The 71,207-nt window shown below is 38.9% G+C and overlaps 4 protein-coding genes across 12 annotated transcripts in view; all 4 read left to right on the forward strand.

Moving 5' to 3' along the window:
• Positions 1-13,487: 13,487 nt before the first annotated feature.
• On the forward strand, positions 13,488-18,201 carry LOC136233388 (WAT1-related protein At4g19185). 2 transcript variants are annotated; one of them, XM_066023027.1, is made up of 8 exons: positions 13,488-14,019; positions 14,224-14,286; positions 14,995-15,111; positions 15,249-15,531; positions 15,881-16,036; positions 17,076-17,227; positions 17,384-17,544; positions 17,851-18,201. In XM_066023027.1, the coding sequence occupies exons 1-8, from the start codon at positions 13,793-13,795 to the stop codon at positions 17,856-17,858; spliced, it is 1,167 nt and encodes a 388-aa protein (XP_065879099.1). In that variant the 5' UTR covers positions 13,488-13,792; the 3' UTR covers positions 17,859-18,201. The 2 variants fall into 2 exon arrangements, with proteins under 2 accessions (XP_065879099.1, XP_065879098.1); XM_066023026.1 differs by lacking the exon at positions 17,851-18,201 and having other exon boundaries at positions 17,384-17,741.
• Positions 18,202-19,363: 1,162 nt separating this feature from the next.
• LOC136231898 (pentatricopeptide repeat-containing protein At3g61360) lies at positions 19,364-22,841 on the forward strand. Of its 2 annotated transcripts, XR_010690171.1 has the most exons (3): positions 19,364-19,516; positions 19,656-21,347; positions 22,151-22,841. XR_010690171.1 is itself a non-coding variant. In XM_066020907.1 (1 exon), the coding sequence occupies exon 1, from the start codon at positions 19,714-19,716 to the stop codon at positions 21,226-21,228; it is 1,515 nt and encodes a 504-aa protein (XP_065876979.1). In that variant the 5' UTR covers positions 19,365-19,713; the 3' UTR covers positions 21,229-21,324. The 2 variants fall into 2 exon arrangements, 1 of the variants encoding a protein (XP_065876979.1); XM_066020907.1 differs by lacking the exon at positions 22,151-22,841 and having other exon boundaries at positions 19,365-21,324.
• A 1,771-nt stretch (positions 22,842-24,612) lies between these two features.
• Positions 24,613-38,240, forward strand: LOC136231899 (F-box protein SKIP31). 7 transcript variants are annotated; one of them, XR_010690173.1, is made up of 12 exons: positions 24,613-24,842; positions 24,940-25,164; positions 25,252-25,325; positions 25,474-25,552; positions 25,722-25,832; positions 28,357-28,531; positions 28,625-28,743; positions 28,827-28,881; positions 28,972-29,076; positions 36,891-37,131; positions 37,224-37,299; positions 37,772-37,910. XR_010690173.1 is itself a non-coding variant. In XM_066020908.1 (10 exons), exons 1-10 carry the CDS (start codon positions 24,765-24,767, stop codon positions 38,061-38,063), a joined length of 1,269 nt encoding a protein of 422 aa, XP_065876980.1. In that variant the 5' UTR covers positions 24,613-24,764; the 3' UTR covers positions 38,064-38,240. The 7 variants fall into 7 exon arrangements, 5 of the variants coding, with proteins under 5 accessions (XP_065876980.1, XP_065876982.1, XP_065876983.1 ...); XR_010690172.1 differs by having other exon boundaries at positions 28,972-29,032; XM_066020908.1 differs by lacking the exons at positions 36,891-37,131; positions 37,224-37,299 and having other exon boundaries at positions 28,972-29,032; positions 37,772-38,240.
• Positions 38,241-64,438: 26,198 nt separating this feature from the next.
• Positions 64,439-71,207, forward strand: part of LOC136232348 (AP-4 complex subunit epsilon) — a 12,329-nt gene continuing 5,560 nt past the window's right edge. Inside the window, exons 1-6 of the mRNA XM_066021448.1 lie at positions 64,439-65,221; positions 67,040-67,225; positions 68,049-68,264; positions 68,375-68,485; positions 70,463-70,660; positions 70,752-70,883. Coding sequence (XP_065877520.1) covers positions 64,619-65,221; positions 67,040-67,225; positions 68,049-68,264; positions 68,375-68,485; positions 70,463-70,660; positions 70,752-70,883 — 1,446 coding nt within the window. The 5' untranslated portion in view covers positions 64,439-64,618. The remainder of the gene's footprint in view (positions 65,222-67,039; positions 67,226-68,048; positions 68,265-68,374; positions 68,486-70,462; positions 70,661-70,751; positions 70,884-71,207) is intronic.

Genomic DNA, 71,207 nt, shown 5'->3' on the forward strand with positions numbered 1-71,207 from the left:
CATGGAGCAAAACCGAACTCTTCTATTTTTGGATTCTTCTCTAGAGGCTCAATTTCAACTGATTCCTCAATTAATATTGAAACTTTTGGTTTCTCATAATTAGGGATCAGTTCTTCATTGTTAATGGAAAAAGATATTACCTTATCAACCTGACCTACCAAATTGGGTTCTTTAATTGATTCGTCCGCGGTTGAATCAACTAGGATCCCTTTTTGTATGCATAAATTTTTAATTGAGGCATACAAATCGTCAGTTTGATCTTCGTGAGTAGATAGAAAGTTAAGCAAATGCGTAATAGACTCCTTATTGCCATTGTTTCTAGCCATTTTCTCAAAAAAGAAGAATCATTAGAAATAAGAATAAAAATTAAAAACAAATATTCACAAAAAGAAAAGTATAAAGGATTATATATAAACAAGTATAAACGATTGTAAACAAAGGATAATAACAAGGAATGCCTAAACTAACAAATCGACCTTTGGTTCGATATTGCAGAAGAAATAAATCCCCAGCAACGGCGCCAAAAACTTGATGCGCCCTCACCTAAGTTAGAGATGAGAACTCACTAAGGGATAAGTGTACCCCGTCGTTATCAAGTAATAAATTTCTGGTTAAGTCCAGGTTATCGTCCACAGGATTTATTTCTGCAAGTATCGAGCTATCGGTTTCAGGTGTTATCTAGGCTTATGGGGTTTTGAGTTTGTTTTGCTAAGTTAATCTACTCCTAGGTTGAATTATACTAGTCCTAACTAAGTTATCTGATTCTAACTAAGTTATTCTATGCCTAATTAAGTTACTCTACCCCTAATTAAGTTAAACTACTCCTAATTGATCTTTCACTAATGCAATTATCTGAAGGAACATGGTATGAACGATAATAATGAAGATAGATTATTAGGTCTATTGAATAAAAACCTAATCTGAGTCACTTGTATTCAAGGCGATTAACCCTACTTACCCTCCTGAAGTTCCTAGCGCGTGATTCCCTAAGGCCGAAACTAGGTCTAAGGCTCAGTAAATTGGCGCTTAATCAACTAAGAGGTCGTCAATCTCCTAGGCTCTGACTAGGTCAGATTCAGCTCGCAATATGTGCCTACTAGATTTTGGGGATTTTGAATGAGTTAAACCAATTGAATAAAGTGTAAGACAGAGATTAAACAAATAATCATAGAACAAAACAAGAGCTAAATTATTATTAAAGGCGCAGATAATTGTCACAAGATACAATAAGTCAAGTTCGGCAACTGTATCAAAGAGTACAAACAAGGAAAGATAAAAGGAGATACAAAAATCCCTTTCAGGGAACCTATTTACTCTGCAGCCGGTGACTTAATCTTAAGGACGGACCTTGATAATTCCTCGAGAAAAAGCTTTGAAGGAGCTTCAATGGAAGTCGAAGAAGATGGAGGAGATGGAGAGGAATTACAAGGGGAAAGCTAAGATAATTTACAAAATTGAAAGATATCTAATTTACATTGGAAAAACTCTATTTATAGGCGTGGCTCGGCCCTCTTTTTGACCTATTTTCGTGTCCTTATTGGTGTAGGAAGTCGTGGGGTCCATCGTGGCTTCGTGGGGGCGGAATTGGTCTTTTTGACCAATTCCCGCAGGTCTGCTCGCCGAGCAGGGCGAGCTACTCGGCGAGCAGGGCTACTCGCGACGAGCAGCGCCCTGCTCGGCGAGCAGGCCTCTGGCGGCCTGCTCGGCGAGCAGGCACAGTGCCTGGGCGGTGCCTGGGCAGTGCCTGGGCGGTGCCTGGGCTGCTCGTCGAGCAACGCCCGGGCTGCGCGCCGATGCTCTATTCGCCGAGCGACTGCCGGGGGTCCCCAAGACTCGATTTTTGCCTGAAATTGATCATGTTTTAACCTGCACATGCACATAAACTCCAAACAACATTAGTCCAAGGGCTAAATTGACCCGCCAATCGCTTATTTGAGCAAACGCTTCGCTTGGTGCGACTTTTGACGGATCAATTAGCTTCAAAAGATAACGGAATTATAATATGCATGCCATTTTGGCCGTATTTGCCTAAATTGATCATAAAACGAGCCTAAACAACGAAAAGTAAATAAAACGTTTCCAATTTCTAACTAACTCACACAAAAGCATTTAAATGCGAGAATTGCTCGCTTATTAACTAAATAACGCTAAAACCCGTCCTAAATCCGTACCCAAAGATAGGGGTTTTTGACCCCTATCACGGATGGAGCTGGTGTAGGCGTTGTGATCAAGGGTCCCCAATACATAAAATTACGGTACGCAGCAAAATTAAATTTCCATGCAACTAATAATGCTGCTGAATATGAAGCTCTGATATTGGGATTACGCCTACTCAAAGAAATCACTCCTGAGCTGATTGTGATCTATAGTGATTCCAAGCTAATGGTCAACCAAGTAATCAAGAATTACGAGGTGAAAGACGAGGTTCTGGCCAAATTGGTAGCAGAAGTCAAAAAATTGCTGGATCACCTTGAGACTAAGGAAACTAAATGGGAACTGATTCACGTACCAAGGGAGTCCAACACAGAGGCGGATCATTTGGCCAAAATGGCCTCTTGTGAGGAGAACTGGACAGATCCGGATTGTCCCTTCGAAGTTAAAATAGCTCCAGCCTTCGCCTTAGAGGAAGTATCCCTACTCACAACGGTAGAAGATGATTGGAGATCGGTCATCCGCCAATATCTGCTAAATGGAACCTTACCTGAGGACAAAGAAGAGGCACGGTGGATAGTTAGGAGAGCGGCTTATTTCTCCATGATCAATGACGGCCTTTACAGAAAATCCTTTAGCCATCCCTGGTTGAAGTGCATTCTGCCGGAAGAGGGACAACAAATCCTCAAAGAGCTACATGAGGGATCATGTGGGGCTCATGAAGCATCCGCCGCCATCTTGAAAAAATCCAGGTTAGCAGGTTTCTACTGGCCCACGGCAGAATTGGATGCCCAAAAATTGGTAGAATCTTGTCACAGTTGCCAGATTCATGCGAATGAATCACATACTGCCAAACATATCCAGAGGCCCATCATAGAAGGACGGCCATTCGCCCTCTGGGGAATAGACATTGTTGGCCCATTTCCTCCGACTCGCCGATAGAGGAGGTACGTGGTAGTGGCAGTGGACCATTTCACCAAGTGGGTAGAAGCCGAAGCTGTTTCCTCCATCACGGCAGAACGAATGGTGGAATTCGTCAAAGACAACATCGTGGGAAGATACGGTGTTCCACATACCATCATCACCGATAATGGAACACAGTTCAACTGTGGCGAATTCAAAGCTTTCTGTGAAGGGTTGGGCATCCTGAACAGATTTGCCTCTGTTTATTATCCCCAGTCCAATGGGATGACTGAAGTTACAAATCAGATGATCGTAAAGGGGATAAAGAAGAGATTAGGAGAGCATGATAAGAAGTGGGCGGACCAGCTGACAAGCGTTCTATGGGCTTATCGCACCACCCCAAGGACGGCCACAGGGGAAACACCATTCGCCCTTTCTCATGGTGTCGAAGCCGTGATCCCAATCGAAATACAGGTCCCCAGTGATAGAGTGGCCTTTTATTGTGAAGAGGACAACGGTAAACGGCTAAGGGAGCATCTAGATCAGATAGAAGATCGCAGGGACCAATCCTATGTGCGCATGGCGGCATATAAACAGCGGATCGCAGCTTACCATGATAAAAACGCCAAGCTTGTGGATCTAAATGTGGGTGATCTTGTGCTCCGAAAGGCTGACAAAGTCCAGTCTCGAGAAGGTAAGGGCAAGTTAGGGCTCAATTGGACGGGTCCATATCAGATAGTGGACAAGATTGGATTCGCCACATTTAAAATCCAAGACATGGAGGGCAACACACTGCCACGCACATGGAACCTCCAAAATCTCCGCAAATATTTTGTCAGAAAATGAAGTGTACACACGGTCTTGAGTACTCTTTTTCCTTTAATAAGCTTTTTCCCATGTGGTTTTTCTTATTAAAGGTTTTAACGAGGCTCACCTATAAGACCTACTTGCTGTAATAAAGTATTTCTCCCATTAATAAACATCATTTGTTCTATTATCTATGTTCTTTTTAAAAGTTTATTGTAGAAATATCAATATTCCAGTCTTAAAAAGAAGGGGGGCATCCAACGCTCTCCACATTTACAACGTATCGCTATCTCATAGCTACTTTCTTTTCGCTTTAAAGACATAAGAGAATCAATCTTATGGGCGGATCCGTCTCTAAGCGAATCCCGATCTCCAATAGAGTTAAAACGATCCTTGGACGCAAGGTCTTTACACTCTTTTATCCTTCCCAGAGAAGGATTCACAAGTCCTACGGGCGGATCACTTCACCTTAAAGATAGGTAGCAAATTGATCCCCTGCGCAGCTTTACTTCCTCTAGAAGGAATAGAACAGCTTCTAACCTTCGCAAAGGTTCATACAATGGAGTATGGCTGGCCACCTACTCCAACACAAATCCTAGATGACTATATATTTCCTTACGCAAACGTAAAGGTAAAATAACATAGCTTCCATGAAGGATTAAAACAAATTGTACTTAAAGGCGTTTTTACAATGTCATAAATAAAAACAAACTAAGTAACAATGGGAGCATCCTCCTTTGCGCTTTCCTTGCTCACGGCGCTTGCTTGGGGATCTTCCTTCTCCACATCCACGGATACGCCAGCCGGAGATACCTCCTTATCCACAGAGGATGTGGGACCAAGGGGAAGAGTCTGGTCAAGAATCGGTCCTTCATCCGCCTTAGGGGGCACCTCCTCAAGCTCATCTAACGTGACAGTAGTGGACGGCTTGGTTTTTTCCATGGGCCCCTTCATCCATCTCCGAACATAATCACGGAGATACTCCTTAGCATCGGACATTTTGTTGAATTTCGCCACATCCTCTGGTTCGGGGACGGCGAATTGCGGATCTGTGAAATTAGTCTCAGGATGCGCCAGTGAGAAGTACGTCATGAGCATTTCGCCGTAATAAAAGGCTTGCTCGCCCGCCATATATTCAGCTTCTCCAAGGGCGTCCTCGTGGTTTTTGGCATCAGACACGATCTTTGCCTTTAGCCCCTCAATTTCTGCATCCCTAAGAACCAAGGCGGCGGTGGCAGAAGTAAGGTTTGCATTAGCGGAAGCAAGGTTTGCATTAACGGAAGCGATATTCGCATTGGCTTCCGCTACCTCTTTCTCTAACTTCTCGATGGTTGCCTTATCCGCCACATTTTGAAGGAGCTCTGTTTCCATGGTACGTATGCGAGTATACAACTGTCAAAAACAAACAATTCAATCAAAAGGCAAAAAGGAGCGAAGGACCACTATTTTCTGCAAAACGAAATCCTTGCTAAAGGAACTCACCATGAGAAGCTCCGTTTTCCCCTTTTGCGCATGAATAGAGCCAGGAATCTGGTTCTGGTTCCTCTGCACTTCGCCCACCTGACCCAAGGCCTCATCCAAATCGTTTAGGATGGATTCATTCTCGAAAGATCCTTGGGCTCCAAATTTGGCGGACCAGTATCCACCAATATCGGGCTTCGCCGTCTACACAAACATTCAAGGGTCAGAACTCAAGCCCAAAACTTGATGAACAAATAAAAATAAACGGTAACCTACCTGTGCAATCTCCCCAGCAGGCCTGGCGGGCCTCATGGCATCCGCCATAAGCTTAAGGCCTCCAGTGGTGGTACTCTTCCTCCTCTTCAGTGGCGGCTCAACCACTGTTTCTGCAGGACGTTTTCCAGTATCCGTTTGAGGATTCGCCACTTGATCTTTCTTGCGTGCTTCAGCCTCCAAAAACTTCCTACGCTTCTCTGCAAGAGCGTGATTGGCCTTAGATAAACCCCTGCCAAAGAAAACATTAAAGTAATCAAAGTTCATAAAGAAATGAAAGGTACCTTGGTCAAATTGCGTAATCTTTGAGTAAATGAATTGATCCCCTTCCCGGCGAATCAATGGAATATCACTCATCATGAAAGCTAAGGCATCTGCATATGTCCATGCATCCGCCTTGATCTGCTTCATGAGCTCCGCCACCTTCTCATCACTATCCGTTAAAATTCGCATATCGCCCGCCATATGTAGCGGCCTGGGATTCCAAAACGAAGGAAAACCCAGTGGTTCACCATCTTTTATCTTCACGTAGAAGAATCTCTCATCCCAGCAATGGACATTGGACATTTTGTCACTAAAGGGCGAATATACTCCAAATTTGGCGAACGTGAGATAGGATTCGGACTTTCGTTTTGATGGTTTGTGAAAAGCTCTAAAGATACGACCCGTATATACCACTCCTAAATTTGAGGCGAGGTAGCAGTCTAAAGCGATATCCAACCAGCAGTTGGGATGTAGCTGGCTGACCGTGATGTCAAAGTAGGAGAGGATGTCCGCCATCATCTTCGGAAGAGGAAGTCGGAACCCTCTCTCCACGTGATTGCAGTATACTGTAAGGAAACCGCTAGGCGGACAGGAAGGACGTTGATGAGATACGGCAAGCTGAGTCTCATAGTTCTTGATCCAGGGAAAGCGATTCGCCAGATCAACTAGATCCGCGGCGCTCATACGAGACGGAGTAGACTCCACTCGGGGATTCTTTTTCCTAGGAGGAATTGAAGAAGAGGCCATTGTCCCTGGAAACCACCTAGATGCACCGGCCGGAGCGGCGCCATAGACAGAAGTAAAAAGAATCGGGTTCCTAGTGGAACGAGTTTGATAGTGATTACGCGCCGAGTCATTAAACCCAGCTAAATCAGAGTTAATCGTGCCCTCGAAAGAAGAAGAGTTCTCCGATGACGAAGTGGTCCAACTAAAATCGACTTCTATTTCGGGAGAAGGGGTTGAATTAAAAAGTTCTGAAGTTGATCTAGAAGATGAAGACGAACTTCTAAACATCCAGAGAAAAGTTAAGCAAAAGAAAATGAACTTACATGAGAAATCGGAAGCTTGGTGCGAAACTCTGAAAAATTCTCGGAAAAAGCTTCGAGCAATAGAGAAAAAACGAAGAAGTGAAGAAGAAAGGGAAAGCGAAAGAGGAAGAAGAAAGTTTTCTCCTTCCTGGGACAGTGTGTCCACTACACGTGTCATTCATCCATTGGCATTGAACAGTGTGCTCATTAATGCAGGTGTTTATGACGGCGCGCGGAAGCTCAAAAGCCCTAAAGGACTTTAAGGGCATTTTGGGGGGGCTTCTGATAACATCGAGATATTAACCCGAGGACTAAAAGGGATATTCACCTCAAGAACGCCACGTAGTGATCCCCAAAGGGGAGCTGGCAGGCGGATCTCCACGGATCTGCTCTGAGAGATCCATTGACGGACCTATGAGGCGAATCTCTTCATTCACCTGATTCGCCACTATAACGGCTGGCCGCCGACTCGGCCATAAAGATCATTAATGAGTTATCAATTAGCTAACTGCCAGGTTAAAGATAACTCGTAACCGCCATTAATGGAGCATTAATGGAGACTTTCTAGTTACCTGAAGGTTATGACTTCACAGCTATATATAGCCTGATTCCCTAGGCTATCAAGGTACACATTCTCACAACCTTTGTCAATTCAGTTTGTTTCCTTGATTCATCTTACTGACTTTGGCATCGGAGCTTCCCCCCGTCGAACCCAACGATGCCCCCACAGGGACGGAAGTTGATCAGAATTTCTCTACTTGTTATCAAGGTTGAGTGTTTTGTCTGGTATTCCTCTGACCAACTCTCTAGGGAAGTATCTGGGTATTCCCCTCCATAGTGATAGAGTTTCGAAAGCTTCTTTTAAGGATATTTTGGATAAAACCAATAAGAAGTGTGCCATTTGGAAAGCGAAAACTCTCTCTCTCTTGCGGGCCGCCTTACCTTGGTTCAGTCGGTCAATTGTGCAACTCCTAATCATATTATGCAGGCTTGTCATCTTCCTGAGCCTGTCCTCAAACATCTTGATAAAATTAATCGTCGGTTCCTGTGGGGGGAAGCTGAAGAGGGGAGGAAGATTCATCTTGTGCCTTGGAATGAGGTTTGTCAACCTAAGGAGATGGGAGGTTTGGGCATTAGAAAAGCCAGAGATAATAATAAAGTTTTATTAATGAAACTTCTGTGGCGTATGTGGCAACTTCCTTCTGCTCTTTGGGTTCAATTATTATGCGGTAAATATAGAAAGGATAAGATTTTTGGGGGCCCAAAGGATAGAGTGGTTAATTGTTCCTTTCTTTGGAAAGGCCTTAGTGCTGTTTTTGCTGAATTTTGCTCAGGGATTGGGTGGAATGTGGGTAATGGTAAATCTATTAACTTCTGGAAGGATGCTTGGATTGGTAGAAAACATTTATTAGAGGTTTGTGAGTCTTTACCGCCTATTGAGATTCAGAACTGGAGGATTGCAGATGTGGGGGACTCTAAGGGGGAGTGGATTTGGTCTAAGTTTGATTCTTACCTCGGTCTGGATTCGCTCCTGAGAATTAGAGGAGTTCAGATTAGTAGCAAGGAGGAAGACATGGATAGTTACTGTTGGTCCTTAACAAACAACGGAGCTTTTTCTTGTAAATCGGCTTTTCAGGCTTTCTTTCAGGAGTTGGATTCTTCTCACCCTGAGGTGTGGAAGACGATTTGGGCCTTAAAAGTGCCTTACCGTATTAGAAGCTTCCTGTGGCTAGGGGTGAAAAATAGATTGCTTACTAATTCTGATAGGAAAAGGAGGCATTTGGTGGAGTCGGGAGCTTGTGGCAGATGCAGAGGTCATGAAGAAACCTTGTGCCATGCCCTTAGAGATTGTGCGATAAGTAAAGAGGTTTGGAGAAAAATTCTCCCTATAAAGGTGTTGTCTACTTTTTTATCCCACTCTGAGCAGGATTGGTTTGTGGATGGGATCTGTTGTAGCCTGAACTAAATAATAAATTTGTATAAATGTTGAACTTCTGAAGGAAGGCGGTCCTTCCAATCAATGATGACGGTCGATGTTCCTTGAGGATCGAACCTCCTGGATGAAGGTTGAAGGTCTTTGGATGAAGATTGAACGTCCCTGGATGAAGGTTGAACGTCTCTAGATGAAGGTTGAACGTCCCTGGACGAAGGTTGAACGTCTCTAGATGAAGGTTGATCTTCCTTGAGGATTAACCTGTTACAATGTGGGAAGCAGTTTCCCACAAACGCTCCGATGCTTAAGTCAGATACCGTAAAATATAATATTCTTTTCTCTCTCCAAAAGCCAACCCTTTCCTCTTCAGCTTTAAACCTATTTATAGGAATAAGGGAGGAAGTTACCTGTGAGTTATCGATAAAAGATCGTGTTGAACGTGGGTGTAATTATCTAAGACGATAATGGAGTACGTGGGTAGAGGTTATATCAATTGCTCCCCACTGTTATTTTCGAATTATTTTCCAAAATAAGAGTGAGAAAAATAAATATCCTTAACCGATCGATAAATGATTTAAAAAATGGCAGCACGAATGTTCCTGTTAGGATTATCAATTTTGTACGAGAAGAGAAAACAGAATTAGAAACAGGAATGAAGAAGAATCGGGTTCTCTCCCGATGAGATAGAAAAAATCGGTTTTCTCTCCCGTTATATATTGCATTTTTACGGGATACAACTTGGCTTGATTATCCTGACAAGGATAACCTTAATAGTTTCTATCTTCACTAAAGATGGGTTCAGAACCCTACCTCGTGAGATAAATTAGAATTGTAACGAACATCAGAATCCTCTCCGTCTGGGATTATACAAGATAATCTAGAATATTAGTAGGAAATAAAATCTCTTTCTGTTTTAGATTAGGATAAATAATAATTATAATAATAAATATAAGAATCCTATTCTGTTTAGGATTAGGATAAACAATAATAATAATAAATATAAGAATCTTATTCCTTTTAGGATTCCATAAGATATCCTCAGTATTTAACGATGTTAGCATAGGATTTCTTTTTTACCTCAAGTGCACCGATTTTCTCTCATCTGTGCTTAGTCTTGGATTTCTTTGGCTTCGGGAAAAACTCCATTTTCAGGCTAGCTTCTCGCTTGATTCCGAAGTTTTATATCTGTGGAATGCAAAAAATTATATTATATCGGTTAAAGGAATAGGAGAAAAACGTTCGATCAATCTGTAACTTAGATAATTGACGGTGTGTTTTTTCCATTTTCGCGATGAGACTCCGTTTTTGCGATTTTTCTATTTTGAATAAGTCTGAACCTATAAGGTTTTTTCGACTTTTGTTTTTTCAAACAGTCGAATCCACAAACGATTTTTGGGATCGAACAGCCTCGAATCCCTGACGTTTTGCGCTTCTGAATAAAATCGGACTTATACGTTTAAAAAATGACTCTCTACGCTTTCGAATGAAAAAACGAGCCTCTACCGTTTTTTCGTTTGAATTAAAACACGATCCTCAACCGCTTTTTTGTTTCAATTAAAAATGATCCTCAACCGCTTTTTCGTAAAAAACAATCCTCAACCGCTTTTTTATTTCAATTAAAAACGATCCTCATCCGTTTTTTCGTAAAAAACGATCCTCAACCGCTTTTTCGTTTCAATTAAAAAACAATCCTAAACCGCTTTTTTGTTTGGATTAAAAACGATCCTCAATCGCTTTTTCGTTTCAATTAAAAATGATCCTCAACCGCTTTTTCGTTTCAATTAAAAACGACCCTCAACCGCTTTTTCGTAAAAAACGATCATCAACCGCTTTTTCGTTTCAATTAAAAAACGATCCTAAACCACTTTTTCGTTTCGATTAAAAATGATCCTCAACCGTTTTTTCGTTTCAATTAAAAACGATCCTCAACCGCTTTTTCGTTTCAATTAAAAACGATCCTCAACCGCTTTTTCGCCAAAAACAGAGCTCGAACCCCAAACATTTTTTCGTTTTGAAAAAAACGATCCTCAACGCTTTTGAACGAAACTCGAGCCTCTACCGTTTTTTGTTTTGAATAAAAATGATCCTCAACGCTTTTGAACGAAACTCGAGCCTCTACCGTTTTTTCGTTTTGAATAAAAACGATCCTCAACGCTTTCTGTGATTTCGAACGAAACTCGAACATCTAACGTTTTTTCATTTCTAATTGCTTTTAAGCTTTTTCTTCTGCAGCTGGCTTACTTTGTCTGAAGATATTCATCATGGTTCGTACTAAGCAAACATCAAGACATATATTCGAAGCATTGGGGCCACATTCCTTGGATGTATTAGCCTTGTGTGTTCCTACTTGTCTATCACAAGATGATGTTTTTACTTTCAAGACAACGTTCTCGTTTCCGTATGATTGGGAGGTCCGCCTCCCTTCAGATTCGAAGACTTCTTTTGCCTTTGTGCCTTCAGAATCGTTTGCCATTCATGAGGTCTTGTTGGAAATGGGAGTTCATTTTCCTTTACCTTCTTTCTTCATGGAATTTTTGAAGAGCAACAAATTGTCTCCGTCTCAGCTTCATCCTCAAGGATGGAGATTGCTTATGGCGTTTTACGCGCTTTGTAACGAAAAAGGAGTAGTTCCAGCCGTCAACCTTTTTCATCTTTTCTAACTTCTTAGATCTCTCAAGGATAAATCCGGGCGATTTTCTCTTCAGAGGACCGATATGTGTGAGGAGGGATTATTCATCGATGATCTTCTTCCCATCGAGAAGTATGAAGATAGATGGATTGTCGTTTTTCCTCCTGCAAGGACATGGAACATTCCTCTTCCATGGAGCTGCTGTTGGATTAGGCGAGGCGTCTCACGTCCATCGCATTCCAAACTTTTAGATAGATATTCATCCGAGATTCTTATTCTTCAGTATGCGAAAAATCCTCTTAGTCACTTTTTAAAAGCTTTCCGTCGTGTCACGATTGGTTGGGAGATTACTCCATCCTTGACATATGCGAAAGAAGGAAAGAGTTTTTGCTCTTCATCGGAAAGAACAACTACGACCCCTGGCCTTACATACATGACATCCGCATATGATTTCGTCGATAGCCCATCCTTGGTTGAGCAACAATTTAATGTTCCTTTAACGTCTGAATTGTCGAAAGATTCTCCATAGTTCATACCTGAGCCTGGTGAATGACTTAAACAGGTTATGACTTCAACGCTTTTTTGATGATTTCTGCTTTTTTTTTTCTTTTTTCAAATGGTTCGAACTTCACCGTTTTTACGATTTTCATCTTAATCGTTTTTTGAGCTTTTTCTTCTACAGTTAGCTTGTTTCGTCTGAGGTAAATTCCTCTCTGAGGTAAATTCCTCATTGAGGTAGATTCCTCTCTGATGCAGATTCCTTTTTTGCAAGAAGCTCAATGTAAAAGGTGCTTTTGATTTGATTTTGATCCTGAACCCTTCCGGATTCAATCATTCCTGCTCCTAATCACTTGAAATTCAATCAGATTCAATCAGAATTGAATGTAGATTCCTCTTTGATGTAGATTCCTCTTTGAGGTAGATTCCTCTTTAAGGTAAAATCTTTTTTGAGGTAGATTTCTCTTTGATGTAAATTCCTCTTTGAGGTAGATTCCTCTTTTGCAGGGAGCTCAGCATAAAAAATGCTTTTGATTTGATTTTGAACCTGAGCTCTTCTGGATTCCATCATTCCTGCTCCCCAACCACTTGAAATTCAATCTGAATTGAATGTGGTTTTGATGAACTTTATTGAAATTGCTTTAATAGAAATAACTGCGTGCACTTTGGTGAAAACATTTAGCTTTTTTTACACCAGGCGTCTTAACAGCCTTGATCCGCGTGCATCCATGGTCTGTTACACCCATATGTCTTAGCGGTTTTGATAGAGACAACTGCAGACACAATGGGAATCGTTTGGCTGATTTGAATCATGGTGTGCTCTTATTTGTGGTGGTTTGCCATTAGATTTGGAAATGGAGAATTGAGGAGATCTTTGGAGGAGAAGCGGTTGTTTTGCCTAATGTTTTTTATTTCTTTTCTAAAAAGATTTGTACCTTGGTTGATAGCTTTGTTGAGGATCATTTGGCTATGGCTATTCAAAGGAAAGAGGTCCATCTCTTAGGCTGGTGTAGGCCTAATGAAGGTGTGGTAAAGCTTAACACGGATGGCTCTTGTCTAAAGGACGGGAGAATTGCCGCGGGAGGGGTTATGAGAGATGGAAGTGGTGGTTGGGTTTCTGGTTTCTCTCAGAACTTGGGTATGGGTTCGTCTTTTTCTGCAGAGCTTTGAGGGATTTTTTCTGGTCTTAGGCTAGCTAAAAATCTGGGGGTGAAGAAGCTTCTGGTGGAATCTGATAACCTTGAGGCGGTCAAGATGATCTCGGACAATAATGCTATTTGCTTAAATAGCCTTAATTTAATCAGAGGTATTAGAAGGATTTCCTCTTCCTTTGATTGTCTTAGCTTCGGCCATATCTATAGAGAGCAAAATCGGGTTGCGGATCGTCTCGCTGTTGAATGTCATTCAAGGATGTTGGGCCTGTCAACATTTTCTTCTCCTTCCATGTTCATTTCATCAATGATGTTGGATGATTTAGTGGGTTAGGCGGCTTTGTTTTGTTTTTTCTTTCCTCTCCTACCCAAAAAAAAATTATATACCATTAACTTCTCACAAGGCACAACCATATCCCATAAGGAAATAAAGATCAATAGACAGCCTCAAAAAAGTTGTTTCCTTGTAAATTAAGGTTTACCCATTTAGACTCAAACCAAGAAATCAATTTAAATATTGTCAATTTTCATTTGAATTTGACGTAATCCCATCACCAACTGATCGATTTACCTTCGATTTGATACTCTATCGTTTTCGCATTCGTCAAATATTGTTTCTTTCCTGTCCAATAATTGGTCAAGAAGAGGTCGTCGAGGGGAGGAAAAAGAGAGAGAGAGAGAGAGAGAGAAAAGGATGGCAGTGTCAGCGCCGGCCGCCGTTGGAGGCGGAGGAGGAGGAGGTCATGAACGAGATGTATGGAGAGCTCATGTGTCTATGGCAATGGTTCAGCTATTCAATGGCGGATATCACGTTATTACCAAAGTCGCTCTTAATGTTGGAGTCAATCAGCTTGTTTTCTGTGTTTATCGTGATTTGCTTGCCCTCTCCATTCTTGCTCCTACAGCTTATATTCGTGAGAAGTAATTCAATTTTTCCCCTCTTCTTTTCAAATTTTCCCTTTTTTTCAAAATCCCCCTTTTCTGGGATTGTTTCTTTGTTGTCATGTGTGAAAAGTCAACCAACATTTTCAATTGCTTATGATGGTTGCTTTTGGCCATTGATTCATATTTGATTTGACTGAATAATGCTTAATTTTAAAGATAATTTGTTAATTCTATCTGCAGAAGGATTAGACAACCAATGAACAGACGCCTGCTATTGTCATTTTTCTTCCTTGGGTTAACAGGGTATGTTTTTCTAAATTTACTAAATCCATTTTTATTGATGCAATACAATCCCTATTGAAAATGAGGACTGTAAATGTAATGGAGTGGGTGACGTCGGGTTAGAACGACTGAGCAAGGAGCCGTGCTAAGGTACTGTGGTGAGCCAGTAATGAACTGAATCCCACATGTGGATGTGGAGAGGGAATGACTGTGCTTTATTAGTGTATCTTGTGTTTCTAATGCATGTAGATGCGTGTTTTAAAGCGGTGAGTTACAATAAGTTGGATTTGGGCCAAATTTATAGTAAATATACTTGATATAGCATCCTAGCAATCAAGATTCAAACCTTTTGCTTTTGTTGTAAGTACTACATCCATTTTTATTGATGCAATGCTATTGAAAATGAGGACTGTAAATATAATGACAAAGTCTGGAGTGGGTGGCATCGGGTTAGAACGCCTGTTGCCTGTCACAGAGTGGCTCTAAGAGACGTTAAGGCAGTAATGAACTGAATTCCACATCGGGATGTGGAGAGGGAGTGTCTGTTTTATTAGTGTAATGTGCTTCTAATTTATGTAGATGCGTTTTAAGGTCGTTAGGTCTAATAAGTTGGATTTGGGCCAAAGCCGACAATATCTGCATGCTATTGGACCATACTGTTACAGTAAATATTCATGATATAGCATCATAGAAATCAAGGTTCAAACCTTTGCTTTTGTTGTTTGATAGGATATTTGGCAACCAACTACTATTTCTTATCGGGCTTAGCTACACAAATCCAACTTATGCTGCTGCAATACAGCCCTCAATACCAGTCTTTACATTCCTCTTGGCAGTGATAATGGGGTAAGTTCAATTCAACAGGTTTTCGGTTTTCATCCTTTTAGTCTTTGCCTGTGTCCACTGTTTATGAATCTTTTTACATGATTTATTGTTTCCTGAAACATCCTTCTTCAGTTTCCTTTAAAAACGTATTCTTGCAGTGCAGAAAGAGTGAATATACTTAAAACTGAAGGTCAAGCGAAGATCATAGGCACCCTTGTGTGTGTTTTTGGTGCCATATGGATGGTCTTGTTCCGCGGTCCAGCTGTCATTGGATTCAGCGAAGAAGACTTTACAGGAAATGAAATAAGTGCAAAGGGTCAACCGGAGCCTGTTGGATGGTTTTTGTCTAGCTTTCTAAACATAGGATTGGAAAGTTGGCACCTCGGAGTTTTATGCTTATTAGGGAATTGTATATGCATGGCTACTTTTCTTGTTATTCAGGTAAAGTCTTGCGTAATTATGGCGTCCCACAGAATTTTGAAACGAGAGTTAAACTGAAATTTTCATTTCCTAAATTTGGGTCTCTGCCTGCCAGTGTGTGTGTGTATATATAAAATCTTATCGTTCATGTTTCGGACACCTTTTGAACATAATTCTTTATGCAGTTTCGCCTTTTGGAAGAAAAACCCGTGTTTATGTGTGTATTCCTTTGATATATTCTTAAGGCCTAAAGGTGTTTTGTTGATTTATCATGCTCAAATTTCTTCTTGCAAAAGCATTATATTATATTATATTTTTTAGTTTTTCTGTTAGTTTTAGGGAATTAATTTGTGATTTGGACAACTTGCAGGCTCCGCTTCTAAAAAAATATCCCGCGAACCTTTCAGTCACTGCATATTCATATGCTTTTGGGGCTCTATTGATGGTTTTGACAGCATTCTTTGGTACCAGTGGATCAACAGAATGGAATCTGACACAATCAGAGCTTTGGGCAGTCATTTATGCCGTAAGTTTCTCGATTAATAGTATATTTACCTTAAATTTCACGTGTCAGCAACTTATTTTCTTCGAGTTGGATCCTTGTGTTCTGAAAAAGGAACTAGTTTTAATCTGCACAAAGTTCTTGACTATATCAACAAATGCCTTATCCGTGACTAAACTAATCTTGAACTGATAAGCAAAACAAAAATCCACTCGCAACTGCACAGCTAAGAGAGAAAATTAAAATTTTAACAGTCTATCAATTTTTCCTCGATTTGCAGTATTAGCAATTCGAAGTTGAACCTTTTACTTTTCTAGTCTGTTGATATTGTGAACGGCGTGTTTATATGCTGTCGACTCAGAATAAAGTGGATGCTGCTGATATTCTCCTTGGGGCGCTCCAAACTTATTTTCTCCTACGCTCAAAGGGGCAGAAGAATACACCCCAGAGCCTGGGCAAATAGGAGCCTTACCTTAGCGAAAAAGCATATATTCTTAGGATGTGATTCACCTAGATAGGTCAGCAAGGTAGAAATAGCCATGTGTCTCGGGGGCTTCCGATGGAGCGGCCGGAGCTTCAGAAATAGGGGCAACATCACTCGGAGGCACGACTGGCTCGGTTCCTGGACCCAATTTACTTGTTAGAGTCAGGCTAAAGCTAGCACTTAAGACAGCGAGAGTGGAACTGCTTGACGTTGCATATTCGAACTCATTAAAGCCCGATTCGCATCATTATGCTTGACCATTCTCAGTTCCGGGCCATCTGCCCCATTTCTTATTCATTCAGGGTGCTCGGCCGGTGCTCCTTTTGAAGCATTATGGCATACTTAATATGAAGATATAACTATATCTACACGTCTTAATTATAACCTGCTGCTTCAGTTCTTTTTGGAGAAAATTTGGGGATGAGCACATTTATTGTTGCTTTAGAACATTTTCCAGCATTCTGATGTATATGCAACTATATATAATTGAAGGCCTCGGAATTTCCCCTTTCATCATATTGATTAGATTTACAAGTAAATGTTCAAGTTCTATTTAACCGACACACGTATTCTTCTCAGGGAATTGTTGCTTCTGCCATTAATTATGGACTGCTGACATGGTCCAATAAGATCATGGGACCTGCTTTGGTTGCACTTTACAATCCACTTCAACCTGCAGCTGCTGCCTTACTGTCGAGACTTTTCCTCGGTAGCCCGATTTACTTGGGAAGGTTGTATTCTAATCACTTCAAAATTTTGCTCATATATGCATTCCCATCTGTATTGTCTCGTATGCGCAGTCTTGTTATGAAAAACGTGAATTTGATTGATTTGGTGGATATCTCTGTAGCTCGTGCTGATTTAGTGATTTCGACTTTGTTTTACAGCATCTTAGGAGGATGTCTAATCATTGCTGGTCTTTATTTGGTAACCTGGGCATCATATAGAGAAAGACAGGCAATATCTGGGATTATGCCATACATGGCTGTCCGAAACTCCGAATCGCTCAATCATAAAGATGCAGCAGCAGCAGCAGCAGCTAACAAGGGTGCGTACCAGAGAGGACCCGCATACTCAGGGTCCTCTTCCTCCTCTTTGTTACAAAAACCCATAGATTAAGCAGGCCAAGAGGGAACTGTTGTGTGTAAAGTTCCATTTTTTATTCTCTTATAGAAAACTACTTAATGTATGAAATCACATCATTAAGAAATCAAATTGGGGCATAATTTTGAGCCCTTTTTGTTCTATTGTTATTTTCCTTTTGAAGTTGTTTAGTCCAAGAAGCAAAGATGAAATGAAAAAAGTGAAAGTAGGAAGTCAATTTTTATGGTTGTGTATATCCTTTGTTGTGCAGTTATGTAGATGGGAGTTCGGTTTCCTCAGCCGCGTTATTCTATGAATCCGGCAACCTATGCACACGGGTAAACCGAGAGAAATCTGTGAAACAGGGCAGGTAGGAAGAGAAAGAGGAAAATGGTGCAAGTTTTATAGCAGGAGAGTAAAGAAGAAAAATGAACGGATGTTGCTAACTCCTATTTAAACACAACTGAACTCATGCTAAGACTTTCGGAACTAAAATTTCAAATCTTTTTTCCCAATTGTATCATCTGTGATTCTGCTGTTTTTGCACGCCAAGTAGTTACTGATCATTGTATTATGGACAACATGAAAAGAAATTATTTATGTACTTTTTGTTTTTTTGCTAGATTATACTTTTTACTGATAAATTTATTAAGGCTTGACCTGTTTGGTTTATATGTTAGTGTTCTTGATTGTTGGTAGATGTTAATTGCCCCTCTCTAATCGAGACTGATTCGAGCTCTGGCCGAATCGAGTTTTGTAGACAAAAATAAATAAATAAAATACATCCCATAAGAGCACCTATAGTGGGTGTTACAAGGTTGTTGCTTGAAACATCCAACCACTAGAGGTGTTATTAGATTTTTTTAAGTTACCAATTTAGGTAACAAAGAACTAATTAATGATGTGGGTCATATTGTCATTTTTTATTATTTAATTATACTAACTCAATGATGTGATTTATTATTTTTATTTGTTTATTCTTCTTATCTCTATTAACACAATTTTTTTAAAAATAATATAATATAAAATGGATCCAACAACTATTAAAGTAAGGATTATAGTGAGTTGTTTTTTTGGATGTTCTCAATGCATAAGTGTCACTTCTAGTGTGTTATCACCAGTATTGTTGTTCTAACATAGTCTACATGAATAGTAGCTGTTATTGGTGGTGAATAGTAGTGTTACTAGACTCGATGACACACTAAAGAGAACTTGGAGAGGGAAAAGGAGATTAGATATTAGAATTTGTTTTTGAACTTGGCATAAATACCTATTTAATCTATGTGATATCCAAAATTTTATCCTGTTATCATTTGGCAACATTTATCCTTGTGGTATCTCATATGTGTTATTTAATCTATTTTGAATAAATTTTTTTCGATTTGTTAATTCATCTTACATGATACAATCAGGGTTTTCTTATACAAAATGTATCAAATATTATCTATAAGAATAATTCACAAATCAAATGTTACCAAATAATACTACAAAGTGACAAATGACAAAATTCTAGATACCACATGAGCCAAATATAACTTTTATCCTTTCAATTTTTAATTTTTAATTTTCGGACTAGCGAAAGCCTGCGCATACTCATTAATTTTTTATTTAATTAACAATTGATCTTTCTAAGTAACATTTTAAACAATTTTCTCTTTTTGGTTTTTGATAAAAACATTATTTAAGTTAAATTAAAATGAGCTTATTATGATAAATGCTCCAAAAAAAATAATAATTCAAGTCTGCCCCTTGGTTCCTTTGTTTCCTCAGCTCTGACCAAGAAAACGACGTCATTTGATTAGAAACCCTAATGCCTTTCTTTTCGACCTCTTTCTCTCTGACTCTTTCCCTCTGTATTCACCACATTTTGCATCTTCCTCAACCGAAGGTAAACTTTAGACGAGATTCCGGTGGCAATTTCAGTCGCGGCCGACAAGGTATAAACTCAGCTTGCTTCACCTGCTTCGCTCCTCAGATGCTTTCAATTCTCATTTGTTGTCACTTAACTAGCGTTGATACAGTATAGAATTTCTGGAAATAGTTGTTAATTAACTTGAATTGTTTTGGTTCATCAAGCATCCATAGTGTGGCCATACAGTGGAAAACACCTGATATCCAGGGGAAAGAAAGGATAATGCTTTCTTTGTCAACACTTAGCAGATGCAGTAAACTTTTTCAAATCCCTTACAAGATTATCCCTCCCTTTTTTCTTGTTGCTTGCCAATCATCTAGCCTATCTGAAGTTGACACGATTACCAAAATCATCAATGATAATCCTTTTCCTGACAAGCCACTGCACCTTTCTCTCTTGAAACATCTCAAACCAGAAGCCCTTTCAATTGACTTTGTGGATAATGTTCTTGGTCGTCTCTTTGCTGCTCACTCCAATGGCCTTAAAGCCTTGGAGTTCTTCAGATTTTGCCTTAATCATTTCCATTTTATCCCGAGTTCATTTTCCTTTGAAATGACTGTCCACATACTTACCAGGATGCGTTATTTCGAGAAAGCTTGGGAATTCATGGAGGAAATTGGAAAAACACACCCTGCCTTACTTACTCTTAAGTCTATGAGTATCATGCTATCCAAAATTGCCAAGTTTCAATCTTATGAAGATACTCTAGAAGCGTTTGAGAGAATGGAAAAGAAGGTTTTTGTTGGGAAAACATTTGGTACTGATGAATTCAATGTACTCCTCCAAGCATTTTCTAGTCAAAGGGAGGTGAAAGAGGCTCGATCTGTGTTTCAAAAGATGCATGATCGGTTTAATCCCAATACCAAGACCATGAATATCTTGCTCTCAGGATTTAAGAAGTCAAGGGATGTTACAGCAATGGAACTGTTCTACCATGAGACTGTTCGAAGAGGCTTTAAGCCGAATGCTTCAACATATAATATGCGGATTGATGCTTATTGTAAGAGGGGTCATTTTGGTGATGCATTGAGGATTTTTGAAGAAATGGAACGGGCTAATTGTGAACCATCATTGGAAACAATTACTACTTTAGTTCATGGAGCTGGGCTTGTTCGGAATGCACTTAAGGCCAGAGAGTTATTTGATGAAATTTTCAAGAGAAATTTTCTTCCTGATGCTGGTGTTTATAATGCTTTGATTAGCTCATATATTAAATGCAGAGAAATCAAGTCTGCAATGAGTTTGATGGATGAGATGGAAGAGAAACATATTGTGCATGACAATGTGACATATCATACAATTTTCTTTGGATTAATGAGGCAAAAAGACATTGAAGGTGTTTGTGATCTCTATCAGAGGATGGTCAGCAAAAAATTTGTTCCAAAAACAAGAACTGTGGTTATGCTGATGAAATTCTTCTGTGTGAATAATAAGGTTGATCTAGGTTTGAGATTTTGGTATTACTTGTTAGAGAGAGGATATTGTCCTCATGGCCATGCTTTGGATCTGTTAGTAACAGGATTGTGCTCCCGTAAGCGGGTGGAAGAAGCATTTGAGTGCTCAAAGCAATTTTTAGAGAGAGGCATGCATATGAGCGAACCAGTATATCGAATGCTAGAGAGGTATCTACTGCAATCCGATAGCTCAGATAAGTTGAGGGAACTCAATCAAATGATAGAGAAATTACATACTGTTTTGCCTCCGTCGAAAGGGCACGCTTCTGGTCATCCTTCCTGATTAGTCATGAGCAGTGTCTGAATACTGTTATTGAGAAATCATAGCGCAGTGGAATGAACTTCGGATGATCCCAAGGTGTGAGAAGCTATTGTTCTGAAGATGTCATGGCTTGCGCTAAGGTCTGTATTTGTTCTTTTCTATGTTCGATGTTTTGGTCAGTGTCAGATACTAATATGGAGTGTACCTTTAACTATCAGCTTGAGCTTTTAGCTAAAACGGTTCCATGACATGGTATCAGAGCCCGTTTGACCAAGTGGTATAGGGTTCGATTCCTGGCAGCCCATTTGTTGAGTTAATTGCAGGACATGGTAATTTGGGCCTGGCTTGTGCACGCTTCAAGCCCAGTGGGCATTCGCGTGTGGGGGTGTTTCGGATACTAATATGGGTGGACCTTTAACTATCAGCTTGAGCTTTTAGCTAAAACGGTTCCATGACAGTCAGATTGCTTTTTCTTTCAGCAATCTTTAAATATAAAATTGTACATTTCAGTTACTTTTTCTATATATGACATTTGACAAAGACTTCTATACGATTTTTTTTCCGAACAAACTGATAGTTTCATTAGTTAGGTTAGTTATGATTAAACGGGTTGATTGTGGATTAAAAATCTAAGAATTCAGTTTTAGTTATGTTAGCTTTACTGTGGGACTTAATTGAGAGAATCCACATTAGACTTTAAGTGAAGCTCTTAGAAGGAACTAGATTATTGTTATGCTTAATTTTCTAAACTGCGGGAACAGAGTTTTCGGTTTTCTTGTCATGTTGAGTTATTTTGTCATTACATCAACTGCTTAATCTAATCCGCGACGAGGTTCTATCTGTTTGTTATACCTGCGCCTAGATTTGAGGAAAAAGCTATTATTATCTGTGCCATTTTTCTCCGCCATGGTCTCTAACACAAATGGATCATCATGTCTTGCAGATAATCCATATGGCATTGCAAATATTGGCTTGGAGTTGGAAAGTAAACGGAGTTCGTGTTCGTTGGCTGGCACAGGAAAGCAAGGTTTGTTTGTTCCTTTGGCAAGAATGCTGAACTCTCTGATATCTAATTTAGTGAGGACATAAAACTTAAGTTGTTCCTCAGTTTCTTGATAGATAAAGTCAACATAACATGGATTAAGGAATTGGAAATCATAAATATATATAAGCTGAGAAAATATGTTCAGAATGTTCGTTTGATTAAGAATAATTATATTAATGGCCTGGAGAAGTGCTGGGGAAAGGAAGGTTTAAGTTCTTCTATGTTGTTGCATGTGAATGAGACTGGTGATTCTTGAGAAACTTGTTCTACTTGTGACATTATATCAGATGAGTACTCCATTTGAGAAGCAATATATTGGAGAAGACAAGTGGAGCATTTAAGTGCGTTAGGTGATTGCGTTAGGTGATAAACGTTGAGATTGAAATTGTTACGTTTTATACCTGGAGTCGAAATTAGCTCTTCCCCGGGGAAACCTTGAAGCTATTTTGATACCTTAATACTGTGTGAGCTACTGTGGATGTCTGGATGATATACCATTTTATTTGGAGGATTTGTTGTATAATGACTACTTTATATAAAAAAAACTTTATGACCAAATATGAATTATTAATTATGGGAATTACATTTATAATGATAAAAAATTCTTGAAACAAATTTCCTATTTGATCATGAACCTGTCGTTTATTTAACCTAGTGCTGGCCCAATGAACCATCGGACAATGTTAGTTCGAATGCATTAAATGTAGACATGTTCATTGTTCTGTTGACCCTTTCAATCCGTCCAAGTCCACCCTTCACGGGTTGGGCTTGGACAATTGCAGTTCCAATCAGTCTGTGCAATGGTTCGGCAATCCACCTTGTTTCATGGGGGGACTACTTGATAAGGAATATGGACCAAACCTATCAAGCCTAACACACAAGGTAAACCAGCACCGCATCACACCTATATAACCTCAGCCACCAAAACCCAAAAGAGGTCTGCTCACATTCTAACTCTTGAATATCTTTACTTCTCTCTCATTATTCGATTACCTTTGAACTTATTTGATTGTCGGAGTGTTTTCAAAGACCGCTCCCCGCACAGAGACGAAACACACCCCGCAAGCACCGGCTTCCAATCCACATCCTCATTACCGTGTATACTTACAAGAAAAAAGCCTAAAAGATAACAAAAGTAGTTAACCAGGCGTGAAGAAAAGACAATTGTAACAATGAATGTCCTTTTAGTAGTTACAATGTTTTTAAGTATCATTAAGGTAAGTTAATTTAGTAAGATTAATTATTCAAATAGTGAATTGATTCATGAATTAATTGAAAAAAAAAACATTCTAACAATGTGACAAATAAAATTAATTATTCAAATATTGAATTGATTCAGTAAGATCTCAAATTCGAATGTTAGTGTATGAATAAAACTTTAATTGAAAGAGAATTTATCTAAATAGTATTTGACGAGCTTCGAACCGAGAAATCAGATAAATTATAAAAAAAATTAAATATAAATTAGTTTAAAATAACTGTATAATGTATATGGAATACTATGTATAATGCGCAACAAGGTTTAATGAAATTGTAAAATTTATCTAATTATTTATTATTTTCTAAAAATGGTAACAAAATTTATAGAATGCTAAAATTTAAGGACTAAATATATAATTACCCCAATTGAATTGGTGGTCGAAAGTTTCCTTTTTTGGGGGTTAAATGCACAATTGGTCATCAAATTTGGTTGTCTTAAAATGATCATTCAATTTCAATTTATCTCAATAAAATCATACAATTTTGAGTTTTGTCTCAATTAGGTCACTCTCATGATTTCAGTGATTCAAAAGCATCGTCAGACGACGTAGGTGACATGTCAACATGAGTCAACTCAGATCTCTAATAGAAACTACATATGATATCTATGTGTCTGTTATTTTTATAAAAAAAACTAAATTTTGTTTTTTTTCATAAAAATAACCGACATATGATGGCCATGTGGTGCATACGTGGATATCATGTGTCGTTTCGGTCAGAAATTTGAGTTAACTCATAAAAATAACCGACATGTGATAACCATGTGGCGCATACATGGATATCATGTGTCGTTTCGGTCAGAAATTTGAGTTGACTTATGCAGACGTGTCCTGTATGTTATCACTCTGATGCTTTTTAATCACTGGAATCGTTAAAGTGACCTAATTGAAACAAAACTCAAAGTTGAATGATTTTATTGATACAAATTGAAGTTACCATTTTGAGACAACAATGTAAGTTTATGGCGAATGGACCCTTTATAGACCGTTTATTTTTATTTTATTTTTGTTCTTTTTGTGTTGTCGCGTAGGCATGCAACCAGATATTTTGTTTTAGCGGGTGAAGAATCGGGCTAACCCATCTAACTTATCAATCCGACCCGGAAAATTTTATCTTCCTGTATTCCTTCTTTCTTTACACGATCCACCCAAACAACCTCTGTAATCACGGCTGCCGGCGGTGACAGCCGTAGGAGTCTGATCTTCATGTTTATGTAATTTAGACATAGAACAGGAATTGCGAGATCTGAGGCATGACTCTCTCGGACGACGAAGACGAGAATTTGGTTCACTTCCTCGAATCGGAGTGCCTTGTTGAAGTCTCCGATCAGGTTTGTTTCCGAAACTTTAGTGATTTTTTTTTTATTCTGGTTGTTATTAGTGTGAGTTAAGGATTGGCTTTATTGATTATTTGATCGGTTGCTTCAGGAAGCGGCGGAAGAGGAGGATGAAGAGGAGGAGGATGAGAGGAGACCGAAAAGAATTTGTTTAAATGAACGCGATAAGTCTAAGGATAGGAGGAAAGGGAAAGAGAAAGTGGAGGAGAAAGAGAAAGAGAGGTATAGCAAGAAGCCAAGGAGTATAGAGAGTGGCATCTTTACCAAAATTCCCCCTGAACTATTTCCTCACATTCTGAAATTCCTTTCTTCTGAGGTGAATTGTTGTTGTTGTTGTTTTCTTTTGCTAATAATTTGTTCTCTTTATATCAACAATTTGATTGTTTTATTGAAATAATTGCAGGATCTCATGGCATGTTCTCTGGTGTGTAAATATCTTAGTTATGCAGCATCTGATGAGTCCTTATGGCGACGCTTGTTAGTATCTTTACTTTATCCAACTATATATATCACATTCTGTTCTGTTCCATTCAAAGTTATGCGGAAATATAATGTTTGTTGTCGAAATTTTAAATTAGGCAATCCTTTCATGCATCCAACATCTTCACATTGCAATTTTTTGCAGGTATTGTATGAGATGGGGTCTACTGCCCCCTTCTTCTAAAAGGTTATGTGATTGTGCTTGGAAGAAGCTTTATATTCAGGTGATTTAGTGATTTCCCATTCCTAGGGAGTTTTAGTATTATTGTTGTTATTGTTTTGTTTCCTCTCTACCAAATGATTGTATGCTTCCTGAATTGTAGAATGCAACAGGAAAAAAACTATTACAAATGTTAGCAATAATCTTGAAGTTCTAGCTTATTTGATTTGCAGCGTGATGAAGAGGACATGGTTAAGCTTGTTAGGAACTGTCCAGCTGAATTTAAAGAGTACTATATTCAAATGAATGCTTCAAAGAGAAGTCAAGCTCCACTTCCTTCACAGGTAATGAAGGCGGTTGTAGCTTTTTAAATTGTTCTTAATGATTGTTTTGAACTATTTTGTAGTGTAAACACTGAATACCTATCTTATAGGAAATTTTATATACATGCTACTGCAACTGATAGTAAAGTGTGAAGTTTCTGCTCATGATGATGCAGAGATTTGTTGTCGTCTTGTTGAGAGGGTTGCATGTTGTAGAGCTTGTTGTTCACCTTGAGGTTGTCAGATTCGCTTCTTTTAGATGTACTTTTATAACAAAACTATTTGGCTCTTTCGTGGGAAATTGCGGGCGTGCTAGAGAATTATAGTATTCTCGAACTATGGAATGAAATTGAGTGCGCTTTCTAACTTCTAATTATCAAACGATTGAATGGAATAAAGAGACCGTAAAATTCCTAAAAGATTCGATTATCAAAATGATACTGACCTTACAGAAAATGATGAAAGAACAAATAAAATAAAAATGTATTGGGAAATGAATGAAATTGAACTTGAAATCTGAAAATTGAAACTAAGGGAATGACGGAGAAATCTAAAGATCCTGAAGTCTAAGCATAATTTGCTAGAGTTTTTGCTTGGGTCTGTTGAGTTGTTCAGTTGGTGAGTTGGGTAGTTGTCATCGTGATTTCTTCCTTTTATAGACGTTGGAGGTAACTTCCTGCTTCTTTCCACTAAGTCACGTTCTCCACCATATTGAGTAACCTCCACTTTGACTTCCACGATGGATTGATATGTACACTTTCTGATAAAGAACACGTTAAAATATTAACTGGCTCTTTGGTTCCTCTAAGTTTATTTTAAGTCCCCCTGATGTCCACTCTAGGAAGTTGGTTTCCCCTCAGGTATACTATGGTTTCCCCTAAGGTGAACTATAGTTTCCCCCAAGGTACACTATGGTTTCCCACGAGGTACACTATGATTTCCCCTAAGGTACACCATGGTTTCCCCTAAGGTACACTACATAGGAAGTTGGTTTCCCCTGAGGTACACTGTATAGGAAGTTGGTACACTATTTTAGATGTTTCCCCTGAGGAAAACTGAACGATGTACTAGGAAAATATGAAAAGTTTCTCGAAATGAAAAGTTTCCTAAACAGGCCTTTTAAGAAAAAGTTTCCTAAAATGTTCTTTTAAGAAAAAGTTTCCTAAAAAGAAAAGTTTATCCCATGAAAAGAGTAAACCAGGGTATGCAATAAAAAAAACTTTATTTTTGGTGCAAACAAAAACCAAGAAGTTGTTAACATGCTCGTCCAAATGTAATAATGTGCATTTAGGATTCTAAGCCTGTGAGGTCTACCACGACTTATTATAGATCTTGTGAATGCTTGGTGTGGGCAATGGCATTTCTCTTTGTTTGTACCCTCCATGTTTATAGTTGGATACATGGATAGTGTGCAAGGTGTTTGTGATTGCTTGATGGATTTTTAGTAATAGGTTATTCGTTTTCTTCTTTTTTAATGAATTTTCTGCTGAAAAGTAGAAATCCTGAGCATAACCAAGGTCAATGTCATTCACATAGTTATGTGCTTATAATTATACATACTTAAAAGCTATGTTGCCCGGACACGGACACGGATACGGTATCCGACACGGACACGGATACGGGAAACGTCATTTCTATAAAACACAGGACACGGATACGTGGGGGACACGTGTAAATATTAAAAATATATTTATATATATGATTTTTTGTAATATAACTAAATAATTAGGAGCCCTATTTATATAGATGGATGGAGAAGTTTGAGAGTTTTTGTATTAATTAGGAGTTTCTTTTGGCATTAATTCCCCCTGTCCTTTGGAGTTTCTGGCTCTCCAAATCTATCAACTATAACGACGATCGATGAAGTTGAACGGCTGTAATTTGAATTTGAAGAATCGCAGGTTTTAATTTGACATTTGAAGAAGTGCAGGTTTTTTTTTCCTGGGACACGCGTATCCTTCACTGATACGCGTGTCCAACTTTCCGATATTACGGACACGGCCCCGACACCGTGTCCCTGGCGTTTCCGGCCGTGTCCGTATCGGATACGTATCCGACACGGGATACGCTGGGTCTATGGCGTGTCCGTGCATCAGAGCTTAAAAGTGTACTTTTGTTGGGATGCTGTTTCCTTTTAGATATCGGTTGGTCTCTTTTTAATTTTTATGTGAACTGGAAAATTTTATTGAAGGATTTCTTTTAGAATTTCATATATGGTCATTGTCTTAGCTTAAAATGATACAAGACCCTCACTTGTAATTTTTAGATACACAGAAAACTTTATATGAAGTTTTTGTGGCAAGATTTTGCTTTACCTTATTGTTGCAGCTCAATCAAAATATTATGACCCTGTGAGATGAACATTAAACGTTAGTTTTTATCTGGATTATAGGTTGAGGATTACATTGGGTCTCTTATCAAGGGTTTAGATTTTATATCATTACTGCTGAAGTATAGGAATGCATTTTATACTTGTACATTTGAAATCAACTTAAGGCATTTGACTGAATGCATTTTTCCGTATGTATCTTTTTATTTTGTTTAGGTGAAAGATGATCAGATACTTCTTGACAAGACAGTTTCTGATCAAGTGTCTATTTGGAAAAGTAGCAGAGGCCTAACCGATAAGGTGTTCGCTGATCATACTTGTTCTGGAGAAACATGTTCTTACCACCAAATAGGAGATGTTTTTGTTTGTGAGAAGACAGGAAATGTTCATGGTAGAGTTTCTTATGCTTATATGTACATTGTGCAATCATTCTTTGTTTCGAGTTGCTGGTACATAATGTATGATCTTTGTTTCCTTTTTCCAGTGTGTGGTGATACATGCAGAGAAGTCATAATAAGCCCTTTAAATGAACTTTTGGTCTGTACGATTTCTGGGCTGTGTTTCGACCGATTGCTGTCACCATGCGAAATGGAACTAGATCCGGTTAGTTAAGCTTTATTCCATGACCTTAGTTAATTTTTTCAATCATATAAGACAAGAATACATTAATATTCCTCTTATGACAGATTGAACGTGCAGTAGCAGACGAAGCAGAGCCATTCATGGGTTCCGGTCGTTTTGGTAAATGAATATACTTTCTGCATAAAAAAATTTCATAACTTCTTAAGGTTTCTGTATTCTGATAGACGCTTTGGTTTTTGTTTACGGCAGCACGAGCTTATTTGTTGGGATATAATTGTGATGATGAGAATGAACTTGAAGCTGCTTTGAGGTTCTGCTGATCCCTTTCTTGGTTTGCATAAGATGAATTAATAGGTATGAGATGTCGGGTTAAATGCACTTTTGTTCATTGAACTTTTATGGTTGTCTCAAAATGGTCACTCAAGTTCAATTTGTCTCAATAAAATCACCAAACTTTGAATTTTGTTAAGTCACTCAGACGACTTCAAGAGCAAAAAGACAAAAAAAATATGATGTGGTTTCCACGTCAGCACTAGTCAACTTTCACCGCTAAACGAAATGACATGTAGCTTCCATCTAGCTACTTGAAACAAAATGTGACTACCACCTAGATGACACGTGTCATTTTGGTCATCTAGGTGGCAGCCACATGTCAGCTAGGTTGCATCTATGTGTTGTTTCGGTCATCAGTAAAAGTTGACTATTGTTGATGTGGCAACTATGTCACTTTTCCGGTTTCTTTTTGCTCTTGAAATCACGGAAGTGGCTTAATTGAGACAAAATTCATAGTTGAATGATTTTATTGAGACTGAATTGAGTGACAATTTTGTGACAAATTTTCATACATTTAACCCATGAGATGTCCAATATTTGCTATACTTGCTCAATTTCATAATTTTATTGTCTGTTGTATAAACTGATTCTTAGGCTTAGTTTATAATGTGATGCAATTGAATCCTGTATTAGTGTGTTGTTATAATTATTAAATATATGTAATAACTATTGGTGCCTTCTATGCTTACTTTGTTTTTGACAAAGTAAGTTTTACTTTGTTTTTTCTACCATTAGATGAGCTTACTTTGTCAAAGTTCATCACCATCCAATGGTGGAAAAAACAAAGTAAGACTTACTTTGTTAAAAACAAAGTAAGCATAGCCTAACCCAATAACTATTATATAGGATCTTATGTTAACTTTAAGTCAAAATAACCAAATATATTAATCATTACCATGTTTTTTTTTTTTCTGTTTTTAGAATCAAAGAAATTGAGTTTTGTGAAAGAGACTTTTCACCTACAAAGTGTAGATATCAATTAGTTAAGTCACAGTTTATTGGTGAGATATATTATGTTTTTTAAGGGATGCTGAGATATAGCTTATTTTTGTTGAAAGGTGAGATATATGTTATTTGCAGGGATGCGCACAGTTTGGTCCAGTTTGGGATTTAAGCATCTCTAGGATTGGATTGAACTTAAGGAATTCCTAAAAATGAATCTTCCTGATTGGATTGAAAATTTCGGTCCGGTCCAATCTAGTACAGTTATTTGACGAGTCAAATAAATATCTATATTTTTACCAAAAGTAAATTAAAAACATAATTTACAAGATAATAAATATATAACTTTTTAATCAAAATAAATAATGTGTTTACAATACTAAATATTAATTTTAACCTAAATAAAATAATTGGTGAACTAAATTGCTAAAAAACAAAATCAGTTGATTTGGGTTTTAAAACCATTTGCTTCCTTCAAATGTTGTTTTACATTAAAAAGAATCCAACAATTCAATTGAAATGTACTACAACATTTGGATCTGAACTAATTTCTACAAAATCAAGTAATAATCATTTAGTTAACATGTTATAAAACAAATTCATATTCATAAATATTCAAACGAGATAACAAATATAGAATATTTTCTAAGTAAATATTATTATCTTTGATGACTTTGAGATCTTCAAGTTCTTCATTCTTGAAAGTTTGAGTTGAAATTCTCAACCGGTCGTGATAACAAATTAACACTGCAGTTGTAGTGGGAGTTAAAGAATTTCTAAATTGATCGAAAGTTTTACCGCTTGTGCTAAACGTAGATTTTGAAACCACAATTGAACATTTGTAACTTTGGATAAAGCATGGTACCTTCCAGCATTAATCTTCAACCACAGTAGAAGATCAAAATTTAGAAGATCAAAATTAATAACATATTTCTCTGGTAACATATTCACATATCTTTCCTAAGTTTAACACATTATTTTTATCAACATTTAAAAAATAATCGTACATCTCATCACGCACTTCATTAGATCTAGAAGATTGTATTCCAAGTTTTACATTTTCTTTTATATTTATCCAATAAGGCAATAATAATTTTTGTTACTTGTGCCACCAATTTATTAGCATCATTCTCACTATAAAACTGAGTGTTTTTAACCATCAAATATCTCACTTTATATCTTAGGTTTAAAACCACGGCTACAAAAAGCATCGGATTCATTGTGTCAATAGAGCCTCAATATTTATCAAAATTTGTTCTCATGTATTTCAAAGAAGGATTTCTATTGTTTTGACATAGTGTAATATCATTGAGAATTTTCATCACCTTAGAAAAATAAAAGCTAGAGGTCGAGTAAAGATGAACTAGATAATTGACAAGTTATGTCATAAAACCTTTTTAAAAATCTACAAAGATTCTTAATATTCAATCAATCACTCTCAACAAGAATATTATTCACAAATTCCTCTGCATATTTCTTATGAAGGTTTTCTAACTTGTCAAATGCTTTTTTATATCTTAATGCAACATCCAACATCAAATATGTGTTATTCCACATAGTGGGACAATCTAAACATAATGCTCTTGTATACTTAATACTTGATAACACACAACAACGTTTAACCAAAGCGAGTCTTTGTGGGCTGTTTCAGATATATTTAACTACAACTTTAATTCTTTTGATTGATCCATCACATACCATCTTTGACAATTATGTTAAGAATGTGAGCGCAACACCTCATATGAAAAGAAACTTCATCCAACACAAATGTATTTTTTCATTAACTTTTTCTTCAATTGTTCAACAACAACATCATTAGCTGAAGCATTGTCAACAATTATGCACATGACCTTAGCCAACCCTCACTCTTCCATGCAAGAACTAATAGCATTAGTAAGATGAACTCCTTTATGACTTTCTGCAACATAGAATTAAATCAAGTTCGGTCCAACCCAATCCAATTCGATTATCGATCCAATTCTAGATAATTAAATTTCTGTGTTGTAGAAAGTCATAAAAGAGTTCATTTTGCTAATATTATTAGTTCTTATATGGACGAGTGAGGTTGGCTAGGGTCATGTGCATAGCTATTGACAATGCTTCAGCTATTGATGTTGTTGTTAAACAATTGAAGAAAAAGTTAATGAAAAAAATGCACTTGTGTTGGATGAAATTTCTTTTCATATGAGGTAATGCTCTCACATTCTTAACCTAATTGTCAAAGATGGTAGTTGATGGATCAATCAAAAGAATTAGAGTTGTAGTTAAATATATTCGAAACAGCCCAAGACTCGCTTTATGTAAATGTTGTTGTGTGTCATCAAGCATTAAATATACAAAAGCATTATATTTAGATTGCCCCACTAGGTGGAATAGCACCCGTTGGATGTTGCATTAGGATATCAAAAAGAATTTGACAAGTTAGAAGACCTTTATAAGAAATATACAAAGGAATTTGTGAATGATATTCTTGTTGAGAGTGATTGGTTGAACATTAAGAATCTTTGGAGGTTTTATGACATAACTTGTAAATTATCTGGTTCATCTTACTCGACCTCTAGCCTTTATTTTCCCGAGGTGATGAAAATTCTTAAGGATATTACACTATGTCCAAACAGTAGAAATCATCTTTGAAATACATGGGGACTCAAATGAGAGCAAATTTTGATAAATATTGGGGCTCTATTGACATAATGAATGTGGTGGTTTTAGACTCATGGTACAAGAGAGGATATTTAATGGCTAAATACATTGAGTTTTATAATGAGAATGATGCTAATGAGTTGGTGGCACAATTGATAAAAATTATTATTGCCTTGTTGGATGAATATAAAGTGAAAAATGTAGAAGAACATGTAAAACTTGCAGCACAATCTTCTAGATTTGATGAAGTGGATGATGAGATTGATGATTATTTTGTAAATATTGATAAAGATAATGTGTTAACCGAGGGACATTGGGAAAGATATGTGAATGAGTTACCAGAGAAATATATTGTAGATTTTGATCTTCTAGTGTGGTGGAAGGTTAATGTTGTAAGGTATCAGTAGTGCTCATCTGGACCCTGAATGATCAAATGAATTTGGTCACTCACCGTTAGATCTATGCTTATTAGAATCATGTGGTGCAGATTCAAACCATCCTAAGGCTTAGATTTAACAAGCATGGATCCAACGGTAAATGACCAAATTTATTTGGTCATTCAGGGTCCAAGTGAGCACTACTGTGTAAGGTACCTTGCTTTATCCAAAGTTGTAAAAAATGTTTTTGCAATTCAATGTTCAATTGTGGCTTCAGAATCTACATTTAGCACAAGTGATAGAACTATGGATCAATTTAGGAGTTCTTTAACTCCTGCTACAGCTGCATTGTTGATTTGTTATCAAGATCGGTTGAGAACTTCAACTCAAGCTTTCAAGTATGAAGAAGATCTTGAACCTATTGAAGATGATAATATTTACTTAGAAAATATTCCATATTTGTTATCTTATTTGAATATTTATGAATTTGTTTTATAACATGTTAACTAAATGAATTTGGAGGAGCTTCTTTGGTTTCAAAAATCTAGGAAAGCCTAGATCAGAGATGGGGATCGAAATACCAGGTATTTTCATCTCTCTACCATCATTAGAAGGCAGAGGAATATGATTGATGCTATTAAGAACTCTAATGGTGATTGGGTTTATGAGGACGAAGATATTCGGAGTTTGGCCCTGGATTTCTATAAGGACCTTTTTAAAGAGGAACCTGTTCATCTGGAGAAGGCTCATTCTGTTGCTACTTTTCCCATGGTTGGAGAGGATAGTAGTCTGGAAGCCTTCCACCCTATTTCCCTGAAGGAAATTGACCAAGCCATTTTTAGTATTGGGGCTGCTAAAGCTCCTAGGATTGATGGTCTGCCTGCTGGTTTTTACCATAAGCACCGGGAGGTTGTGAAGGAAGGTATTTATAACTTCATCAAATGTGTTTTTAATGGTTCTCAGGATATCGGGCTGGTAAACAGAACCCTTCTGGTTCTGATTCCTAAAATTGAGAAGCCTTCTTCTTTCTTGCATATGAGGCCTATCAGTCTTTGTAATGTTCTCTATAAGACTATTACAAAGATTGTGGCAAATAGAATCTGTTGCATTCTTCCTGAGATCATTTGTCAGAAGCAGGGAAGTTTTGTGCCTGGTAGACAAATGATGGATAATGTGGTGATTGCCCAAGAGATGGTCCACACTATGAAGATCAAGAAGGGAAAGAAAGGTATTGTGGCTCTTAAGTTGGATCTGGAAAAAGCTTATGATCGCATCAACTGGAGTTTTCTGATGGAGAGTCTGGAGAGAGCTAGGATCCCGGACAGTTGGAGAAGGTTAATAAAGGTTTGTATCTCTTCTCCTGTTTTTCAAGTGTTGATTAATGGGGATATGTTGGAGGAATTCTCTCCGGGCCGGGGTATCCGTCAAGGAGACCCAATGAGCCATTTCTTATTTGTTATTGCAATGGAAAGGTTGTCTCACCTGATCCAAGATGCTGTTGATAATGGGAAATTCCACCCGGTGGCTATCAATAAGTTCTGTCCTCAGGTTACTCACTTGTTCTTTGTGGATGATGTTCTGATCTTTATGGAAGGTAATGAGGAGCAGTTAAGTATTATTATGGATATTCTTGATTGTTTCTGTTCGGCCTCTGGTCAGAAGCTTAATGTCCAAAAGTCCAGAATGATGTGCTCTAAGAATATGAACCAGAGACTCTGTAAAAGGATGAGTGATCTGTCGGGAATTCCTCTGACTTGCTCTCTCGGGAAGTATCTGGGTATCCCCCTCCATAGTGAGAGAGTTTCTAAAGTGTCTTTTAAAGATACTTTGGATAAAGCTAATATGAAGTGTGCCACGTGGAAAGCTAAGACTCTCTCTCTCGCTGGCCGTCTTACGTTAATTCAATCTGTCAATTGTGCGACTCCCAATCACATTATGCAAGCTTGTCATCTTCCTGAACCTGTGCTTAAGGATCTTGATAAAATTAATCGTAGGTTCCTGTGGGGTGAAGTTGAGGAGGGGAGGAAGATCCACCTTGTTCCTTGGAATGAGGTTTGTCAACCTAAAGATATGGGAGGTCTGGACATTAGGAAAGCCAAAGATAGTAATAAAGTCTTATTAATAAAACTCCTGTGGCGAATGTGGCAGCTTCCTTCAGCTCTGTGGGTTCAACTTTTATGCGGTAAATATCAGAAGGATAAGGTGTTTGGGGCCCCTAAGGATAGAGTGGTTAATTGTTCCTTTCTTTGGAAAGGCATTAGTGCGGTTTTTGCTGAATTTTGCTCAGGGATTGGGTGGAATTTGGGTAATGGTAGGTCCATCAGCTTCTAGAAGGATATTTGGATAGGTAAGAAGCCTTTATTGGAGGTTTGTACTTCTTTGCCTCCGTTGGACATTCAGAACTGGAGGATTGCAGATATGGTGGATTCTGAGGGTGAGTGGATTTGGGAAAAATTTGATTCCTATCTCAGTCTGGAATTGCTCCTTACAATTAGAGGTGTTCAGATTAGTAGTCAAATTGAAGACAAGGATAGTTACTATTGGTCTTTGACAAACAACGGGGCCTATTCTTATAAATCTGCTTTTCAGGCGTTCTATCAGGAGTTGGATACCTCATCCCCCAGGGGTGTGGAAGACGATTTGGGCCTTAAAAGTGTCGTACCGTATTAGAAGTTTCCTGTGGCTTGGGGCTAGGAATAGGTTGCTCACTAATTCGGATAGAAAAAGGAGGCATCTGGTGGAGTCTGGAGCCTGTGGCAGATGCAGAGGGTATGAAGAGACTTTGTGCCATGCTCTCAGGGATTGTGAGAAAAGTAAAGAGGTTTGGAGGAGAATTCTCCCTAGGGATGTGCTCTCTTCCTTTTTAGCCCACTCAGAAAATGATTGGTTTGTAGATGGGATTAAAGGGATTCTTCTGCCTGATCTGAATCAGGGTGTTCTTTTATTTATGGTGGTTTGCCATCAGATTTGGAGATGGAGGAATGAGGAGATTTTTGGAGGAGGAGTGGTTTCTCAGCCAAATGTCTTAGACTTCTTTTCCAAAAAGATTAGTACCTTGGTTGAGAGCTTTGTTGAAGATCCCTTGGCTAGGGCTGCTCAGAGGAAGGAGGTTCATCTTTTAGGGTGGTGTAGGCCGAGTGAAGGTGTGGTTAAGCTCAACACTGATGGTTCTTGTCTAAGAGACGGGAGAATTGCCGCAGGAGGGGTTCTTAGAGATGATGGTGGCAGGTGGGTTTCTGGCTTCTCTCAGAATTTGGGTATTGGTTCGTCCTTTTCTGCAGAGCTTTGGGGGATTTTCTCTGGCCTGAAGTTAGCTAAGAATCTGGGGTGAAGAAGCTTCTTGTTGAGTCAGATAACCTAGAAGCGGTTAAAATGATTTCTGAGGGCAATGCTATTTGCCTAAATAGCCTTAACATAATTAAAGGCATTAAAAGGATTGGCTCCTCCTTTGATTCTATTAGCTTTGCTCATATTTATAGGGAGCAAAATCGCGTAGCGGACTGTCTTGCGATGGAAGGGCATTCTAGAATGTTGGGTCTATCTACATTTTCTTCTCCTCCGGTCTTCATCTCTTCTATGATCTTGGAGGATGTGGTGGGGGTCAGTTTTCCTAGGCTGATCCCGGGTTGAGCGGTTTTTTGTTTGTTTGTTTTTCTTTTCCTATCCTACCAAAAAAAAACCTAAATGATTATTGTTTGATTTTGTAGAAATTAGTTCAGATTCTGAAGTTGCAACATCTCTTGTATTCATATTTCAATTGGATTGTTGAGTTATTTTTAATGTAAAGCAACATTTGAAGAAAGCAAATGGTTTTAAAACTCAAGTCAACTCATTTTGTTCTTTAGCAATTTGGTCACCAATTACTTTATTTAGGTTGAAATTAATGATAAGGAAGATCGAGGCCCAATCAAGATAGCTTACACGGAAGATCGATACCGAATCAAGATCCTCACATACAATGGTTCAGCACTCCACCCTGTTTCATGGGGGACTACTTGATAAGGAATATGGGCCAAACCCGTCATGCCCAACACACAAAGTGAACCAACACCGGACCAAAGGCCACTCTCACACATCACACCTATATAACCTCAGCCACCAACACCCCAAGCAGGTCTGCTCACACTCTCTAACTCTTGAATATCTTTACTTCTCTCTCGTTATTCGATTACCATAGAACTGACTTGATCGTCGGAGTGTTCCCAGGGACCGCTCCCCGCATAGAGACGAAACATACCTCGCGAGCATCGGTCGCCGGTCCACATCTCTATTATTTGTTGCGGTGAGACATCTCCATTATTTAATATTTGGTATTGTAAACACATTTTATTATTTTTGATTAAGACTTTATATATTTATTATCATGTAAGTAATATTTTTAATTTATTTTTGGTAAAAGTATATGTATTTATTTGACTCGTTAAATAACTATACTGGATTGGACCGAAATCGAATCCCTGAATCTCTGAATTGGATTAGACTGAAATTTTCAATCCAATCATGGAAATTCATTTTTAGCAGTCCTCGAAGTTCAATCCAATCCTGGAGATTCTTGAATCCCCGAACAGAACCAAACTGTGTCCATCCCTAGTTATTTGGGTCCAGTTTGATTTTTGAACACCCCTAATGAGAAGCTTGATAGGGCTTTTTTTTCTTTCTTTCTTTTGGTTGAACATGTTCCACCATTTTTCTATGTGTAATTTGGTTTCAAACTATTATGATTGCTCGTCTTGCTTTCTCTCTCTTGTGAATAGGCTAATGGTCAAGAAAGCTATAATGTTTTGGTTTGAGATGTTCTATCTTAAGGAGGATGGGTTCGATGTTATGGTTCGTAGTGGTTGGGCTGGTGGTCGAAAATTATCCGCCATAGCTAAGCTGGCAGCATCAACTTCCTCTATGGAGCAATGGGGAGCGAATTGTAAACTAAATTTTACTCATTGTATTACTACTTGTAAGAAGGTTGTTAACTCGGCTTCGGGGCTGTACTGGTGCTATTTGTATTGCTCGTCTTTTCAAAGTCTAATGTATTTTAGACCGGTTACTTGAGTTGGAAGAAACATACTAGAGACAATGGGCCAAGGTGTATTGGCTGAACTAGTTTCTTCCATGCTTGTATGAAATCTCGAAAGAAAAGCAACACTATTGCTCGGCTGAAGGATAACTTGGGTAATGTACTAAAAGATAACCATGATAATGATAACCATGATAATCATTATATTGTCACTTTTTTATGCTTCCCATATTTTATCTTATGATTTTGTCAATGTTCGAAATAGTTATATCTATGATGACATGAATAATATGCTTATTGCTCCTTTATCGTATGATGAATTCAAAGTGTTTGTGTTTCACATGCACCCTAAAAAATCTTCCCATCCTTATGGTCTTAATTTGGGGTTCTTCCAACATTTTTAGGATTCCATTAGTTCGAAACATTTTTACTACTTATAACGGTTGTTTATCTAGGAATAAGTTACATGCTAATAACAATGATACCATTATAGTTCTTATTCTAAAAGTTGATAACCGTGATAACATGAAGGATCTTCGTCCAATTTCTCTTTGCAATGTCCTTTATAAGTTTATTGTGGAAGTATTGGATATCGATTGAAATGTGTTACTCTTGAGATTATTTTTTATAGTCAGTCACCTTTTGTTCCGGGTCGCACCATCAACAAAGTTTATGACAGAGTTAATTGGGGCTTCCTAAAGGCCGTTTTTCAGCATATGGGTTTCCATGATCACTAGATTAGCTAGATGATGCTTTGTGTTACCTCTATATCTTACTCGATTTCTGTTAATGGGAATCTTGTTGATCCTATTAATCTTGGTTGTGGCTTGAGACATGGAGATGCACTTTCCCCTTATCTATTTATTCTCTGTGCTGAAGTTTTGTCAAATCTTATTCATTTAGCCGAGGTTGCAGGACAACCTCATGGTTGTAAAATCTTGAGCGATGCCCCTAGTATCTCCCATTTCTATGTGTTGGTGATAGCTTCATCCTCTTCATATAAATAAATGGCTAAGAGAAATGTAATCCTAAATACTATTGCTGAGTAGGAGACTGCTACTTGTCAAGCTATTAATTTAAACAAATCAAGTGTTTTTTTCAGTGCAACAATTTATGCAGCAGGTCAGACGTAAATTTATGGTCTTTTAAGGGTTCATTCACTATTGAATACTAGACGATATTTAGATCATCCTTCTTTTATTGGGAGTTCTAAACTTCTAGAAAGAACTGTTGAAACACCTTTCCACATGATTTTGATTTGACAAAATTATTTAAGTAAAATTAAATATATTCTAAACACACTAAGTTTAAATGCTTTGATTTATTACACTAATGTGTTTGTTCAATGTTGAGTTAAATTGTTTATAAGACATAAAGACTAAAAGGCTTAAAGCCCAATACGGAAGTCAAAGCCCAAGTCAAATAGATCAAGACAACTCGGCCTGCGTATGCAAAACGCAGCTCAGTGGAAGAAGGATCGAGAAGACCTTCGTTGAACAACTTCGGAACGAAGCTGCTGAGTTGTATCGACAAAGAGTACAAGACAGCAGCTGAGCAAGAACAACTTCCAGACAAAGTATTTCTACTTTGGGTAAAGTTCAGAAGACACAGAAAGCTGTCTAGTTGACCTTACCATAAATGGAGAGACATTCTGCCGGACTGACTAAAAGCTGCTCAGTACTGACCGAAGACAGAAGATACTTGAATCTGATTGACCGAGAGCACTGAGCAGGACTGAGTGACAACGACAGGAAGCCGTTTCCCTCCAACAGTTATTTCGAAATTCGAAATGACTGATGTCTCAGACGTCTCTATAAATAGGGCCTTTCAGTGCTTCATTCAACACAGAACTTCATCAAGCCATTACGCTGACCAAAATTCTACTCAAAGTTCTGTGAGAAAAAGCAAAGCAAATACTTACACCAAATTCTATATCTTTCGTGTAAAAGTCTAGAGTGATTATTCAATCATCTAAGGTGTCTTAGCAATTGTTGTTTAGGACAAATCTTTATCATTTCTAGAGATTACAAAGGAGAGGCTGAGTACTCAGTTATAGTACTCAGCGAGAGATTAGGAGTGAGTAGAGGTATAGAGGAAGGTACTCTTGTTATACTCAGCTTCTAAGTTGTAAAAGGTTTGATGCTCTACTGTTAAAGAGCTCAGTAGAGAATTCGAAAGCTCGGAACGTGTTCCGGGGACAGGACGTAGGCTTAGAGGCCGAACCTGGATAAATTTGCTGAGTAACATCTTTCTAACCTTAAACTCCTTAATATATATATTGCTTGCTTAAACAAAACTGACCAAGTAAAGAGGTCACGCTGAGTTGTATACATTGAGTATCTGAGTTCAGGAATAGACTCAAGTGCTATCTCCTGACTCAAAGAAAGAAGCTGACTTAGTCACCAGTTGACTAAGCTAGTGTCTTAATTTACTCAGCGCGCTGTGTAATCCTTTTTCAAAGAAAAAGAAGTCAGCCTTAACGTACTAAAATTTTAAATAGTTCCTATCCCCCCCCCCTTTGGAACTAACTTGTTACGTTATAAGGGACCAACAAGTGGTATCAGAGCTTAAAAGCTCACTGTGAAAGGTTTAACTACCTTGAGCTGATCCCCACTATGGCTGAAAACAACACTCGGTTTCTCCTAGGAAACTAGACAACTCAGATCTTACCTGAGGGGTTGTCCATTACTCGGCCTCCCCTATTCTTCGGGTCTAACTACACCTTCTGGAAGAATAGGATGAAAAACTTTATTCAGGCAACAAATATGAGTGCATGGCTTTCAATAGTCCAAGGCCCATTTGTTCCTATTGAAGTTGTGGCTGGCCAAACAGTTGTCAAAGCTGAGGCCAAATGGACAGAGGATGATCTCAAGAAGCTACAAAATCACGCTTCGGCTATAAATATGCTTCACTATGCGCTTGATGCTACAGAATATAACAAGATATCAGGTTGTGAGTCAACGCAAGAGATCTGGAAGAAGCTGGAGGTCACCTACGAAGGAACCAACAAGGTGAAGGAGTCTAAGGTGAACCAGTAGATGAGACTATACGAGCTGTTCGAAATGAACGATGATGAAGGAATCTCTGACATGAATGCAAGGTTTACAAACATCATCAACGAGCTCAAGAGACTTGGGAAGATCTTCACTGAGGAAGAACAAGTCAAGAAGATTCTTAGGAGTCTTCCTAAAAACTGGCAAGCAAAGAAGACCGCTGTTGAGGAAGCTCAAGACTTAACCACCTATAAGTATGATGAACTCATCGGCTCACTGCTGACCCATGAGATCTCGATGAAGAATTTCAAGGTGAAGGAAAAGTCTGAAGACAAGAAGCAAAAGTCTCTTGTCATGAAAGCTGACTCTACTGATGGAAGCTCAACAGACGATGAAGAGATGGCTATGTTTACCAAAAAGATGAAAAGGCTGTTCAAAAAGAATGATAGATATTCTAAGAAGCCTTATAAAAAGTTTGATAAGTACAAAGCTGACTCCAGCGACAGCAAGTACAAGAAGGACAGCTCAAAGCCCATTACTTGCTTTGAATGTCATCAAACTGGCCATATCAAGTCAAGCTGCCCCTCGCTGAGGAAAGAAAGAAAGAACGGCAAGAAGGCAATGGTGGCAACCTAGAGTGATAGTGATGATTCATCATCATCTGAAGCTGATGCCACTGAGTCAGCGAAGATTTGTTTCATGGCTGACGAACTTGCTGAGCCATGTGCTTCTGAGCATGCTGACCCCTCCATTGCATCTGATGATGAGAAACAGTCAACTGAGGTAATATCACTACCCTTGCTCAGAAATGAAATGGTAAATGCCCTGAGTGATCTTTACACACTTGTCAAAAAGTGTAATAAAAAGGTTAGAGCACTCAGCAGGCGATGTGACGAGGTTGAGGAGGTCAAACTGAGTGACCTTCGATATCTTCTTCAGGACAACTCAGATTTGCATAGTAACATTGGAATTATGCAAAAGTTTGTCTCTGAGGTCCAATCAGATTCTAAGAAACTGAGAAAGGACGTCACATCCATTCAGAACCAACTAAAGGTTCCAAACAAAAGAAATATTCCTCTGAATGCTCAGTACCGAAGTACTGGTCAGCAGAGATGGAATCCTCAACGGAATGTCCAGTGTGACTTTTATGGGAAGAAATGACACACCACAAAGGTGTGCTGGCATGCTCAGCACTGGGGTGCTAACCAGTCAATGAGAAATCCTAAACGGAAGGTCAGCTGTGACTTCTGTGGAAAGAATGGCCATAATGTCCAAGTATGCCGCCATAAAATAAAATATGATGCTTTACCTGTTGAACCTAACAAGCAAGGACCCAAAAAGAATTGGGTACCTAAAAGTAACTAGTTACATTGCAGGTAAGCCTGAGATGTGCTGAGAAGTCAAAGATGTGGTATATTGACAGCGCATGCTCAAGGCATGTGACTGGTGATGAAACTCAGTTCATCACATTCGAGCGTAAACGAGGAGGAAGCGTAAGTTTTGGAGACAACAAAAAGGGTAAGATAGTAGGGTCAGGAACCATTGGAGGTAATCCTACTATTGAGTCAGTCTCCCTAGTCAGCGGACTCAAATATAACTTACTCAGCGTAGCTCAGCTATGTGACAATGGGAGAAAAGTTATATTTGATGACACTGGATGTAAAATATTCGAGGGTAAAACTAATGAGTTAATTTTAACTGCCCCTCGCATTGATAATGTCTTCATGCTGAACTTAGAGAAAAAGTTTTCAAAAACTGTATGCTTAGTTTCAAATGAAGAAAATTCCTGGCTATGGCACAGGAGACTTGGTCATGTAAGCATGGACCTCCTGGCCAAATTAGCAAGAAAGTAATTGGTTGATGGACTGCCAGAACTTAAATTTGAAAAAGATCAACTATGCCACGCTTACCAAGCTGGAAAACAAACCAAACAATCTTTTCATAGTAAAAATATTGTCTCAACTAAGCGTCCGTTAGAGTTACTACACTTGGATCTCTTCGGTCCAGTCCAGCCGCTGAGTCTGGGTGGAAGAAGATTTTCCTTGGTCATTGTAGATGACTTTTCTCGGTACACTTAGATCATCTTGCTGAGTAGCAAGGATGAGACCTTTGAGACATTTTCAAATTTGGTTAGAAAACTTGAAAATGATAAAGACCTAAAATTGGCTCACATCCGAAGTGATAATGGTGGAGAATTCAAAAACCAACAGTTTGTTGAATTCTGTGAAGCCAGCGGCATTGACCATAATTTTTCTGCTCCTAGGACGCCTCAACAAAATGGGGTTGTTGAAAGGAAAAACAGAACCTTGGTTGAAATAGCCAGGACAATGCTGAGTGAGCATAGGCTTCCAACGTACTTTTGGGGAGAAGCTGTTAACACAGCGTGCTATATTCTTAATAGGGCTCTTGTTAGACCTATACTAAAGAAAACCCGCTACGAACTTTGGAAAGGACGAAAGCCCAACATTGGATACTTTCGAGCCTTTGGCTGTAAATGTTTTATTTTAAACACCAATGATAGCTTAGCTAAGTTTGACTCAAAAGCTGATGAGGCTATCTTTTTAGGCTACTCAACAAACAACAAAGCATACAGAGTTTTCAATAAACGAACTCAAGTCTTAGAAGAGTCAGTACATGTTGAGTTCGATGAAACTAACCCTGCAGGAAGATATCTGCCGCTGACCGAGGATGATCCACACTCAGTACCCGCTGATCAAGATACAGCCGCTGAGTCATTCCCTCAAGGGCTGGCCAAAGGTAAAAGTGAACCTCAAATTGTTTTCACTGACCAGTCTACACCTGCAGAGATTGTTGAAACATAGACAGCACAAGACATCAATCTACCAAAGGAGATAAGGATACCAAGAGGACACTTAGAGAGTGCTATTCTTGATGCCGCTGAGAATACCCTGATGACAAGAAACCAACTCAGGAGATACCTCAGCAACGTAGCCTTCGTCTCAGTTCAGGAACCAAAGAACTTCGCTGATGCTAAGGAAGATGAATTTTGGATGAGCGTAATGCAAGAGGAACTTGACCAATTCAGAAGAAACGATGTATGGGAGTTAGTGCCACATCCAAGGAGTCAGAAGACCATTGGAACAAGATGGGTCTTCCGCAACAAGCTGGATGAGCAAGGAAATGTAGTCAGGAACAAAGCAAGGCTTCTAGCTCAGGGCTACAGTCAGCAAGAAGGTATTGACTACGGTGAGACCTTTGCCCCAGTGGCAAGGCTAGAGGCTATTAGAATTTTATGCGCTTATGTAAGTTATATGAACTTTAAACTGTTTCAAATGGATGTTAAGAGTGCATTCCTTAATGGAGTTATAAACGAGGAAGTTTATGTTAATCAACCTCCAGGGTTTGAGGATCCTAAATTCCCAAACCACGTTTATAAACTCAAAAAGGCTCTGTACGGCCTCAAGCAAGCACCACGTGCTTGGTATGAGAGGCTGACCAGTTTCCTGCTGACTAGAAACTATGTCAGAGGCAAAGCTGATACAACCTTATTCATTAAGAGAAAGGGTAAAGATACCCTGCTGGCTCAAATATATGTTGATGATATCATTTTCGGTGCTACTAATGAGTCAATGTGCAAGGAATTTAGCAAGCAAATGCAGACTGAGTTTGAAATGTCAATGATGGGAGAACTCAACTTCTCCCTTGGACTTCAAATCAAACAAGGGAAAAATGGCATCTTCATCAGTCAAGCTAAATATGCCAAGGAGATATTGAAGAAATATGATCTTGAAAATTGCAAGCCAATATCCCCTCCTATGGGCACTGACACTGTCCTCTGTGCTGGCGAGAATGGTAAGTCGGTAGACAGCAAATTGTATCGAGGTATGATAGGCTCTCTACTTTACTTAACAGCAAGTAGACCGGACATTCATTTCTCAGTATGCTACTGTGCTAGATATCAATCTAACCCTAAGGAATCTCATTACATAGCTATAAAAAGAATCCTTAGATATTTGCAAAGCTCAGTGAATGCAGGTTTATGGTATCCCAACACTTATGGTTTTACACTCGTTGGATACACTGACGCTGACTATGGACGAGACAAGCTTGAACGAAAAGCACCTCTGGAGGATGTCAGTTCTTAGGAAGCTGTCTTGTATCCTGGTTCAGCAAGAAGCAGGCGTCAGTAGCCTTGTCTACCACTGAAGCTGAGTACATTGCTGCTGGACACTGTGTTGCTCAAGTCCTATGGATTAAGCAACAGCTTGAAGACTATGGTGTTCAAACAAAGACAATTGAGGTCAAATGTGACAACAAAAGTGCAATTGATCTATCAAAGAACCCAATTCAGCACAGCAGGATGAAGCATGTCAGCATAAGACATCACTTCATTAGAGACCATGTACTCAAGGGTGAGATAAAGCTGACCTATGTCCCAACGGATGAGCAGCTTGTGGATATCTTCACAAAGCCACTGGCTCGTGAGCAGTTCAGCATACTGAGAGAAGCCATTGGTATGTTTAATCCTCTTCAGTAAATTCCAACTCTTAATATATATTCATGCTGAGTGAATTAACGTGCTGAATGACTTATGCTATTACTTGCTGAGTGGATAGATTTATGCTGAGTGTTTAATGCTAAATGAATGAATATCACATACTGAGCAAATATGCGCACTGAGTAGTTATCTCAAACTGAGCAACCAACTACTTAAACCATCCGTTTGTATAAAACTGACTACTCAGAATATAGAACGTTTGGAATTCTAAACGCTGAGTATAAGATCCGTTGCATTTAATGCTAAAGCACGCGAATAGCCACCTAGGATGACGTATGCGCCGAATGTGTCATAAATGTCAGGATCATTGTCGGTTGACAATCTCAAGGGAAAACTGACACATGGATTCGATAAGATCCACCTTTCACAGCTATAAATAATGGGCAAACCCCCATTTTTATCTTTTTACACTTACCGAATTCTCTGGCATAAGCACTGTCTCTCTAAAAACTCTCAAAACTTCCAAATCCCTCTCTGAAACTATGACTAAGGTTTCCGTGAACATCTCCGGTTCCGGTCACCCTAAGACCAGTTCCGATGAACCTTCCAGGCATTGTACTCCACCTGGAACGACTAAGGCCACTACACCGAGCAAAGGCAAAACCGGCCAAGCCACCTCCTCTAAAGGAAAGCCGACCAAAGTCAGAACCTATACTAAGGTCTTCGAAGACGTTAGAGAGTGCAAGGTAGACTTCTCAAGATGGTTCTCTGAGGCTTTCGTAACAACCGAGCAACCATTCTGTGAATGGATATCGAAGAATGGCTGGACCGAGCTGTTCTCAATCAGAGATCCCTGACTTAGTAAGGGAATTCTACCATAATCTGCGGGTTGCTGATGATAACCAGGTGATGGGTGTCGAATCCACCAAATAAACAGTTATTTACTGACTGACTACTGATTCGTAGATAGGGGTAAATAGAGATCGTACCCTAAGGATTAATACTGATTGTTCGTATAATAATTAAATCGAAATGAATGTAAATGGGGGTGAATGGTTGATTGATTGATTTAGATTGACTTTGTAAAGTCGAAATTGCAATTAAAAGAAAAGGGGTGTACTCTTATCAGGTTGGAAACCGATTAAGGGATAACCGCAGACCTAGTATTTATTTCCTTTTGATCACTGAAAGTGTGAAAATATCATAACTAACATGACCCGGGTTGGTTATAGCCGTTCCTTATTCATTCCCGACCTAATCCTTCCTTAGTTGTAAATCAAATCCTAGAGCGCCTAAAGATAAGCTCCTAATTGACAGACGGTTCTAGCTTAGCGCTTAAAATTCGATCTGTCAAAAGCATTAGGAATTAGAAGGACCCAACCTAAGTTAACCGGATTCTTAGCGATTCTGATTCAAACCAAATTACGTGTTCATACGCTTAATATATGTTAAGAACTCAGATGATTACGAATCCTAAACCCTAACATTGATTCAACGAATGAGGAGACCGAAGCCCGGCCGAACTAAAGTCTAAACTTCCGTTGAAGGTCTGATTTTATAGATCAATGAACATGTAAACGGGTAAGAAAATTAGACTGATGAACTTAAGAATGACAATCTCACAATAGGAAATAATACTAGCCTTTGATTAATCCCTAAATCGATAAAGGAGTTTAGCTACTCATAGCCATGAATCGACTATGATAGCTACAAAATAATAAACGTAAAAAATGAAAACAAGAAATTTTGCCAAAAGCTTACAAAAACCCTAACAAGGAACTATCAAAATCCAAAAATATCTCCAAAAGCAAATGTGGGTTTCTTTTATAGTGTTAATCCAAGAATCTTCAATCTCTTGGGTTCTCTCATTGTTTACAGGGATTTCTTTCGTTCAAAACATACTGTTGAAACTGTGGAGATAAGTTAGTTTCTGATTCTGCTGACTTGGCGATCTGAATAAGTCGACCCTCTTAGTCTTGGGCAAGACTAAGCATGTTACGCCCGCAAAGCTGAACTTGAGTGAGAAAAGGTCCAAAACAGCCTTCCAAGCCTTCTTTTCTCCAATTTGATCCCTGAAATCACTTATGCAACAAAACAAGTAAAAAGGGCCTAAAACGACACGATTAAGAATGGAATATTCACAAAATGAGCATAATAAACTTGTCGTTTTGGACACTTATCAAATTACCTCACACTTGCCAAATACTTGTCCCTAAGCATGTCTATGTCTAAGTCAATATCCCCCCTTTTCAAATGAGACTCTCTTACTAATTTTTTCCAATCCCCCTAGCGTTATGAAGATCACAAACCATCGACTCTAGTAGAAAAGGACTTTTGCTATCCCAAACATGCTTGCTTTATGTATGATAAGGAATAAAGCAGTCAACCCTTATTGAAAAACGTACCACTCTCGCCGGATTTCGCTCATGTCGCTCAAGTGTTTGGGCAATGATTTTTTGTGAATCACTCGTTTCACAATTCTAGAGTGAAATTACCATAAGCTTGCCAATATATCAAATCTTAACCACTTAGTATGAATTCAAGACACTAAATCAAAAGGACTTAAAACAGGGTGTAACGTTGGCTGGGGGTAAGGTTTGGAAAGGAAATGAATGGGAATGGTAATTGATGAAAATGGAAATGGCCAAAAATGAAAACCAAAACACAATTATGTACAAATTACTTACAATTCTCAAACTTCAGAATGAATGAATGAGACGGACTTAATCAACTATAAACAAACTGAAATGAACAAACTAAACAAAAATTCGTTTTGTTCTTTTTGCTTTTTTTTTTCCTGCCTCTGATTTTTTCTTTTTTCTTTTTTTTTTTTCTTTGAGGCTTTTTTTTTTCTAAAGATAATACTTCAAGCTAGAATAAGAAAGCTACTGCTTTTCATGCTAATGTCCATTTAGACACTTTTTGAAGCATAACCACATATAATTAAAGGACTATTCAATTGAATCCTTATACTTTAACGAACCTGTGGTTTTTGAATATGGACATTGCTCAAAGCAACAACTAAACATAGAAATAAATGAAAGAATATACAAATTCTGATGGCTAGAACGTCCCTGGCCAAGGGACTCGAATAGGGGTTTGTCAAGAATGAGGAAAAGGCTCAAGCGTGGTTAACTAAGGGCTGGTACTGTTACTTTCGTTAGTCTTGGGCAAGACTAAGGGTTCAAAATTTATTTGGAGTGGCTGAAAGAAAGAAAACCTACTGCCTTTATCATGTTTAATACCTGGATTCATCAATGTGGTCTCGAAATGCATAACATGGCAAGTTCTAGAATTTCAAACTAGAATTGGACATCACTCAGAAAAAAAAATAGAGCAAAGTGTAATGTTTTTGCTCTGGCAATTCGGCTCAAAGACTTTCCATAATTTGGGGTAAAAGTAGTGGTACAGGTTTCAAAACGTTTTTCAAGTCCGGGTTAAAAGACTTCATAAGTTATTAAACAATTTAGACAATGCATGATGGGTTATCTACTTATCCTCGACTTTTTCAAACCAAAAGCTGTGAAGTTTCATAAAACAAGGGGGTCTGTACTAAACTAGATTCGGTTGTCAACAATTCCAAGTGTAGAATAGGGACTGCAGGGACATTTAGGAACATGCATTTGAGTGCCCACCTCACACTTAGCCAATACTCTATTTATGCACAAAATTTGGTGGGCACCTCACACTTAGCCAAAAACAAAAATCTGCACAAGTTTAGCACATGAAATTCACAAGACTCAGTAAAGGACAAAAACAAAATGAGACTCCTAATGACTAGCCAACCCTTCCAATAAGACTCAAATGTCCCTCCCCCACTAATAAGATGCATCGTCTCGATGTAGAGAACAGAATAATGAAAGCAGAAGGCAGCAATAAAAATGGAAGGGAGAGAGGATAAGAACTACTGCCCTGTGGAGGAGTGGATCCAACTGACTCAAGGAGCGAAGGGGTGTGGAGGAGTGAATCCAACCTCCTTGAAATAAGCTGTCTGGTTCTGAAAAATTTGCTGGATTGTCTCAGCCATCATGCCAACAGTGGCTGTCAAGGAAGCTAGTTGCTCGGCTGGGTCAACAGGATGGGCAGGGGCTGAAGTTTATCCCTGATCTGGATGAGGAGGTGCTGGAGTGGCAAACTTCCTGGGGATCTGTCCTAGGTGAGAGGGTAAGTCTCCTGCAGGGATAAAAGAAACAGAACTTCCTTCCTCGGTCTGGATTAGCTTCATAGCTTTCAACAATTTTAAATCAAAAGGGAGCATACAACAGGCAACATTCAGAGGGCATTCATCCATATCAAGAGGACATAAATTTACAGCTAAGCACGTGATGATATGCCCTAAGTGAAACTTAGCTACCTTTTTCAGCATTTCGGAAAATTTTAAGGCTAGCCAATAGCCTAAATTGACCTTTCTTTCAGTTATCATGCACCATAGAAAAAATAATTCCTGTTTTGACACGACAGTGGGGTCCTCATTCCTAGTTGAGTAGTTAATAGCCAAAAATCGATGCATAAAACGTAAAGGTTCACTCAAAATTAAGTTGGCTTTGGACTTGGAGGGGCTAAAAACAGTGTCAGCCAAACCAGTTAGCTCGGAGTAGATTCCTATGGCATTAAACTCAGCGGGATAATCACATAGCATGTCAGAATATGCATCAGTGGAGCAAAATTCGTCATCAAACAGACCTAAAGCGACATTGAACTCAGCTACAGACAGATTATGCATTTTATCACACAATTGAAATTGGATGCATGAAGCTTGTGATTTTTTCATTTTCTTCTTGTCTACAGTGAATGTGCTAAAGAACTCGTGCATCAGACAGTTATAAACAGGGTAATTTAACAGAAAAAACGGCTTCCAGCCAATGTTGTCCATTAAATCATGCACTTCAGATTTGATATTTAGAGCAACCAAGGTGGGTTCATGCAACCAACGACCCGCAACAAAAGTTTTAAGTTTTAGAGAATTATACCTCTGTTGATGTGCCGGTAAGTTGAAAGTCATCTCTGTGTCGACGACTACGGGCTTGGATCGTTGTGGTCCTTTCTCTAAACGAGCCCGAGTCGTTTTCTTTGGTTGTACTGGAGGTTCGGATTGTCCGGCTTGATCACTGGGAGTTTCAGAGGACTCCGAATCTGCTTGCTCAAAGGAGTTGTTGTGTGAACTGGAGTCTGTCTCAATCGAATCAGTTGAGCTTGATTCGGAGAGTTCAAGGGAGATGGTCTTCTTTAGGGGTGGAGCCAGTCGTCGGGACTTCCGGAGAGGGGCCGGTTTCCTGGACTGCGAGGGTTTTCTTTTCTTCTGGATGTTTGGTGGTGGTCGATGGTGGTCAGATACCTGAGGTGAGAGTGGCGGATTGGTGAAGATCGGGGGATCTTGACTCACTGTTGGTGAAGGGGAAGTCGAACCTCCAAGGACTGGTGAGTGACGGTTCATCGTTTGTGGCGAAGGTGCCTGGTCTTCTTGAAGTGGTGAATGGTGGACCGCCGGAGCTGGGGAGTGTGGGGAATCAGTAGGAAATGGCGAACTCGCAGGAGGTGGTGATTGGTGGATCGCTGGTGGTATGTCATCGTCAGACATGGTTTCCTGAGTCCGTTCAAGCATAGCGGCTATTTCGGAGGCGGAAGGAGAGTAAGCCCGGTATGGTGAAGGCGGCGCGGGTTCTGTTGGAGGCGGCGACTGGTTGTCGGAGAGTTCTTTTGGCTGAAGAGCTTCGGTTACCGGCGGCTCCTTTGGTGAAGAGGTTTCGGCTGCCATCGGGGTTTTGCCCCTCTTCTGCCTCGAGTAGCTGCGAAGGTCTGCCGGCGGTGAGGGGGATTCCGCGTCGGTGCGGTACTGGCGGGGTGGTGATAACGGCGGACTGCGGTGGCTCTGCTTGGGGACGTCACTGGAATAGCCTTCCATCGGAACTGGGGAAGACGAGGGGTTTAGGGCTAAGCTTGTGAAGTGAGGGGTTTAGTCAAAATGGGTCAAGGAGGGGTAACTTAAAATGAGGTGAAATAAGGTGAATTTTTTCACTCTTTATTTTAACCTTCTTTTAACTTTTACTCCCTTTTGGCCCATTAAGCCTAATTTGTTTAGTTTTTTAGCCCAACTCCATGAAAGCTATCATTTTCACCTGCAATCATCAAAACAGAACCCAGAAATCATCCAAGTAGGGGATTAAGTTAGTTAAATTAGTTGAAAATCAAAAACAGTGAAAAGAGTGCTGATATGAAAAGAGTGACTGGTCTTGGGCAAGACTAGTCTTAGGGCTGCCTCCCTGTAGTGCTGCTATTTCACGTCTGTAGCTAGACGTAACTGAACTTCAGTATTCAGTATTTGGGAACTTCTAGGAAAACTTCTTCAGTCCCCTGAGCTTGGAATCCCTCGTAAAACGGCTTGAGACGATGCCCGTTTACTTTGAAACAACTGTTGTTCTTCAGACTTTCAATTTCCACCGCACCATGTGGGAATACATGTTTTACTACAAAAGGGCCAATCCATTTGGTGCGTAGTTTTCCTGCAAAAATCTTGAGTCGTGAGTGGTATAAAAGGACTTTTTGCCCGACTTGGAACTGCTTTCGTGTGAGTAGGCTGTCGTGGTAATTTTTGGACTTCTGTTTGTAGATTCTCGAACTTTCGTAGGCTTCGGTTCTCAGCTCCTATAACTCCTGTAGCTGTAACTTCCTTTCTTCCCCTGCTTTATCATAGGCCATGTTGCATATTTTGACCGCCCAAAATGCTCTATGCTCCAATTCCATGGGAAGGTGATATGGTTTTCCGTAAACCATTCGGTAGGGAGACATCCCAATAGGAGTTTTGTACGCTGTCCTGTATGCCCATAAGGCATCCTCAAGCCTGATACTCCAATCTTTTCTTGTGACGTTTACCATTTTCTCCAATATAGATTTGATTTCACGGTTCGAGACTTCAGCCTGACCATTGGTCTGTGGGTGATAAGCTGTGGATGTACGGTGGTTAACTCCATATTTTTTGAGCAGGGATACCATTATTCGGTTGCAGAAATGAGTTCCTCTATCACTGATTAACACCCTGGGCATGCCAAATCTGCTGAATATGTTTCCCTGCAAAAACTTAACCACTGTTTGGGCATCGTCAGTCTTGGTGGCAATGGCTTCTACCCATTTCGACACATAATCAACTGCCAATAAAATGTACAGGTAACCAAAAGAGCTTGGAAATGGGCCCATGAAGTCAATGCCCCAAACGTCGAAAATTTCGCAAGTTAAAATTGACGTAAGTGGCATTTGACTTCGCTGGCTTAAATTTCCACTTTTCTGACAATTGGCACAGGATTTGCAAAACAAATATGAATCACGAAAAATATTGGGCCAAAACAAACCACATTCGAGTACTTTTCGTGCTGTTCGCTTGGGCCTAAAATGGCCTCCGCAGGCACTCGAGTGGCTGAACTGGAGTATGGACTCGACTTCGGTTTCTGGAACGCATCGCCGAATCATTTGATCAGAGCAGTGTTTCCACAAATAGGGTTCGTCCCAAACGTAATATTTGGCTTCCTTTCTCAATTTATCTTTTTCGTTTCTGGTGAAGTCTTCCGGCATTACTCCTGCAACCATATAATTAACCAAATCAGCATACCAAGGCTCAATTGTATTGATGCTAAATAAGTGTTCATCGGGGAATTCATCTTTGAGCTCTCCATTGTCATCGTCCGACGAGAGGAGCCGGCTAAGATGATCTGCCACTAAGTTTTCTGACCCTTTTTTGTCACGTATTTCAAGGTCGAATTCCTGTAGCAGAAGTATCCACCGAATTAAGTGAGGTTTCGCGTCTTTCTTCTTCATTAGATACCGCATCGCTGCATGGTCAGAAAACACAATGACTTTAGTACCAAGTAAATAGGAACGGAATTTTTCTAAGGCAAAGACAATAGCTAAAAGTTCTCTTTCGGTGGTCGAATAGTTGCTTTGAGCATTGTCAAGTGTTCTCGATGCATAATAGATAACGTGAGGTAGCTTTTCCACCCGCTGTCCCAGAACAGCGCCGATTGCATAGTTGCTAGCGTCACACATAATTTCGAAGGGGTAATTCCAATTTGGTGGTTGGATGATAGGTGCTGACACTAGCTTTTCCTTTAATTCATCAAATGCATCCTTACAAGTCTGATCGAACTCAAACGCGACCTCTTTTTGCAGCAATTTACACATGGGCTATGTTATCTTGGAGAAATCTTTAATGAAGCGCCGGTAAAAACCTACATGGCCAAGAAAAGAACGAACTTCCCGGACACTTCCGGGGTAAGGTAAAGACTGAATTACATCTATCTTTGCTCTATCTACCTCAATTCCCCTTGCTGAAACCACATGTCCTAGAATTATGCTGTGATTTAACATAAAATGACATTTTTCATAATTCAGGACCAAATTAAACTTTAAGCATCGTTTCAGTATTTTACCAAGGTTGATTAAGCATTCATCAAAGGAGTCACCGTAAACAGTGAAATCATCCATGAATACTTCGATAATTTGCTCCACATAATCAGAAAAAATACTTACCATACACCGTTGGAATGTCGCCGGTGCGTTGCATAATCCAAACGGCATTCGTCGGTAGGCAAATGTACCGAAGGGGCATGTGAACGTCGTCTTTTCCTGATCTTCGGGTGCCACTGGAATTTGGTAGAACCCTGAATAACCATCCATGTTGCAATAAAATTTCTTTCCTGCCAATCTTTCCAACATCTGATCGATAAAGGGGAGTGGAAAATGATCTTTCCTTGTAGAGGCATTCAACTTCCTGTAGTCTATACAAACGCGCCATCCATTTTGCACACGGGTCGGAACCATCTCACCCTTCTCATTTTGAACCACCGTAATCCCTGTTTTCTTTGGTACCACGTGGAGTGGACTTACCCATTTGCTGTCCGAAATTGCAAATATTATGTTGGCGTCTAACATTTTTTGGACTTCTTTCTTCACTACTTCCATCATGGGTGGATTCAGTCGTCGTTGAGCCTCACGTTTTGGTGTCGCTCCTTCTTCGAGGTGGATTTTATGCATGCATGTTGATGGGCTCAGACCTTCCATATCAGCAATTGTCCATCCTATGGCTTTTTTGTGCTGCCGTAACAATTCGATTAACTGTTCTTCTTCCTCCGGGTTTAGCATGTTCGAAATTATTACCGGCAGTGTCTCTTCAGTCCCCAAGTAGGCATATTTCAGATGTTTGGGCAGTTCTTTCAACTCCAACTGAGGGGCCTGCAAAATGGATGGTAAAGGGGGCTGATTAGCTTTAATTTTTGGGACATGTAGAACATTCCCCACCTGTTGGTCGGATCTTTTCAAGGCTTCGACAATTTCTTTTATGCTTTCCTCTATGTATTCGCTGTCCGTGGTCAGGATCTCACTTAGAGCTACCTGCAACTCATCTTTTCCACTTATATTAAACATATTTTGGGTCACAGGCTCAATTATGTCAATTCCACATACAGATGATACATCAATCGGGTATTTCATGGCATCATATACATTGAATTGGACAACCTTACCGTCAAATTCCATGGTCAGCATGCCCTTATGGACGTCAATTTTAGTTCTTGCCGTGGTTAGGAAGGGTTTTCCAAGCAATATCTCGGAAGATTCCAAGGTATTGTCGTCATTTTGCATATCTAACACATAAAAATCGGCTGGGAAAACTAAATCATTGACCTGCACTAAAACATCCTCTAGAACTCCCTTTGGGTAAACTAAGGCTCTGTTTGCTAATTGTATTACTACGCCTGTTTCTGTAAGTGGACCAGCATTCAAGGCAGAGTAAATAGACATAGGCATAACATTAATTGACGCACCTAAATCGCACATTGCTCTCTTGATACTAGTGTTACCAATTAAACACGAAATAGCAAACATACCCTTATCTTTGCATTTTTGGGGAATTTTTCTTTGTAATACAGCAGAGACGTTTTCTCCTACAATTACCTTTTCATGTCCGGCTAGCTTAGTCTTATTCACACACAATTCTTTCAGAAACTTTGCATATCGAGGTATTTGTTTAATTGCATCAAGTAAAGGGATGTTTACCTCTACCTTTCGAAAGGTTTCGAAGATGTCCCTTTCTTCCTTCTCTCTCTTTGATTTGGCTACTCGGCTAGGGAAAGGTGGTCTGATCACCAAAGGTGGGTCTTGGTCCTTAATTTCTTTTTCTGGGACTTTGCCATTTGTTGAGCTATCAGTTTCTTTCCCAGTTACCTCTTTTTCTTTCGCAGTGACCTGCTGCTGGTTGCAGGGTTGCTTAGTCTTGGGCAAGACCAAGTCCTTTCCGCTGCGCAATGTGACTGCACTGGCGTTCTGTCTGGGGTTTGTTTCAGTTTGTGAAGGCATCTTTCCCTGTGTCTGAATTGCACTCAATGAGGTCGCAATCTGTCCCATCTGTTTTTCTAGGTTCTGTAAGTTTGCTTGAAGGCTGGTAATCACCTTGCTTTGTTCCTTCTGAAACTTAACCAAATTAGTAATAACAGATTGATCATTAGAACTAGATGCTATACCTGAGTTTGGGTCGGACTGGGGAGGTCTGTACTATTGGGGCCTATGGTACTGTTGTGGAGGATTTGGTTGCGGGACGCTGTTTTGCTGTTTATAACTCAGGTTCGGGTGATCACGCAAGCCGGGGTTGTATGTGTTCGAGTATGGATCATACCTCCGCTGGGGCTGTCCTTGATATCCGAGAGCATTAAGCTGTTCTGGAGTGTCTTCCTGCAACGTAGGGCACTCATCTGTGGCATGTCCGGTCATCGTGCATATCCCGCATGCCTTTACCTGGACTGCTTTCCCTAAAACCAAATTCTGAACAAGGGAGGTCAGAGAATTAAGTTTTTCCTCAATTGCTGAAGTGTTTACCTCATACGCCTTTCTGGAACTCTCTTGTTGTCTTCCGAATTACTGCGATGTCGCTGCCATGCTCCGGATTAGCTCTTTAGCTGCCGCTGGAGTTTTATCTATGAGATTTCCCCCACTGGCGGCGTCTACCATTCTTCTTTCCATACTCAGCATCCCCTCATAAAAGTATTGAATGAGAGAGTGTTCAGTTATACCGTGTTGGGGGCAGCTTGCACAAAGTCTCTTAAACCTCTCCCAATAATTATGGAGCGTTTATATGTCCTTCTGTTTGATTCCGCTGATTTCTCTATGGATCATTGCTGCCCTTGAGGCTGGAAAATATTTTTCCAGAAATGCTTGGGTCATTTCCACCCATGTTGTTATGGATCCCGAAGGTAGATTTAGGAACCAATCCTTAGCTGTATCCTGCAAAGAAAAAGGAAAAGCCCTCAATTTAACTTGTTCTTCAGTAATTCCTTGTGGGCTCATACCTGAACAAACAGCATGGAATTCTTTCAGGTGGTTGTGTGGATTTTCGCTTTCCATCCCATGGAACTTTGGTAAATAATGAATCAGTCCTGATTTGAGCTCGAAGGCTGCGTCCAGATTCGGATATATTATGCACAGAGGCTGCTGGTCTGCTTGAGGTGCGTGCAATTGCCTGAGAGTCGCCATACTTTCTGTCTTAGTTTCAATTATCTCAACTTCTTCGTCTGAAAGTTCTTCTTCGCTGAAGCTATGAATTCCTATGGCTTGTGATTTTTGTAGCCTTATTTCCTTTCGGATTCTTCTTGTCAAAAGTTCGATTTCTGATTCGAAAAGAAGTTCTTTAGAAGGTTCAGACCTGGTCATATACGAAACAAAATCAAGTTAGATTAATCCCCGGTAACGGCGCCAAAATTTGATGGGTGTCGAATCCACCAAATAAACAGTTATTTACTGATTCGTAGATAGGGGTAAATAGAGATCGTACCCTAAGGATTAATACTGATTGTTCGTATAATAATTAAATCAAAATGAATGTAAATGGGGGTGAATGGTTGATTGATTGATTTAGATTGACTTTGTAAAGTCGAAATTGCAATTAAAAGAAAAGGGGTGTACTCTTATCAGGTTGGAAACCGATTAAGGGATAACCGCAGACCTAGTATTTATTTCCTTTTGATCACTGAAAGTGTGAAAATATCATAACTAACATGACCCGGGTTGGTTATAGCCGTTCCTTATTCATTCCCGACCTAATCCTTCCTTAGTTGTAAAGCAAATCCTAGAGCGCCTAAAGATAAGCTCCTAATTGACAGACGGTTCTAGCTTAGCGCTTAGAATTCGATCTGTCAAAAGCATTAGGAATTAGAAGGACCCAACCTAAGTTAACCGGATTCTTAGCGATTCCGATTCAAACCAAATTACGTGTTCATACGCTTAATATATGTTAAGAACTCAGATGATTACGAATCCTAAACCCTAACATTGATTCAACGAATGAGGAGACCGAAGCCCGGCCGAACTAAAGTCTAAACTTCCGTCGAAGGTCTGATTTTATAGATCAATGAACATGTAAACGGGTAAGAAAATTAGACTGATGAACTTAAGAATGACAATCTCACAATAGGAAATAATACTAGCCTTTGATTAATCCCTAAATCGATAAAGGAGTTTAGCTACTCATAGCCATGAATCGACTATGATAGCTACAAAATAATAAACGTAAAAAATGAAAACAAGAAATTCTGCCAAAAGCTTACAAAAACCCTAACAAGGAACTATCAAAATCCAAAAATATCTCCAAAAGCAAATGTGGGTTTCTTTTATAGTGTTAATCCAAGAATCTTCAATCTCCTGGGTTCTCTCCTTGTTTACAGGGATTTCTTTCGTTCAAAACATGCTGTTGAAACTGTGGAGATAAGTTAGTTTCTGATTCTGCTGACTTGGCGATCTGAATAAGTCGACCCTCTTAGTCTTGGGCAAGACTAAGCATGTTACGCCCGCAAAGCTGAACTTGAGTGAGAAAAGGTCCAAAACAGCCTTCCAAGCCTTCTTTTCTCTAATTTGATCCCTGAAATCACTTATGCAACAAAACAAGTAAAAAGGGCCTAAAACGACACGATTAAGAATGGAATATTCACAAAATGAGCATAATAAACTTGTCGTTTTGGACACTTATCACCAGGACTACCTAGTAATTGTGGTAAAAGAGAAAACAATCTTTATCAACCCTACCTACCTTGCCAACTTGCTGAAATTAAAGAATGAAGGGACAAAACTAAGGAGAACTGGTGATCATGAAGGAACTGGGTACGTAGCCACCTTTTGCAAGCCCCCTAGCCATTCTGGAGAAATCTCCAGTTCCTCAATGGGCCAACACCAAAAGATGGCACACTACCTGCTGACCAATTATATCTTCCCAAAGATAAATTGCACCAGCTCAGCAATATGCCAGTTTTCTTAATTGCTGGCTTCCAAAGGAGCACTGGAACTCTAAGGCTGGGCTCACTCATAACCAGAATCCTCATAGACCATCAGATTGAACTATTCGAGGAAACTGAGGCCTAAGGCTCTGAGATAACAGCTGCTGCGCTGCGTGCCTTGAAGTTTGACCAACCAGTTAAGAAAGCCAAAGGTGGTGATCAGCCTGCTGAGGAGACTGTCCCACAGAAGGGCAAAAGAACAAAGGCTCCAGCTGCCCGTAAAAGGAAAGCTGTTGGGACTCCTTCAAAAGATGCTGAGTCTCCGGCCAAGAAGCTGAAGTCAGCTGCTCAAAAAGGTCAAGAGAGACCTAACTCAGCTCAGAAGAGAAGCAGGCAAGATGAGCCTGATACAGAAGAAAGAATGGATGCTGATGAGCAACCTTTGAAAAAGAAGAAGTCATCAGAGCTGACCCCTATTGATGCTATCCCCACTGACTTCATTAATCCTAGTGACTCTCACTTCACATAGTGTCAGGGAACTGAAGCTGAGCATCAAGAAGACGATGTGCAACTGGATAATCAGTTCATCACACAGGTTGAAGAAGAGCTAGAAGAAGACGAAGGGAATGATCAACAGGAGGAAGAAGAAAGTGGTCAGGATGACACTGAGGAGACAGCCAGTGAAGAGGAAGCTGCTGACCCAACTAATACTGAGTTGGCTGCAGATGAAGAACACGAACAAGCTGACCAGCTCAATACTGATCAAGAAGAGACTTCTCCTCCTCACTCAGTAGAGTCTATCCCAGCTGACACTACACCTCCTCGAAGAAGACTAGTAAAGGCAAGTCAGACAACTATCATTGACCTTCCTGTTCAGAAGCCGACCAAAGATCCTTCTTCGCTTAAGCTAAAGTTTTTCAGTAAACAAACTCCTTCTTCTCAACCAGCTTCTCTTGAAAAGCAAGCCTCTGTTTCTTCACAACAGGAACAAGCCGACTTGAATGCTTCTGCCAAACCTTCAAACCAAACCAAGCAAGTTCTCGATAATACTGCTGCTCCAAGAACCGTGCTGACTCAGGACATTCCTGCCCCTGTCAGCACTGAAACCATTCGGATTACTTCTTCACCAACAATCATCCCTGCCGATCAATCATCTCTCCAAGAGAACCAAGTGTAGATTGAAAATCCCCTTCCAGTCACTGACCATGTCGTCCCTGAGAAAAATCCGACTCCTCCATCAACTGGTCACACTGAGGAAACTAGACAACCTGATGAAGGATCACTCAGCTATCTGCATGCCACCGAGTCTGGTAGACAACTAATCAACTCGGTGCAGTCATTAATCAAGGATCTTCATCAAAATGCTGAACCTACTGCTGGGTCTACCAACAATGAGTCAACTCAGCTGTCCCAAGTCACTCATCTTTTAAATGAAGTTAAAGGACTGAAGGATCTGCTAAGTGATATGATCTCAATTCAATCACATCAGCCCAAGCAGGACTCAATAACAAAGCTGGCTGAGCTCCAACTGACAACAGTTCAACATCTTAACACTCTTCAAGGACAATTCCAGACCTTATCAGTTGCGAACACTCAATATGCAACTTCTGATGAAGTTAAGATGCTCTTTGCCCAGCTTCACACTGAGCAAACCAAGACCAACCATCAGCTGGCTTCCTACTCTCAATGCTCGGTGGAGCAAATTAGCGAAGCAGTTCGTTTGCTGAACTTGAATAAGCAAGAGATGGACACTGATCAGATGAAGCAGAATGAGATACTGGTCACTACCCAAAAGACTTTCACCCATGTGCGTCATAACAATATCCAGCGTCAATACTATGACTCAGCCATGCTAAAAACATTTCATCAAGTTTTTGCTGCACTGTCAGATACAATTACTTGGGTGGGTAAGTCTCAAGCCTACATACTGAGCCTACTCAGCGTAGCTGAACTCGATATACCTAAAGAGATCTTGGATGAAGGCGTTATTATCTTCGACGGCATCAATGAAAGTGCCGACAAGCTTAAGGAGCTGTCCGCCGTACTGACCACCGCGGTCTTAACCGACTCCTTTAGAATTCCTCCTCCTCCCGATGCTGACAAAACGGGGGAGAAAGAACAAGCTAGAACTCAGCATGAGGCTGCTAGAAGTAGTCAGTCTAAGCAAAAGAAGAAGAAATAGAAATAGGCTAACACAGTCTTGTTCTTTACTTTGAAGTTTCTATGTTTCTTTTTGCTTAGCTTTTTGCTGTATATGCTGACTACTTTATTTCAATACAATACTTGCATCTTTTATCCAAACGTGAGTTATTTTATATGATGCTGTGTATTATGTTACTATGTATCTTCAAGTACATCAACTATGTTTACTGCTTATAATACTTGTTGATTGTATCCTATGCTGATAAAATGTTTGACATTGTCTTGTATGTTTATAAAACACTGTCTCATAAGACCCATTGAACAATAAAATACTCAACGCCCTCTGAATGTTAAATCTTCCGCTTAACACTGAGTAAAATAGAATATATTCCTTGAGCTGACCTATATCTGTAAACTGACCTTAGACTTACTCAATTAAACCTTAAAATGTTTAGAGTAAAACTAAGTCAGTAGCTCAACCTTGACGGGGGAGTCTGCTAAGTAATATTAGGTCAACAATCATGGGGGAGCTCAACACTGAGTTATTCGCTGAATAGTTTTGCCAACATCAAAATGGGGGAGTTTGTTGAAACACCTTTCCACATGATTTTGATTTGACAAAATTATTTAAGTAAAATTAAATATATTCTAAACACACTAAGTTTAAATGCTTTGATTTATTAAACTAATGTGTTTGTTCAATGTTGAGTTAAATTGTTTATAAGACATAAAGACTAAAAGGCTTAAAGCCCAATACGAAAGTCAAAGCCCAAGTCAAACAGATCAAGACAACTCGGCCCACGTATGCAAAACGCTGTCGTTATGTACAAAACACAGCTCAACGGAAGAAGGATCGAGAAGACCTTCGTTGAACAACTTCGGAATGAAGCTGCTGAGTTGTATCGACAAAGAGTACAAGACAGCAGCTGAGCAAGAACAACTTCCAGACAAAGTATTTCTACTTTGGGTAAAGTTCAGAAGACACAGAAAGCTGTCTAGTTGACCTTACCATAAATGGAGAGACATTCTGCCGGACTGACTAAAAGCTGCTCAGCACTGACCAAAGATAGAAGATACTTGAATCTGATTGGCCGAGAGCACTGAGCAGGACTGAGTGACAACGACAGGAAGCCGTTTCCCTCCAACGGTTATTTCGAAATTCGAAATGACTGATGCCTCAGACGTCTCTATAAATAGGGCCTTTCAGTGCTTCATTCAACACAGAACTTCATCAAGCCATTACGCCGACCAAAATTCTACTCAAAGTTTTGTGAGAAAAAACAAAGCAAATACTTACACCAAATTCTATATCTTTCGTGTAAAAGTCTAGAGTGATTATTCAATCATCTAAGGTGTCTTAGCAATTGTTGTTTAGGATAAATCTTTATCATTTCTAGAGATTAGAAAGGAGAGGTTGAGTACTCAGTTATAGTACTCAGCGAGAGATTAGGAGTGAGTAGAGGTATAGAGGAAGGTACTCTTGTTATACTCAGCTTCTAAGTTGTAAAAGGTTTGATGCTCTACCGTTAAAGAGCTCAGTAGAGAATTCGAAAGCTCGGAACGTGTTCCGGGGACAGGACGTAGGCTTAGAGGCCGAACCTGGATAAATCTGCTGAGTAAAATCTTTCTAACCTTAAACTCCTTAATATATATATTGCTTGCTTAAACAAAACTGACCAAGTAAAGAGGTCACGCTGAGTTGTATACATTGAGTATCTGAGTTCAGGAATAGACTCAAGTGCTATCTCCTGACTCAAAGAAAGAAGCTGACTTAGTCACCAGTTGACTAAGCTAGTGTCTTAATTTACTCAGCGCGCTGTGTAATCCTTTTTCAAAGAAAAAGAAGTCAGCCTTAACGTACTAAAATTTTAAATAGTTCCTATCCCCCCCTTGGAACTAACTTGTTACGTTATAAGGGACCAACAAGAACAAGCTTAGAACACCACACACTCCTCTAAGCATAACTAGGATCAATGTTTAACTTGGAAGATAAAAAAGTATCTTTAGAATAGTATTTAGCTTTGAACATTCGGCTAACTAAAATATGTGGTTTAATGATAAATTTCCAACCTTGCTTCCCTAAAAGAACATCGTTATAATCATGGAGATCCCAAAAGGCTGATCCTTGATCCTTTTTAAGAGAAAATTGGTTCCAGTAAAATCAATGAATATTTCTATGCCCTCACTTTTCAAACCCCACCAAAAAGAGTTCACCATCTTATAAAGTTCATCACAAGTAGACCTCGGAAGCAAAAAGGTACTCATACTAAAGGTTGGAAGAGCCTGAGCAACCAACTTCAACAACACGTCCTTACCAATAGAGATATTAAGGTGTCAGATCTTTTAATGATGGTACTAGAATTTAGGAACGTTGTAAGATTGACTTTTTATTTGTTTTAAGATAAAGGAAGAGTTGTTTGTAAAATGATTGTCCTTATTTGTAACCGAACTGACCGACTTATATGGAATTTTACTCATGATGCACTTTGCAATCTAGTTATAAGGTTTTGGAGAGTATATGTGACAATGTTGATAGTGAGAATGTGTGGAAGGTTCTATAGAGTTTAGCTTTACCTCATAAGGTAAAAGAGTTTCTCTAGAAATTATGCATAAGATGTTTGCCTATCAGAAATAGACTAATGCATGTTGAGGTTCCATTTATTTGTGGAATCTGCAAATTTGCTATTGCATGCTAGAATTTTGTTGGAGTTGATGTCTCTAACGACGATTTTGATGAGTTCATCGACTAGTTTTTTCATGTGTGTAGTGTGACCGTTGAAGATTTTCTTTGTGCACGATTGTTGTTTTATGAATTGTTTGGACTCAACGCAATAACATAATTTGGAACGGGGTTTCAACTTCGGAAAACGTCGCTATTTCAGTTAACGATGACTTTTTTTAAGGTTTGGAAGGACTGTTATGCCAACTATGATAAATAAAATATTAAAATTATTCATTGCCAACTCTCTGGTTATACCGTTTCGTTAATTGCAATATTGATGCTTCAGTCTTTCAAGCTGAGGATTGACTGGTACTTGGGTTGTTATGAGGCGTGAAAATTATAGCTTTATGATTATAGAAGCTCTCATTCTTCGAGGATTATGGAAGCCAAAGTGGATGAGCCCTTGCTCTGCGCCAAGCTCTCTCTTAGATCCTTTCACTACACCTTCTTAAAGTTCAGGTCGAATCAAATGCTAAATCTGTAGTTGACAATTCACCCCATGAAGGAGGATCTGTTTGAGTTCGGTAATATTATTCAAGACTGTAAAAAGTTGATTTGAAATAAGCCGGATATTAGAGCGGGTTGTTGCATGACAATACCGTTCCAATGATAATATTTTTATAAATCATATAATGAGCTTTATAATGATTGCATTTCTTTTTCTTAAAAAAATATACATATATAATTTCTCTTAATTTTATTTATCACGAAAATAGTGTGTAAATTGAGGAAAACGTATAAATAAGTTAATTTTTTTTTTTTTTTTTTTATCTAGTAAAACCAGTGTTGGAGAACTGGGACTGTGAAAACGACAAAAAAATCACCTTCGTACGCACTGGGTCTATCAAGCGCCGTGTGTTCATTTCACCAACGCATTTGCATTTTTCATTTTCATCTTTTCTTTCTTTCTTTCCCTGTTCTCCAATCTGAGATCTAATTTCGGTTACACCTGTGAACCAAAGTTTTCCATAGCTGATGCTTTCATTTCCAATTCCAAAACCCTAGCCCTAACCCCTTTTCATCACTTCTAATGGAGCAACTCAAGACTATTGGCCGCGAGCTCGCAATGGGTTCTCAGGGTGGCTTCGGTCAATCCAAAGAATTTCTTGATCTCGTCAAATCCATTGGCGAAGCTCGATCCAAGGCCGAGGAGGATCGAATTGTTCTAGGTGAGATCGAGACTCTTAAGCGTCGCATTGTTGAGCCTGATATCCCTAAGCGTAAGATGAAGGAATTCATAATTCGCCTTGTTTATGTTGAGATGCTTGGTCATGATGCTTCTTTTGGTTACATTCATGCTGTCAAGATGACTCATGACGATAATTTGCTACTCAAGCGGACTGGATATCTTGCTGTAACGCTGTTTTTGAATGAGGATCATGATTTGATTATATTGATTGTTAATACAATACAGAAGGACTTGAAATCGGATAATTATTTGGTGGTTTGTGCGGCTTTGAATGCGGTTTGTAGGTTGATTAATGAGGAGACGATTCCTGCTGTGTTACCGCAGGTCGTTGAGTTGTTGGGACATTCTAAGGAGGCTGTTAGGAAGAAAGCAATCATGGCTCTTCATCGCTTTTATCAGAAGTCTCCTTCCTCTGTTTCTCATCTTGTCTCCAATTTTCGCAAGGTTAATTCTTCAAATCCCTGTCATTCATTCAGAAGTTTGAGATGACTTGCTTTTCTGTGGAGTTTTATTGTGCAACTTCCAATCGCAATCCAATTGCTAAACTAAGCGTGTTTATCCTTTGTTGGCATTTATCTCAAATTTCTAAGTTCGAAAAAAGGGATTCCAAAATTTCATTTTAGTGCCAAAACTGCATTTGATGTTAATTAGAGGTTGTAGGAACTGTTGTTGATGCGTAAGTTTTGAATCTTATTCTTAATGACCTGGCAGTTAAATATGAAAATATTGTGCTGGTAGAATGAAGGCAACAGCATCTATGGCATTTTGTATTGAAATATTTTGGATAATTGATGAAGGGCCCTTTTGGCGTAGAAATGTAGACAGTTACTTTTTTATTTTTAAAATATCAGATTAATTCCTCAATTTTATGTATTAGCTTACTACTTTTACTTCATTTTTGGTAGTCTTAAGTTCCTTATTCTTTTTTTTTCCGGTATTTCATGTTAATATCTTCATCTTTTATGGTGTGTAACAGACCATGTAATACACTAGAATACATGGGATACCATATAGATTATGAGTCTACATGAATATATTAAACTTAAGATGAATACACATATTTATACAAGGTTTTCCCTACAATAAAGAAAACATAGTGGCCCTACTAGCAGCCCTATAGCTGTCACAGAAGCCTAAGCATGATCTAGTTGCAGCCTAAGCATGTTATACATTTATTACATTGACTTATTCTGTAACACTCCCCCTCAAGCTGAAGCATGGATTTTAATCATGCTCAGCTTGCTACAAATACAGATAATATAGTCTTAAAGACAGTGCACTCAAAATACTTTAGAATATAAAAATATAATCTGGGAAACGTGGCCTAGAAGAACAAATCGGACAGGACAGACGACAGCAGAAGAACATCAAGCTTTGTTCTGAAACAGAGAAGCAAAACTCAGTTGTAGCCACATGCAAGAGGCTGCCAGCAACATCAGTGCACAAAAGGAGATTCACCGGAAACCTGACCGAACAGACACAGTGGAAACAGAGAGGCGACATCGGTGGAAGAACTGAAACTTGGAACCCTAGGTCCAAACAGTCTGCTCACAAGGCAGACAACAATGCTGAAAGAAACAACCCAGAAATGTAACCCAGAAATTCTGCTCATAAAGCCGAAAACAAATTCTGGAATCTCAATCCAGAAACCCAAAACAAGCTTCTGATCCCATGTAAGGAGGAATTTTCTTACAGCGACGACGACACGGGGTGGCCGGAATGTGAGGAAACACCGATCGGAAGCGGAGAGGATGAACCAGAGGGGTGGTGAGATAAAATGACGTCCCAACAGTGAGTATTCAAGAGACCCAAGCTCTTGACAGAAATGGAACCCTGGGAAATACTACCCAGAAAATATTGAACCTGGGAAATACTACCCAGAAAATATTAAACCCTTGCAGAAACACAACTCTGGAAATACAACCCAGAAAAAAAATTCAGAAACCTTAGACCTTAGGCTCTGATACCATGTAACAGACCATGTAATACACTAGAATACATGGGATACCATATAGATTAAGAGTCTACATGAATATATTAAACTTAAGATGAATACACATATTTATACAAGGTTTTCCCTACAATAAACAAAACATAGTGGCCCTACTAGCAGCCCTATAGCTGTCACAGAAGCCTAAGCATGATCTAGTAGCAGCCTAAGCATGTTATACATTTATTACATTGACTTATTCTGTAACATGGTGCTTTATATGTTTTACGTGGATGGATGTACACTATCTGATGAGGCTTCCTTTGTTGCAGAGGCTTTGTGATAATGACCCTGGAGTTATGGGTGCAACACTTTGTCCTCTTTTTGAACTCATAACTGCGGATGCTACTTCTTATAAAGATTTGGTGATAAGCTTTGTAAGCATTCTAAAACAGGTAGCTGAACGCAGATTGCCAAAGAGTTATGATTATCATCAGATGCCAGCTCCCTTTGTACAGGTATTTGCTTTATGTTATGTTCTTTTCATCTTATATTCTGCTAGTGGATGAACTGTGATGTTATACTTATAAGTGAACGTGTACACCCGGTCCTTCAATGTATCTGGTTCTATGGCTTTTTATCTTCTTGTATGCTTGGTTTTTCCCTTTAAGAATGCGGATATGGTGTATTTGGTATTTCTATTTCTTGATCATTAGTAAGCTGTTTTATTAGATGTGGTATCACCGTATCAGTAAAAAAAAAATCACACCTTGTGTATTGTCATCAGACGTTTTGTGCTTCCTGGAAAATAAATCACATATTGAACCCATGTGGGTGCTATTGATTCTGAAAACAAGGTTCAACTATTATGAAGCAGGAATGCTAAGATGGATGATATTCCTTCATTTATTGGGCTCTTTTTCTTTTCTTTTCTATTTGTTCTTCTCATGTTACATGACCAATGTCATTGTGAATTGATTCATGAATTGGTCTACATGTGATTCGAAGAATTGACATAGCAAAGGATTATTTATGCATCCTCCTGCCCACCAAGACGAATGCCTTAGTTATTTTGAGTTTATCATGGAACCAGTTTACTTGAGTTTACTGTGTGAAGTAGACCTTTCTATGAAGGTTTGTTTGTTCTGATAGTAAACAGTGGCTTCTCTTGATCTGTCATTTGTGGGCTTGGAGAAGTAAATTGCATTAAGATGGATGATGGTCAATGCCAGGAGAGATTCTCACCTTCTTTGCTGAAATATTTTCATTTATTTTTTCTTTTTTTTCTTTCATATACTTATGCACATAATATGTAATTAAAAGCATTGTTCAAAATTGCAGATTAAGTTGCTTAAAATCTTGGCATTGCTAGGAAGTGGCGACAAGCAAGCAAGTGAGAACATGTACACAGTTGTTGGGGACATATTCAGGAAGGGTGATTCCTCAAGTAATATTGGAAATGCAATACTTTACGAGTGCATATGCTGTGTATCTTCAATATATTCCAATCCTAAGCTATTAGAAGCTGCTGTTGATGTAATTGCAAGATTTTTGAAGGTTTGTTTCTGTAGCCTGTGTACTCCTTTAGATTTTGCAGTGTCAAGGCATTTTTTTTACATGCATTTTGTTCGTATGACTCTAAGAATACACTGTTATCTTGTTGGCAGAGTGACAGTCACAATTTAAGGTACATGGGAATTGATGCCCTAGGACGATTGATTAAACAAAGTCCAGATATTGCTGAGCAACATCAATTGGCTGTGATAGATTGCTTAGAGGTGAGATTTTGGCTTAGAAGTCCTTTTCAGATTACTTATTTGTTGAATTTGTGGAGCAGCTGAATTAGTTAATTGGCTTGTATTCAACTTATTTACTGTTTTCTCCTATTTTGTTTGCATAGAGCTTTTTTACTATAATCCTATGCAGAATGTGGGAAAATTAAATTTCACTAAACACTGCTAGTATATGCAGAAAAACACCCAAATTGGTTGCAATAGTGATTGTTGTCGAATAAAGATGTTAACTCTGATGCTTATGTTGCTAATTAATAATTATTGTTTCACATTAAAACAAGGTAGTTAGAGGCGCTAGGCTGACCTAAGGCGCTAGATTCCTGTATGGCCTTAGGCGCAAGGGGCAGAAAAGGTGAGGGCCCGAGCGTAATGAGGTGCACATGTCCTTAGAAAATAAAAACTAATTAGGTTAATGATCTGATATTTTATTTAGTATGTACCTTTTTCCTAAATTAAATTTTACTGTTTTGGTTTTTATAACAAATACTAAACATTAATAGTCTTGATTCAAGTAATTCACCATGTGAAGACAAATCGCTAAATTAGGTGAATGATTTAGTTCACCCATTACGCAGAAAATAAAATAAAATAAGCACAGAAATACAAAAACATGATATCGTCACCTCCCTTGCAAATAGATTGCCTATATGGTCTGTGATGCCTAGTCGGAGAAGTCGATCGCCTGGCTGAAGCCGTCTGGACTTTGAGGTGCGGACGGTTTGGGCGAGCGCCTTTAACTACACTGCATTAAAATAGACTTGTGTTGTAACTCCTATTTGTGATGAGTTATTATCCTTTTTCTTCATAGAACTGATTTATCTTTCTGGTAGTTGTTTTTATAATTTTCATATATAAACTGTGGAATGAGTTGAAAAGCAAACTAAAATGCAAAGTTTTGCTGAAATCATTGTTTCTTGATACAATTGCATATGGTTTAGCTGTTAGGGCTATATATGATTGCTCATAGCTGGAAAAATGTTAATTGTTTAGTAGGTTATTGCCAAATGTTGATTGTATGAAAATGACCATCAAGGATATTTTTTTTTAAATACGTTCTCATATATTTTTAATTTTCCCTATAAATGCTATATTTAGTTCAATTATGACATGAACCATAATATTGTGGATAGGACGGATTGGAGGGAGCGAATCTGTGTCGCTGACACGACTTGACTTTCACGGTTTTATATGATGGTTCATGTTAGCCGACCCCGAATCATTTCGGGACTAAGGCTTTGTTGTTGTTGTTGTTGTTGTTGTTGTATAACATTAGTGGAATGGCATTTTTTTATAATGATTTCCGAGTAATTTATAATATTATAAAATATTTTCATAAAGGAGTTATTTTAATGGTCAGGCTTTTTTGAGGTATATTATCCAAATAAAAAGATAATTTCAAATCAGCTTATTTTGAGAAAAAGCTCTAGCTTAGAACTTTTTGAATCTACAACTACTTGAATCGTTTCTATCAGTTGTTTTTTTAATTTTTTTTTGAACTTATTTAACATCTTTAATTAGCTGTTGAGGGTTTAAACAACTGTAAGCCACCTTGAGTTGAACCAAGTATGCCCTTAGTCAAAGTTGCAGGACTGGGTGTTTATATTATCAAAATTTATTTCTCTTTTGTAATATCGTATTTCAATTGGAATTCTATGTATTAGTTATGATAGAAAAGAATTTCAAATGTCAAACAGTTTTCCTTATGAAAAATGTGTAAATGAATATAGGGTATTGCAATTCAGAAATTAATGCAAATTTATTGATTCTACTTAGTCTACAAATAGTTGGTCCTGTATTATTGAATAATTCATAATGTGTTTATATGGGGAAGAGCAAGTATTAGAAGGCACTGGCTGCATAAATTCTCAGCATGTACTTATTTATGTTTTTTTTTTTCAATTATCATTTTAGGATTGCTTGTTATTTAGCTAATAATCCTTTCTTTTACGTTGTTACTCTCAGGACCCAGATGATACTTTAAAGCGAAAAACTTTTGAACTTCTGTATAAGATGACTAAGTCCTCGAATGTGGAAGTAATTGTTGATCGCATGATTGATTATATGATCAGTATTAATGACAATCATTACAAAACTGAAATAGCATCTCGATGTGTGGAGCTTGCAGAGCAATTTGCACCTAGTAACCATTGGTTTATTCAGGTATATATATTTTGATGTTTCTAGTGTTACAGTTCCTTTTATTTTTTATTTCTTTCCCTGGTTAATATGGCATTTCCTTGAGTTTTCACAGACCATGAATAAAGTCTTTGAGCATGCTGGTGATCTCGTGAAAAGTAAGGTGGCTCATAACTTGATGCGTTTAATTGCTGAAGGATTTGGTGAGGATGATGATACTGCAGATAGCCAATTGCGATCATCTGCCGTATGTTGCTCTTGCACTTGTATATGGTTATCTATTCATTATATTGCTTAATGCGCTGAAAGGAAATAAACCATTAGAAAGGGCATGGTACATTGTAAAATAATATCCTAAAGGTTTGCTAGAAGAAAAAAAGTATACATGTGCTGTTAGTATATTGTTAGTAGACCTGGTGAAGAATTAATATTGGGATCTGTAGCAATAGATAATGCTAAATTTAATGTGATCTAAAAAAGCTGTGTTGATGCGAAGAAAAGAAGCTTAAATGGAATAAGTAGTGGGCGTAGGCTAGCATGTTATTATTTTGAGAGAGATACAAGAAAGGAA

The sequence above is a fragment of the Euphorbia lathyris genome, chromosome 6, assembly GCF_963576675.1.
Source record: "Euphorbia lathyris chromosome 6, ddEupLath1.1, whole genome shotgun sequence".
In the NCBI taxonomy this organism is placed as follows: Eukaryota; Viridiplantae; Streptophyta; class Magnoliopsida; order Malpighiales; family Euphorbiaceae; genus Euphorbia; species Euphorbia lathyris.

What these genes read in the sequence shown, in the direction of transcription:
- LOC136231899 (XM_066020908.1), top strand. Translation starts at nt 24,765, where the DNA reads ATGACTCTCTCGGACGACGAAGACGAGAATTTGGTTCACTTCCTCGAA. An exon ending in TGAAATTCCTTTCTTCTGAG is followed by an intron (nt 25,165 to 25,251) that starts GTGAATTGTTGT and finishes AAATAATTGCAG; the next exon opens with GATCTCATGGCATGTTCTCT. An exon ending in GAAGACAGGAAATGTTCATG is followed by an intron (nt 28,532 to 28,624) that starts GTAGAGTTTCTT and finishes TCCTTTTTCCAG; the next exon opens with TGTGTGGTGATACATGCAGA.
- LOC136231898 (XM_066020907.1), top strand. Translation starts at nt 19,714, where the DNA reads ATGCTTTCTTTGTCAACACTTAGCAGATGCAGTAAACTTTTTCAAATC.
- LOC136233388 (XM_066023026.1), top strand. Translation starts at nt 13,793, where the DNA reads ATGGCAGTGTCAGCGCCGGCCGCCGTTGGAGGCGGAGGAGGAGGAGGT. An exon ending in TTTGGGCAGTCATTTATGCC is followed by an intron (nt 16,037 to 17,075) that starts GTAAGTTTCTCG and finishes TATTCTTCTCAG; the next exon opens with GGAATTGTTGCTTCTGCCAT. An exon ending in AGCCCGATTTACTTGGGAAG is followed by an intron (nt 17,228 to 17,383) that starts GTTGTATTCTAA and finishes TTTGTTTTACAG; the next exon opens with CATCTTAGGAGGATGTCTAA.